Below are 72,089 nucleotides of genomic sequence, written 5' to 3' on the forward strand. Positions count from 1 at the left end.
AAAACATACAAACATGTAACAAAGAAGCACGATATGGCATACAATATTTCATACAGACCAAGCATATTAGTAAAAAATTAAAGACAAGAATACACAAATTTACCATAGTTCAATAACACAATGACGGGATGTATAAGTACAGAGCTACGTCATATATGAGATGAAGAAACAAAAAAATAAAGGCATATAGACAAAGCACATAGCACAAATGAGATACCATTAGAATTATATTTTTGTTCTAATATGTTTAAGTTTTACTTCATTTCACTCTCTACACTTTTCGATGCCGCCATACTTTAATAACAAAAGAAAAAGTAAGCTAACAAAATATCTATTTTAAAACCTGAATCAAAGGAAAAACGCAGATAATTAAGATAGTACCGGCCTACCTTTCCCTTTCCAATGTTAATATTTTTCCCCGAAAAAGAAATTGGTTAATCTAGAAAGACTTTTATATTTTTTGTAATCCACTACACTTTATTTACAAGGCTATTCTGAATGATTTAAACTACAAAGCGAAAATCAAACATTTTCACTTTAGACTACGATGTTACGGCTAGCTTTTTAGAAAAGCTATTACTGGCTAAGATGTTATTAAAGGAAGCGCCCATTGAAAAGTGTAATCCGAGAATATCGTCTTCCAGGTAGTTAAACACTCCTGTAGTAAACAATGTCAACTTAAAGTTTGTTTAAAATGCACATGACTAAGATTAAGAAAAGAAAGTAGAATTCTTTATATAGTTCAAACGGGATTTCATCTTTTGATAACATGAAGACGTAACATATATACATATTTCAAAAAAAGAAAGCAAAAACTATAACTTAGGTCAAAGACGTGTATATGCGTCCTTGCTTAGGTAAGCAGAAAAAAAATGGATCAACTGTGGTCTTTGTATGGAAAAGTGTGTGTAATAATGTGGACATTTGTTCTAAATGAAGCCAAATTCATCAGATTTAAGCCTGGATATGAATATGAATATAAATTTGAATCAAATTCAGAATTAACAGATTACGGAAATTTTAACATAAAAGCAAAGGTAAGTTTTCTAATAAGCATCTGTAAAATGAATTTCATATTATAAAGTAAATAAAGTGTGTGAAAATGATCTCATTTGGCCAAAGTTTTCACTGAAATTTTGACTTAAAAAAGAAGTTTTCCTATATGTCTATCAAAAAATAGATAACTAAATACATTTATGATAATTGACGACACAATTTATGTAGTTTCATAGAAAAGTTAATCTAAACACTATTTCCTTTATATTTTGTCACTTTTAGAAAAGAAAATCGATCCGTACAATACATGGAATAACTAAATATCAGGTTCGATAATTTGTGTGTTCGATTTTCTCACTCATAAATATGCATCAAAACTATGCATTGTTGTCACCTTTGGTAGAATTTCCAATTAATATCATCATTTAACAGACTATTCAAATGTTAAAAACAATTATGATATAACTGAAGAAAAAAAAGTTTCAATATCTAATCCAACAAAAAAAAAGACTAACAAGACCTTCAAATTCGAACAGCTTCCAAATTCCATCCTGCAAAGCACAGTACAGAAAAGAATACTTTTCCCCAAGAACTATAACCGACTGAAACAAACTACCTGATACAATATGCATTGCACATCAGTAAACTCTTTCACATCCTAAATTTCAAACCATCAATATTAACTCAATTATTACACCAATCTAATTATATATTGCTTTCAGTTTCATTTTTCCTCTATTTTTGATTTGTATATATGTCAATCTCTGTCTTGTTTTAAGTTTCCTCCTGTGACATAATCTTCTAATTGTTGAAGGCGGTCACTATAAAGAGTTGGGACAGACAAATACACGTGTAGCGTGGTTTAAGTTGTCTTTTTGTATCTGTTTATATAAATCGAAAAACAAATGGTACATAAAAAAGGACCAATACAAATAACAGGATTTGTTTTTTGTTGTTTCGTATATGCCGTAGATGTAAACCTCCATATCATGCTATGGGCATAATTATACATCTATGCTTATCTAAGCAGATTTACGAAATATGTATGTAGGGAAAATAATGTTTCCTCTAATTCTGGTAAGTGTGGTTTCTCAGAAAAATGTAAAGTGCACACTTGTAAGAATATAATTAAAATCACTGGACGGAAATTAAAGGTCAAATGAATTAATATATGAGTATTATTTTCCGTTTAAAGCAAAAACAGGTTATCAGTGTGACACTTCAAATGTTGTATGACATTATTTTATTAAACATTTAAGCTAGGTTCACACTGCCGATCAGATCAACTTGATGGTCCCGATTGTCCAAATTTCCACGACCAAGCTCAACCAAATTCTTGAACGGACCTATTTACGACTTCTTCCCGACCACCATCCGACTGTAAACGACCTAAACTCGACCATTCACGACTCCTAATGGCTCCATCACGACTTCATCCCGACAACAAAATGAATACTTATTCGATAATTCCGATCAATTCACGATCTTTACACGATCTTTACTCGACTATCTAGACCAAATCAACTATTCACGATCTCAACTGGATCTCGACCAGACCAGATCGACCAGATCGTATATGGGTTGTAGAGATAATCTGGAATTGGCTGGGTATGCACATTTTTTCCGAAATTTTTATTCCCCGCCGCTTCGGAGTGGGTATTAAGTGTTACCCTTGTCCGTACGTACGTCCCAACAATATTAGTTTCCGTTCTCTAATTTTATTTTGCCATAACCGAATTTGATGAAACGCCGTATACACAATGCTTATTAACATAAAACATAGTTCAAATGCGAATTTGGTGGCCGTTCTTGCGTAATGACCCTTTATAACGTTGTATATGCTAGCTGGACACACTCTCCGTTTATTCGGTAATATTCAGCAGAAGGTCCGAGTAAAATCATACATTGAAGGGGGGTAAGGGGGGTCATTTAAAATATCTACATAGAAATAAAGCAGTTGGATTTGTGGGCAAGGTGTAAAGAGCTCAGAGAGACAGGATAATAGCTGTGACGGAGCTTGAAGAGTGCATAGAAGATGATGAAGACAGGCGCCGAGAAATCTAGGTGAGGCAGTGGTATTGTGCATAAGTATGTAATAAGTATTGTTCATAGATTTGATATCCAGTAGTTGAAGGGTTAAATATATTCATTTTCTTTTTGCTGTATGGCAACAACCTGCATGTATTTTCTGAAAAATATTGCAAACGAGGGCAAAGATGTCACATATTTCAGCAAAATTTTACCTATTAAGGTAGAATTTCAATCTCCTGGAGTGATACCTTTTCTGAATGAAATATGTCTATCAAGAGATCAAGAGTGCATGTTTTTCTCAGCAAAGTTTGGTAAACGTTGTGTGCCGTTTGTTATAGTTTGTTAAACGTTACAGAAGCAGAAACAAATGCATCTTTTAATCAGAGTTTGCTGACCTTGTGTGAACTGTCAAAAACGCATGCACATATAGCAACACGTAAACCAACAAAACCTGGGAAGATCTCAGGTGTTCCGAAAGGAAAGAAAATCCTGCAATTTTTGCACCGGTGGATTTTTCAATAATAATGAATGTTATTGCACAATTACTTTCATATTTGAAAAATCCGTTCGGTGCCAAAATTGCAGGATTTTCTTCCATTCCACAACACCTGAGATCTTCCCAGGTTTTGTTGGGTTACTTGTTGCTAAATTTTTAGTTTTCTATGTTATATGGACTGCTGTCTTCAAGCCGGTTTTCGTTTATCGCTTTGACTGTGTCGGTGTCGACCTTTGAGTTTGATTTGTCCTTTGGTGTCTTTTGCCTCTTTTTTAAAATGTTACCTCTTCTTGCAGAAATTAAGACACGTACTGAACATGGAGGAATGTTTGTACAATAAATAAAAATGTTGCCAATATATTTTTGCGGAAGCAGAATTATGAGAGTTAATCAGATCTGCACACACTTTTAGAGAATCGTGTAGCAGTCATGTGTTCTCGTGTATGGCCGAGTAAAGATCGAAGAGTGGTCGAATGTGGTCGCGAAGGGATCTGGTATTGGTCGAATTGGTCTGGGATAAAATAAATATAAAAGTCGCAGTGATCTGGAAGCGATCGACCATTGGTCGAGTCAATCTGGAAATGATCGGACATTAGTCGAGTGATACGGTGCTTTTTGTCCGCAATTTGCTTTTTGTCCGCTTTTGCTTTTTGTCCGATAATTTTGCTTTTTGTCCGACACTTTTGCTTTTTGTCCGTTGCTTTTTGTCCGTTTTGCATTTTGTCCGACACTTTTGCTTTTTGTCCGTTGCTTTTTGTCCGTTTCGCTTTTTGTCCGATAATTTTGCTTTTTGTCCGACACTTTTGCTTTTTGTCCGTTGCTTTTTGTCCGTTTTGCCTTTTTAGCTCACCTGGACCAGAGGGTTAAGTGAGTTTTTTTCATCACTTGGCATCCGTCGTCGTCGATAACTTTCAGAAAATCTGAAACTAATGGCAAAATTAAAGCAAATATGGCCACAATCATCCTTATGGTATGTAGTTTCAAAAAGGTATCCGATTTTTTCTTTGGGGGGGGGGGGGGGGGGGGGCCAAAAAAAAAAATCAAGATGGCCGCCATGTTTAAAAATAGAACATTGTGGTAAAATGTATATCTCTGAAACTAAAGCATTTAGTTCTGGGATAAAAATATTCATCAAGTAATAATCTATAGCCCGAGATTTTTCAGTTACATTAGACAACGCGTTTTGGGGTTGCTGACCCTGATATTTTAATTTTAAGGTAAATTAGCATTTTTTAGTTTTAGTTTGATTGAAATTTTATTTTAAAGTCGTTATAACGAGTAAGCTTATTTGTTATAACGACTTAACTAACAACACAGCTTACTTGTTTTAACGACTTAACTAACTCGTTTAAACCACTTGACTAACTTGTTTACTTAAAAACTACTTATTGTAAATACACAATTTTTATGTGATGTTTGATAATAATATAATGATTAAATTTGTTGCTATTAGATAATAAATAAAATTGAGAATGGAAATGGGGAATGAGTCAAAGCGACAACAACTCGACCATAGAGCAGACAACAGCCGAAGGCCACCAATGGGTCTTCAATGTAGCGAGAAACTCTCGCACCCGGAGGCGTCCTTCAGCTCCCTAAACAAACATGCATACTAGTTCAGTGATAATGGACGTCATACTAAACTCTGAATAATATTATACAAAGAAACTAAAATTAAAAAGGATACTAGACTAACAAAGGCCAGGGGCTCCTGACTTGGGACAGGCGCAAAATTGCAAAGACCCTATAAGTGAATCAATATTAAAGCCAAAATATGCAATCTTTAATTTCTTTAGTATACATACTGAAGTCGTCATTATTGAGAGCCAATATATCATCCAAAAATTTAAAAGTATTGTTAAATTTTTGTTTCAAATGTTGTTTCGATGGATCTTTGCTGGTTTAAGTCATAGTTTGTAACTCATAACAATACAAAAACAGGTCCGCAATAAATGGTGCACAGTTAGTCCCCATTGGAATTCCAATAACTTGACGATATACGGAATCTCCAAAGCGAACAAAATTGTTATCAAGTAAAAATTCAAGCGCAAATATAGTATCAAAGCATGTCCAATTGACATAGTTCATTTGTTTGTTGCTACTAAAAAAAGACCGAAAAGAGTTTGAACATATGTATTGGCATTCTGACTTTTTAAATGCCCAATTAATTAGGGATGTGATTTTTTTTTCTTAATAAGAATATGAGGCAAAGTGGTATATAGGGTAGAAAAATCATAACTTTGAACAGATTCAAAATCACCAATATATGCATGCAATTTATCAAGTACTTCCAACGAGTTTTTGACACTCCAAAAGTAATTAATTCCACTATTTTCAAAGGCCTTATTTGAACAATTTATTACCAGGTTTTTGATTGTACCACTGGACCTTTGCTATTCTTCGTCCCTTGATTATAGATATGACATGCTAATTGTACAGCAACGACCATTAGAGGGGTTACGGAGAGGACCAAAATGCCAAAATACGCGTGAAAATTAAGAAATAGCCAATTTTGAATAATGAAATGGATAATTTGAATAATAGAATGGCTGCTGCGGCCCTTCAACCGACGTGAACCCCTATTTACACTTATACCTTATACCTCATTCGAAAGCTTATTAACAGAGGAGCAAAAGGTATATAGCCAGTGTGTTCCTCGTCGCCTATTAGAGGAGAAACGAAGGACCTAAATATCGAAATACATGTGACTATTAAAAGACATAGCTTATTTTGAATAATGGAATGGACTGCTGCAACCAGTCAGCCTCTAATTCAAGAAACCTTAATACACTATTTGAAACCTTGATAGAGTAACAAAACTGTTTTTAACAACGTGTATTTTGGCACAATGGTCATTGCGGGACATACTGTTCATAATCATTTTATTCCTCTTTGTATAGCTATACGCTATATACCTCTTGTTTCTCTGTTGGAACGCTTTTGAATAACGTATAAGGTAGCAGTACACAGTAAGGAGTTTGGTTTCGTATTTTGGCCCCTGTGGATATGAAAGTTATAGTGCAATAACATTCATTTTTAGACAACTGAGTACTAATTTAGCCTTCAAATACGGTTAATAAGAACATAAAGACTGTTTTTGACATGTTGTATGGCCTATTTACTGTTTGACTCTCCGTATTTTCATAGCTAGACTGGCCATAGGTTCGGAAATTAATGTAAATAATTGTAAAACAAACGCTTTTTTCTACACGAAGTATTTTACAACAAAAAAAAAAATACGCGTATTTTGGCATTTACGTCCTCCGTAACCCCTCTAATGGTCAACATTTATATACCATGTTATTCCTCTTTGTATAGCTATAGTCTATATACCTCTTGTTTCTCTGTTGGTACGCTTTTGAATAACGTATAAGGTACCAATACGTTAAGCTTTCGAATGAGTCATAAGGTATATATGTTATTAGGGGCTAAAGGGTCGCAACAGTCCATTCCATTATTCAAAATATCTATTTCATTATTCAAAATTGGCTATTTCTTAATTTCACGCGTATTTTGGCATTTAAATCTCCGTAACCCCTCTAATGGTCATTGCGGCACAATCGACATGATATATCTATAATCAGAGGATTAAGATTAAGCAAAGATCTTGTGAAAATAAAAAAGACAATGTTTAGTATTTTAATTTTGTATTTTGGTATTCAGGTCGTCCATACATTAAACCAAGGAATTTCTGTTAAAAATAGTTAGGAAAACCCACTAGTTTATCCTTCGAAACAAAATAAATAAATTAAAAAGATCCGGCATTATTTCACATAGTTTTTTTATTCATTTCTTACAAAATTGTTTAAATTAGTTAGATCATACGAAAATGACGAATTATGAAATACGGGATATGTATAGTGTCACAGTCAAAAAATATAATTCTATTTCATTATTCACTTTTCAATTTGAATACTGAAATTTAAACTGTTTCATTTTTCATTATTCAACACTTAACGTTGAATAGTGAATAATGAACTATTTCATTATTCATTATTGAATTTTGAATAATGGAAAATTAATAGTGGACGTTCTTCAGCGCGGTATTTGTATGGATTATACGGAGAAAAACAGCATTATATAACTGTGATCAGAAGCTAATCTAAATTATAGAATTGAAAACAAAATGCGAGAAGATAGCTTTAAGAAAATGCTTTGAGAATATCAATAGATACAATAGGGTCACCGTGCGTTTTTTTTCTGCTAAAATTTTTCTGTATCTATTATAATTTTCAAGATAGTAGGCAAAACAATTTGTCATTTTAGGGCAATTAATCCTATATTAAAATGGGAAATGAGTCCATGGGACACAGATAATGCCCCCGCTCGCATATTACTTTAGAAAGGGACATAACTTGATAACGACAAAAGTGACACTACCCACATTTGTTCTTGATCTAACTTCTGTTGTAATAAGTATTGTGTATAAGTTTCATAAAATTTGCTTGAGGCCGTTAGTTTTCTCGTTTGAACTGTTTTACATTGTCATTTCGAGGCCTTTTATAGCTGATTATGCGGTATGGGCTTTGCTCATTGTTGAAGGCCGTACGGTGACCTATTGTTGTTAATTCCTGTGTCATTCAGTCTCATGTGGAGAGTTGTCTCATTGGCAATCATACCATACTTCTTTTTTATATTAAGTTAAGAAACACAAACGATAAAGTCAGTATTTTCCACATTTATATAGGGCATAAGAGGAAAAGTGAGGTCATCAAAATTCATACTTGACCTGTGTTTTGTGGTATACTCATTGCATATAAGTTATATGCCATTTTTTATGGCAAACTGCAGTTAAAGAACGGGTATAAAAAGTTCAGCAGTTTTTCCATTTCCAAACTCTAGAGCAGTAAAAGTGACGCCATCAAAATTCAAACTTGATCTGGTATGTGTGGTAATAAGCATTGCGTTTAAGTTCCATAACATTGGTTTGGGGCGAACTATAGTTAAAGAATAAAACCAATTTTGGACGTCATTTGACAGTTTTGACAATTGGTTTTCAGAATAATAGACAAAACTTTAATTTTACCCCGTATGTTCTATTTCAGTCATGTTGGCCATCTTGGTTGGTAGGCGAGGTATAAATCAGGCATATTTCTTTTTAAATAAGATACCCTAATGATGATTTTTCGAAGTTCAAAATAAAACCTGCAAAAATAGACACGTTTTTATATCGGACATAAAGCAAAATCAGCGGGCAAAAAGCAAAACGGACCAAAAGCAACGGACAAAAAGCAAAAGTGTCGGACAAAAAGCAAAATTATCGGACAAAAAGCAAAACGGACAAAAAGCAACGGACAAAAAGCAAAAGTGTCGGACAAAAAGCAAAATTATCGGACAAAAAGCAAAAGCGGACAAAAAGCAAATTGCGGACAAAAAGCATCGTATCAGTCGAGCAAAGGTCGAAATGATCGAGTACTGATCGGTAATAGTTTTGTATTCCGACCAAACTCGATCTCTACACGATCCTTTCCCGATCAATTGACCGTTACTCGACGAATTCTCGATCTCTTCACTTTGATTAGCTTGTTTGCTTTGTCTGTATATCGTACAACTGTAATTGGGATAACATCAAATAAAATTTAGATATAATATACTATTAGTATATTGTATACAGGTTTAACTATTGTATACAGGTTTAACTATGCCTGTCTATATTGTTTTCCGATTAATGTGCTAACGTTGATACAAACAAAGCAAGCAGGTCAACCAAATCTTACCTGTATTTAAAGGTACGCAAAAGTGGCACAACGTCATTGTGATGAAATCTTTTGGTAATAACAGAGATAATAATCGAATATAATTGGATAAGCACATTTTTTGTTTACACATTTTTGTGTACTTTAATATAGGTTAGTTAAACAAAAAACCTATTCAAACCACCGGCTAAATGTCAAAATTAGGGACATATTCAGTAGCTGTCTGTAAAGAAGTTCAATTAAAGTGGATGTTCATTTTTTTCCTACACTTGCTGTGATTTATAATCATAGCATGACATATATGCATGCAATTATTGTTTTTGTCGACCTGATGCTGTGATAGTGACGTATTATTCTGCATATTTCCCATTAGGAATATTTCATAAGTTACTTAGACTTGGACATTTAATAGCCTATTATGAACTATAAGATAAAGACCAATTTAACAAATAAATTGATGAAGGAAGTTTTGTCGGACGTTATTGTGGCTTTGTTTCCTTGTTATTTCTTTTAAAATAACGTGCTATATTCATAATTTTTTAATTTGTATACTTCAAAATTTGCAACTTCTTTTCAATTATTTTCACACAAAAACTGCAGTGATCTTATTTGCAATGGGACATATTCATGAAAATGCAATATTTTTTTTCAGAGGAATAGTCTCACATATTTCGATATGACTGAAAACTGAACATAAAAAATGGAATTCGTTAAAAAGATGTATTTCATTTTCTATAAATGTTTTTTCATTTTAAAATCCCCTCCTATAATGCTCCAATGTGACTTACCGAATTGATATACTCGGTAGAAATAATGGATGTAGTGACAAATAATTTAGATGTAAAAACTCATACGAGTAAATATACCCATCAGTTAGATGGTTACAAACAGTTTTTAATGACCTTTTTAATAAGCTTTAAGTATGCAGAGATTTCATCGTTAAACAGGATGTGAACAAACCCAACTATCATCGAGAGATAACCCCTTAAGATAAAAGACTATGTATATGTCAAGAGTTGAAGATGTTTTTTGCTTTATGACATTTGAATTAAAAACAGTTATGTTTGCTTTTACTTTTTCAAAAAACATCATGTATATTTTAACAAAGACACACAAAAAAATCCACAACATGAATATTTGAAGTTTGAAATGTAACAATCTCTCATTTAAGAAAGTGTTCCTTTATCTAAGTATTTCCCAATATGATGAACAACATGTGAAGTTTCGTTGTTTTAAAAAAAATATTAATTGTCTCGTGTGCATCGTTATTTTATTTGTACAATGCTTCATTAGCTCAACTATGCTGTTTTTATTGTTTGAAAAAGAACATTTAAGTATTTTATATCATTTTCTAACAAAATTGTACTAAAGAATAATATTCAATAAATTTTTTATGTATAGGATCATGAATCAAGACGTGTTTGCTACCAACTTTGTTTTTACATTTTTTGGAGAGATTTACATAATTATAATGACCGTTGATTATAATGATTAATAGTATATCTTTATTTTTCAACAAACCAAATTATATTGGTATAGAGATACACACAACCCCCCAAGGGCGACTGGGGAATCGAAATATGATCACTTGGTCTTCTTCCGATCGGCAGTAAAACGATTCCAAGAGTGGAGCGTCTGTTTGGCTGTGCGGGATGTATCAAGTTTGTATCCACGTCCGGTCAGAATACCTCATGTAAAGAGTGTGCCACAAATATACATATTTAACTAAAAGATATAAAATACACGAGTTACCCAAGAGAGCCTATACATGCATATTGACTAGTCTTATAAATTTACACAAGTTGTTAAGATCCAAAATATTCATTAACATGAATCGTAGCTTTTAACTATTACCTTGCGTAAAATATGCATTATGTAAGCTTCTTCCTGATGTCTCACGTTAAATGATCATGCTTATAATATGCTACTTCGGTGTGAGGAAAATAGTATCCATACATTTACTAGTTTTTAGTTCTATAACGATTGCTTTTTCTGCCTTTTTGTAATTAGTCGCTTTTTGTTCTGATTATATTCTCTAAATTTAAAAGTATCAGTTCGATAAATTTTAGAAATTGGCCCATTCTATTTATTCTTGTAGTTGAGATGTGGAATACTTGTAATTATCGTTCTTGGATATATTTTGGCAAAGAATTCGGGGTTCCTTGAATTAATTTTTGAAGGAAATATTTGGACTATTGTTCCGAGATTTCATTTAAAAAATGTGAGACTATTAAGTGTTGGAACGATATCAACCCTCACAATTTTATTGCATCAAATTCGGATTTCGACAATAAATGTCTCTTCAGTGATTCTCGATACCGAAATAATCGAAAATATTTTCGATATAAATGAATTCTTGTTTGCAAGAAACAATAACATTTTTTTAATTTTAGTGATTCCATAATCAATGAACAACGAAAAAGAGATAACGTGTGACAAACTTAACACAAGCACAATAATACATAATTGTTTATTTCAAAATATAGGTATACTGTTCCCATGCAGGGTAATGCAATATATATAAATAAGAAGATGTTGTATGGTGAAGCAAGGATTTGTATAGTACTTATTATACAAATCCCAAGTTTAACCTATTAGACATCAAGTGATGCATGATTTATTACTTACATTTTTGTCTCGTTTTCTTACAGATCAGTTTTACTAATATAGATGAAAAGTATGGCCACCAGGAGATTCTGTTACGAATTTATTCGTTTACCTTTTATGCAAATGATCCAGGTAAGGCATATATATAGTTAGATTGACCTCGGCTTAAAAACAAATATGTAAAATAAAATAAGATATAATATAATGCTAATATACGTATGATGAAGTTATGTTTTGCGTTTGTGTTTGTCCATTTAACAAAATTCTGATGGTATCATTAGCATACCATTGCGAACGCAATAGTTTGTACAACAGTTCATATTCAACGGGGTCGGGACAGTCGTGACTTACATTTCATGCCGGAATAACTTTATGTTGTCATACATGTCAAAGACTGATCCACCTGTCGATATCGTAGATACAAATTTGGAACATAATTTTTCAATATTGACTCGATGTCGTCGATATCGAGATCTTAGTCAGACGAACCAGCAGAAACGAAATTGTCTATGTAGATAGCTGAAGCAGAACTTGAAGGCACTCGATGTCGTCGATATTATCGATATCTACATCTTAAATAGACGAACCAGGAGACCCTAAATTGTCTTTTTATATAGATAACTGTAGCGGTTAGAATGTGAAACATGATTTGTCGATATCGTTGATATCGAAACTACATCGTGTCTTGGACATGCACCTCAGTTGCTGAATCGTTCATTAACATGTGCATGGTCATTTATTATGTTACATTGCGCTTATTCATTAGATCAAACATGTATTTTATGCCTGACTCTATAAGCAGTGGTCATTAATTATTTTATTACTATTACAGATACACCTGGACATGATATGGAATTGAGTAAATGGTGAGTTACAGCGCTCTCAAATTATAACCATAGATACACAAATACCCTACGAGAGAAATAAACCCATTATCTTCATCTCTTTGCCATTTATAGAAGCCGTAGCTGGTTTTTTTTTTAAACCTCTGTCATGTCTGGAAAGTAAACATCAGTACGGTGATGGTTTTCTGTAACTTAAGAAGAAGATACATCAAATTTGTATTCGTTATCAACGAATATATATAGTCCCTAGTGTGAACATTATATATATAACTTGTAATTTTTGTTCATTCACTTTCCCAATTTATTTCCTGATATTTTGTGCATGAAATATTAAGTAAGGGAATGAAATTACATGTTTAAAAATTTGGGTGCTGAACTTTTAGGTTAAGTAATGATTAGGTCCAGTTAAAAAAGGTCAAAAATTAGTATGTCTGAAGCTGTCAAACTGAATTTTAGACCCGTTTTACATAGAATTGTCCATATTTTGAGTTAAAGCTAGTACACTTTTCTATAATTTTGATATTATTTGTCCAAATAGTAGTACACTACACTGTAAAAATCTTTTTGAGATAGAGCAGGTTTGATTTTTTTTCTAATTTGAATGTAAGTTGTCTTTAAAAAGAAATGTACTACGAAATAACTGTGTTCTTGGGCAATTAACACATAAAGGGGTTGTTATATTTCATTTATCCAGGATCTAAAAATTAATACTTTTTAGGAAGTTGAAGATTTTGTGTTTTCGGGATTTGATGGTCGATCGCTTTTTGCAGTTTTACTGGCTACGCCGATTCTAAAATCCACGGACTTTTAACTATTCAAGCGAATCTATTTTCAAAATTGGGCGATTAAGATTTTTTTTGGGGGTTGGGGAGGGCTTTGTTTTTCCGTTTTTGTTTTTAATCGATATTTTTGTTTTGGTTGTTGTTTTCTTTATAAAATTGTTCATCGGTCACTTAAATAAATTTAGGTACCTCATGTTATTATTGGCTCAGTAAAAAATAAAGGAAGTTCATCTGTGAGTGCGTGATAAAATTTCCTTCCATCGGTAAAAAAAATTCATTATTTCATATTCATATTTATTTGGGGAAAGCAATATTCACGAAGAGTTATGTCATTGTTGTTTTTCGAAAACGGTTCAGGTTTCGAACTATATGTCCGATTTTTTTTCATAATTTTTATCGGTTGGAAGAGGTTGGACACTTTATTTTTTAGCTAAATTTTATATGCAAAACTATCAATTTATGTTTATTGTCCGAAATATTTGATTACACGTGAAACATGTTAGATTATGAATTTTTATTTTTCAATACTTTAATATTTTTCAATACTTTAATATTGGCTATTTGACCGGCACCGGCAAAATAGCAAATTTGGCATTTAGCCGGCACTAGTAGAGAATTAAAAGCCAATCTAATTAGATTGATTAAAAGCTTGAAAACACATTTGTAAATAGTATGACTACATTATCTGAGACTTTTATATTGATATAATAGTCCCAGACATTATTAAGTATACTAGTCAACAAAAGAAACGATACACGACTTTAAAATAAAATTTATCAAAAAGTGTTACATATAAAACAAAATGATATACACTTTTTTAAAAAGGCTTTCATTTTCAATGTATGCACATGTGATAATGAAAATTTAAACTTTTCGGAAAGTATCTAAATTCCGTGTAAACGATCATAGGGTGTAAATTAGTTTTGCGGAAAGTTGAATAAAAAATCGACACATAATTTTCTAAGTACTAAATAAAATTTCAAATTTGTCTAAAAATATTCAATATGCTAATCAAGTTATGTTCATGTTGTAACTAATGGGTTAAAATATTGTTTTTTTTTAATTTTTTGGAAAAAAAGTGTTTTTTGAAATCTCAAAAATTGCAAATTTTTTTTGTTCATTTTCGTCTCAAATCAATGCTTTTGATATGAAAACAATACACAGTAAATTTTGAACCTTTCAGATTAGTTTTAAGATTGTTACCGCTTTTTAGCTCACCTGGTCCAAAGAGCTTAGTGAGCTTTTTCAATCACTTTGCGTCCGGCGTCCGTCGTCCGTCGTCGTCCTGCGTCGTCCTGCGTCGTTAACTTTTACAAAAATCTTCTCCTCTAAAACTACAGGGCCAAATTAAACCAAACTTGGCCACAATCATCATTGGGGTATCTAGTTTAAAAAATGTGTCCGGTGACCCGGCCAACAAACCAAGATGGCCGCCACGTGTAAAAATAGAACATGGGGTAAAATGCAGTTTTTGGCTTATAACTCAAAAACCAAAGTATTTAGATCAAATCTGACGGAGTAAAATTGTTTATCAGGTCAAGATCTATCTGCCCTGAAATTTTCAGATGAATCAGACAACCCGTTGTTGGGTTGCTGCCCCTAAATTGGTAGTTTTAACGAAATTTTACTGTTTTTGGTTATTATCTTGAATAGTATTATAGATAGAGATAAACTTTAAACAGCAATAATGTTAAGCAAAGTAAGATTTACAAATGAGTCAACATAACCGAAATGGTCAGTTGACCCCTTTAGGAGTTATTGCCCTTTATAGTCAATTTTTAACCATTTTTCGTAAATCTTAGTAATATTTTACAAAAATCTTCTCCTCTGAAACTACTGGTCCAAGTTAATCCAAACTTGGCCACAATCATCATTGGGGTATCTAGTTTAAAAAATGTGTGGCGTGATCCTGCCAACCAACCAAGATGGCCGCCATGGCTAACGATAGAACATAGGGGTAAAATGTAGATTTTGGCTTATAACTCTAAAACCAAAGCATTTAGAGCAAATTTGATATGGGGTAAAATAATCTATTAGGTCAGGATCTATCTGCCCTGAAATTTTCAGACAAATCGGACAACCTGTTGTTGGGTTGCTGCCCCTGAATTAGTAATTTTAAGGAAATTTTGCAGTTTTTGCTTATTATCTTGAATGTTATTATAGATAGAGATAAATTGTAAACAGTAATAATGTTCAGCAAAGTAAGATCTACACATAAGTCAACATGACCAAAATTGTCAGTTGACCCATTAAGGAGTTATTGCCCTTTACAGTCAATTTTAAACCATTTTTCTAAAATTTTAGTATTCTTTTAGAAAATCTTCTCCTCTGAAACTACTGGGCCAAATTTAACCAAACTTGGCCACAATCATCATTTGGGTATCTAGTTTTAAAAATGTGTGGCGTGACCCTGCCAACCAACCAAAATGGCCGCCATGGCTAAAAATAGTACATAGGGGCGAAATGTAGATTTTGGCTTATATCTCTGAAACCAAAGCATTTAGAGCAAATCTGACATGGGGGTAAAATTGTTTATCAGGTCAAGATCTATCTGCCCTGAAATTTTCAGATGAATCGGACAACCTGTTGTTAGGTTACTGCCCTAGAACTAGTAATTTTAAGGAAATTTTGCAGTTTTTGGTTATTATCTTGAATATTATAATAGATAGAGATAAACTGTAAACAGCAATAATGTTCAGCAAGGTAAGATCTACAAATAAGTCAACATGACCAAAATTGTCAGTTGACCCATTAAGGAGTTATTGCCCTTTATAGTCATTTTTTAACAATTTTCATAAATTTTTGTAAATTTTTGTAAATTTTTAGAATATATTTTCCACTGTAATTACTTGGCCAAGTTCATTATAGATAGAGATAATTATAGCAAGTAGAATGTCCAGTAAAGTAAGATCTACAAACACATCATGATCATCAAAACACAATTTGGTCATGAATTTATCTGTGTCCATTGTTTAATATGCACATAGACCAAGGTGAGCGACACAGGCTCTTGAGAGCCTCTAGTTGACTATCACTTTACACATACTGTCTATGGTAAATCAGTTGATAATGTATACATTTTAACGATTTCTCGTGGGGCCGAACTTTGCTTAACTAATAAACGAAGAAACTGTATGATTTTTAAAAACAATTTGATGGCAAACACTGTCTTTATAGTCCGTTTGACTTCTATAAATCTTCAAAAAATAATTCTTAAAATTTCATTTTTAAAGATAAATATTTTTTTTCTTCATGTATGTTAATGTATGATATATACGAACTCTGACTATGAATATCATAATTTTAAACCTATAATCAAGAAAGTTACTCATTAGGTCTCTATGTTACTTCAATTTATTTTAATATAAAATACTCAATGGAGTACGTATGAGTAGTGTAACAGCCTTCCATTCAAAACAAAAACATGAGACATGTGCTCTAAACCTGTTTTATTGTACCATGTGACTTTACTCATTTAAATAACTCTGGTCATGTGTACATGCTTTTGTATTTCTCATTGAATACAGAAAGCTCAGTAATCACATGACCAGAGTTATTTAAATGAGTAAAGTCACATGGTACAATAAAACAGGTTTAGAGCACATGTCTAATGTTTTTGTTTTGAATGGAAGGCTGTTACACTACTCATACGTACTCCATTGAGTATTTTATATTAAAATAAATTGAAGTAACATAGAGACCTAATGAGTAACTTTCTTGATTATAGGTTTAAAATTATGATATTCATAGTCAGAGTTCGTATATATCATACATTAACATACATGAAGAAAAAAAATATTTATCTTTAAAAATGAAATTTTAAGAATTATTTTTTGAAGATTTATAGAAGTCAAACGGACTTATACCTTTAAATGAGAGGTTGGCATCATTAGTTGGAACTTCTGTTTTTAAAATTGTCGTTTTATGTAAATTTTGTAAAAAAAAGTAAAAAAAATCGCAAAAAAACGTCACAAAAGCAAAAAAAATATTTGTTTTTAAACGGATTTATATTTCCATAATGATTAAGTATTACTTCCTTCAATAGTGGTCCAATGAACGGAAAAATTTATCTTTAATTTGAAAAAAGTCTTGTATCGTTTATTTCGTTGACTAGTATATATTTTTTTCTAAAATATTTATAAAAAAGTTGATTTTCAAATCTACGGTGTAAAATCTATGGTTTAAATATCCTGCCAGTGATTAAAATAGTGTTATGCAAAACTACATCATAAACTGACAGACATGACAGACAATATTAACAGTAATTTGCTATGAATTTCAAATGGACACATGATTTAACATTTACAATTGTTACAATACCAATTCTTTGCCTTTGGAAGTTGTTCTAGTCTAGCACAAGATAAATGTTAATTACCACTCCAAACAGGAACTTCACATTACACTGGCTTCTTTGAATCTATATCATGTGTGCATATATATATGTTACATATGTAGATATGGTTCTTTTTCTTCTCTTTATATACGCTCTAAATAGCCAGCAATTGCAACTTACATGATATTTTTTAAATGAGAAAATACATAAATAATAGATAATCGCTTGATTATAATTGTATTTCTCAAGTCTTCTCATGGTACTGAAAGACCATTCTGTCATTGCATCGGCATCACAATCACAATGCTGGTTCCGTAAATGAAAAGAATATACTAGTTTCCGGGAATGTTGTAATTAGCTATACACAGTGACTATTATCATATTTGTATTTTACTTTTTAATTTATCCAAGGATTTGTATAGTTACTATACAAATCCTTGATTTATCTCATTACTTCACTTCTATTCTTAATAGATTCACCATATTTTTAGTTTTCTCAAATTTCCAATGTGTATATACGCAACCGTGGTAGTTAGACAAGAGGTTTAAGTGTTCATATGAGCAACAGTAACACAAGTTTCATGCCAAGAAATCCTCGCTAAAAATTCCGGTCGACCCCCTACGGCAGTCATTAGTAGCTAAAGATTTGATTTCATTGAAGGAATTAATTTATGACCTTCATGTACGTGTCGCTTAGAACACAGCCATATACAAAATGGTCAATATTAATCATCCATGTAATTTGCTCTATGGGGTGTTTGCAGAATTTCAACGGAGGCAATTTCTTGGCATGGGAGAAAGGAAGAAAGACCAATCACAATTTGTCCTATATTTGTTTTTCTCTTTTTTAATTACATAAAAAAATAACCCTTTCAAATATAGAGTTCATAAGATACAAATATTCCCTGTGGAACCCCCCCTTTTATTTGTGCAGTCTGGGATTCATTTTCTAACAAACAAAAACATAATAATGGTTAACGTCAAAACTGTCCACTGACTTTTTCAAATTATGTGGTATACTGAGAAAGAAGTTATCCTTATGTTATATATATATGCTCTCTATTTTCAACCCTCGAATTAAGCTTTCGAATCTAATTAAAATTAAAACCTTGCTTTCTAACCAATCTATTCATGTACCGGACCGGCCACTTTCTTTATAACAATACGAACATCTACAGTGCCGTTATACACATGCATGTTGTTTGCTTGCAGTCTCCGCCCGAAAAGAAAGAAATAGTCTAACTCCAAGATATTATATTCCTGCATCACGTGATTTTTACCATGTGGAGCTTACATTTGAATAAATACCGAATATGGAAAGAGAAACTACAATTCAAAACATAAAGTCGGAAGGCACAAATAAGAAAAAGAAAGGTTTTTCTTGGCAAAAGGTGCAGGTCAATTCTCTCCGTGTTCAAAAATATATATGAAATATTTGCCACTGTCCCTTTTCTGTTCTATGAATTCTAACCCTGAGTTTTCTATCTGTTACTCCGTAAATAACAAATTTTGATATTTAATTATCATTCTTAAATTTTAAGAATTGTCAATAGAATATTGAATCAATGGAGTTTGAACAACCATTTTATATCAGAACCCTGCTAATTTTAACTCAGTGGTTAGTAATAAAAACGACAGTCTATACTAATATGCTATTTTGGTTACATGAAGTACAGGTATGTCGTTTTCATTCCAGTGAGATGTAATTAAATTAGAGACGGCTAAATAGCAATTTTGCCGGTGCCGGTCAAATAGCCACTGCCTAATATAAATGTTCAATAGTGACGGTTATTTATTTTCTACTCGGTACTGCCAGAGACATATAGGCTAATACATAAGGGAGCTACCATTTGATTTTTAGGGGGGGCTAGGATGAAAAATTTTGTCCTGCTTTTTTTTTTAGTTGTAAACCCTGTCCTGCCTTTTTATTTTTTACTCTATTCGGTCTTGCCTTTTTTTTTTACAAGGAGCAAAATTATCATCTCTGCTATACAAGCGATACAATAATACCATTCTCAATGCAATATCCAGTAGTAATCTAGGCGCAAAAATAGGCAACATACAAGTAGGCTCTCCTACATGTGCGGACGATATTGCCTTACTGGGTGAGCGGTCAGATTTACAGGCAATGCTCAATATTATAGACTTCCACACTAAAAGAGACATGGTTAAAATTAATCCAGACAAATCAGAGATAATGTGCGTATCTAAAGGATTAAAGCAACAAACGCATTCATACAGCTTCAATGGAAAAGAAATAAAAAGAGTAGAAAAGCTGAAGCATCTAGGTATCACCAGGGCAACAAATGGCAAAGTCAACTTGGACGAAAGGCTAAAAACTGGCCGGCAAACTATATATGCCTTGCTAGGTTCTGGCCTACATGCCAGAACAGGAATGTCACCGCTGGTACTTAAAAAGATCTGGAAAACATATGTTGTCCCCCGCTATCTTTATGGACTCGAAGTACAAATATGCATGAAAAAGGATGTATCTGAACTAGAAAAGTTACAGAGGAAAATGTTCAAACAATTTCAATGTCTATCAGATAGGACAGCATCTGCAGCAGTATATATACTAATAGGAGCTGAACCCATTGAATCGGTACTGGACAAAAACATGCTAGCCTTATTTCTCTCAATTTCTCGCCTAGATGGCTCAATAGAACATCAAATCCTAGAATGGGAACTAGAAATCAGCACAGAATTTGACAATTCCTTCATCTGTCGTATAAGCAAAATTTTACAAAAATATCAACTCCCAACAGCAGAAGAAATTATGAAAAATCCTCCATCAAAATATATTTGGAAAAAAACAACTTCAAAAAGCCATAAATGATTACTGGTCTTCAATTTGGACAGAAGAATGTAATACAAAATCAACACTCAAACATTTATCGTTGCAAAATAATCCGGTAAATAATCCGCATAACATTTGGAAATGTGTTCGAAATAATCAATATGACATCAAAAAAGCGGAATTGAAATATAAGCTAGTAACTGGTACCTACATGCTTCAAAGTATAAAAGCAAAATTCAGTAAAAATATAGTACTGCCTGACTGTAAGCTATGTAAGGACAATGATGAAACCCTTGAACATTTTCTCCTGGAATGTACTAGGCTAGGTGATGTACGACAAAAATGCATGGCGAAGCTAGTCAACAAGCTAAGAGAGATAGAAGGGGGTGGTACAATCGACGTCAGTAATGATGAAATACTGATGGAAATTATACTGGATTGTTCTAAGACAAATATACTGAATAATCAGCCAATGGACAAGCTACTGGATATAGAAAGGCAAACACAAGATCTTTGCTACCAGTTACATATAAAGCGAACAAAACTTTTATGTGACATCAAGTAAAAAGAAATGTATGAAGGCTCTAATTATTTTAGATTTTAACTTTTATAAATCTAAAGTATATATTTAAATACAATAGCAAATAAGTCTTACTAAAATGTTCTAGATTTTAACTGTTAAAGTTTTCAAGTAATATAACACCGAAATCGTAAATATATGGTGTGTACTGTCTGCATGGGATGCCAAGCTAACTAGTACACTCTATAATATCTTCAAATCAAGAGCAATATCCAATATAGTCTGTACAGTCTGCATGGGATGCCAAGCTAACTTGTATCAGTCTATCAAGAAGTGCGTGATTTATACTTTTAATGATAGCCTTGGCAGGGCACTTATAGTTTTATTAAATAAGCTGTAAATAACATTTTTATCATAATATAGTGGTGAACGCTATTGCCGCAATAGTTCTGTGTACATTTCTTATCGTGATATTGTATTTGCAACTTGTGCTGTGTACATTTTTATTGTGATACAAGTGGTGAACATTAGCTGCATACATTTTTACCGTGATATCGTGTTGATTCTTATTACCGCAATTGTGATGTGTACATAATATTTTTAACTTATTATCGTCGTAATATTTTAAGACTTTTAAAATATTTCTTTTAGTCGTACATATTTTTAATGTAAATATAAAGATATCCGCAATCTCGGTGTGTAAATTAAATTGCTCATCCGATAAGTGGAGTGCTCCGATTAAACGGAGGTGAATACTGTGATATTCTGGTAGTTTATAGGTTTAGGCGTTCAGACAAAGACAATGGACTTGCACATGGATTTAATAAGGAAGTAGCATAATCATAGTATTATACAAAACAGATACGGAACAGATATGTAGTACAACTACATAGGTCTGTGTCCCAAGAAAGATAACTCAATTCTTACAATGATAAAGTAGGATATTACATTCCTCCCTTTGTTGAATTTATGAATCTATAATAAGATAAATTTCAAAAGAGAATTATAAAATTTAAAAATAAAGACTAGATTCTAAAATGACTAGAAAATCTTTTCTATGACTAGATTATCATTTAACAAAATAAAAATAGAAAAATGATTGACATATATCTTTTTTCACAAAAAAAAATGATTAAATAAATGTATGGATGAGAACTTCTATATTATGCAAATGAAACAATGAGTATTATGATCATATAAACAAATATAAATATCGGACGGATTTATATTATTGATTGTCTATTAATGTTGTATTTGTAATTACTGAAATAATTAAATGTCAATATAAAAGTTAAGCAATCAAATGTTCAAGTTTGTATTGTTTGTCTGAAAGTTTTTTCTGTAGATCTCATCTGAAATGTTCATCAGGTTTTGGTCATCACACATTGCAAATCTATTTCTGAATAACTAATACTAAATTTCTATAATGAACAATAACTATTATGCACTTTTAAAAAAAAAAGGGATTATTATGCCCCATCACAATATCCTGTTTGAATGCATATTTAGGGGATTATTATGCCCCTCACTTTACATAATCTTCAAGATATGACGGTGGTTTTCGGATACGTGTTGGACGACTTTGAATTGGAGATTTTATTTTGTTTTCCTCCTTTGGATGAATTTCAATATCAAGTTCTTCTTCTTCATCCAATTGATCGGAGAATTTGGCACTGTGTTTTGTACTTTTGAAGAATGAAGCATTGCGTGTTGTTTGCTTTTCGCTGTCCGAAACAGTTATCATGGTTCCTTTCTTCTTGATGACGGTTTGAGGTCTTGGGTCAAATATCGGTGTTAATTTGTTCTTCTTAACTTCATTTCTAATTAACACAGTGTCTCCTTCTTCAATGTCATTTGACTTAGCTTTATTTTTCAGATCAGCTAAATGTTTCATTCGTGTCTTTGCGTTTTCATCGTTTTGGCGTGCATATTCATCTAGTTCTGGTCGTTTTTCTTTTGGTATGCTCGGTAATTTTGTGTTTGTTTCCCTTCCGAACAGCAATTTGAAAGGATTTACTCCTGTTGAACTATGTGGAGTATTGCGGTATTGCCGTAAAAATCTATACATTGATTGTTTCCAACTTTTCCTCTCTACCTCTGCTGCTTTTATGTTTTTCATCATGGGTTTGTTAAACGATTCTGCTTGAGCATTAGCCCGTGGCCATCTTGGCGTGATTCTCCTGTGTGAAAATCCTATGCTGGCAGCATATTCTCTAAATTCATATGAATTAAACGGACTTCCATTGTCGGTCTTTAGTATTTTTGGAATCCCATATGCCGCCAGCACTTTGTCCAACACTGGTATGACAGTGTGACCTGATGTGGATCTTATTATCTCAACTACAGGATATCTAGAATATTCGTCTGTTATCACAAATAGGTAGTCTCCAGACGGTAGTGGACCACAGAAATCTGCGCTTAGTGCAGTCCATGGTTCTCCTGGCATTTCTGACATTCTGAGTGGTTCCATTAGCTTAGAACGTGTTAGAGCTTGACATGCTATGCAATCTTTGATGAGTGAATCTACTCTGTCGTTGATGCCGGGAAACCAAATTTTTGATCTGATAAACGCTTTTGTCTTTGTTAGTCCTTGATGGCCTTCGTGTGCAAGACTAACTGCACGGTCACGAAGTGACATTGGCATAACAATTCTATTGTCTCTAAGTAAAATGTTTTCATCATGAACAACAAGTTCATCTTGAATGCTGCGATATACTTGAAGTTCTTGAATATCTAAATTGGGATCATCTAATTTCTTTAACTCGTACCACTTTCCATTTCTTGTTAATTCAATAGCTTTTTGAAGTGTTCTATCGGTCAAACTTGCGCCTTTGACTTCGCTTAGCGACATTGCTTTTGGAATTGCCTGATTTGCAATAAAGTTCACATATTGTTCAGCAACCTTCTCCTCGTGTGATCGCGTCTTGCTACACATAGCAATAGGATGACGGGACATGTAATCTGCAGGATTATCCCGCCCTGGCTGATACTTGATTGTAAGCTTATAGGGTTGCAGACGTAAACCCCATCGTTCTATTCTCAGTGGTATTTTGGCCTTTTGCCATATCCTCTCTAGCGGCTTATGATCAGTTATGATATTTACATTTTTAGCTCCACGGATAAAAATGTCAAAATGTTCACAGGCCCATACTATGGCCAGTGCCTCTCTTTCTGTTTGACTGTACCTGGACTCTACATCTGTTAATGCTCTGCTTGCATATGCTATTGTCTTTTGATTTTGAGAGATAATTGCTCCAAGTCCAACTGGACTAGCGTCAACATATATGTCTGTTTGTAGAGAAGGATTGAAATAAGTTATTACTGTCTCACTAGATAGCTCAGTTTTAAGATTGTCAAATGCGTTTTGTTGCTCAGGAGTCCATTCCCAGTCCATGTTGTGTCGTGTTAACCTTCTTAATGGTTCACAAATAGAAGCATAGTTTCTTATAAATCTAGATGAATAATTTGTCATTCCAAGGAAGCTACGAAGTTCTGGAACTGTCGTTGGTGGTGCGGCATCTTTGACTGCCTTGACTTTACTCGGGTCTGGTGAAATACCCTCTTTTGAAAATACGACTCCAAAAAATGTAACTTTACTCTTGTTAAACTCGCATTTGGCTTTGTTAACTGTTAACCCGTTTCTTTGTAGAGCTTGTAGTGTATCGTTAAGAGCTTCGTCGTGCTCTTCTTGAGATTTTCCATATATAATGATATCGTCTGAAATGTTCTTTGCATTTTGCACGTTTTGTATTACGCACCTAATTGTCTCTTGAAAAATTTCTGATGCTGAAGAGATGCCAAAATTAAGTCTCTTATATCTAAATAATCCCATGTGTGTACTGAATGTTGTGATATATCTAGAGGGCTCTTGTAGTTCTAGTTGGTGATACCCTGCTCTCAAATCTAGTTTACTAAAGACTGAAGCGTGATTTAAATCATGAATGAGCTCCTCAACTGTCGGTAATAAGTGTCTTTCTCTTATAATGGCCTTGTTGGCCTCACGCATATCTACACACAGACGTATCTCTTCAGGGTTTTTCTTTGGTGGTGTTACAATCGGTGACACCCAGGGTGTTGGGGTATTCCCTATTTTCTCTATAATGTCTTGATCTAGTAATTTTTGTATTTCCTTCTCTACCTTTGGTCTAATGTGAAATGCTGTTTTTCTGTTTCTTTGCGCAACCGGTCTGATGTCAGTGTCAATATGTAGTTTTACTGAACCACCTGTGTATTTTCCAATTTCATCCCTGAACACATCAGGATACCTCTTCTCGGGAGCTTGTATACTTATCGGTTGAATTATTTTAACAAGTCCTAGTTGTGATGCAGTAGGATAGCCAATCAATGCGCCGTGTCCGCCTCTCACTACGTAAAACTTGTGTACACCATATTTGTGTTTTGCTTCTACTCCTAGCTCACATGCTCCTGTGACTTCAAGAGGTTTGCCCCCTCCATAAGGCAAAAGTTTTATGTCATTTTTTGTTAAGTTTTGGAGAGCCAATGTTTTTATGTGTTTTATCATCCAAGATATTGACTGTCGCACCAGTGTCTATCATCATTGAACATGTTGTGTTATTTACTTTGATCATAGTGAAGGGTGATTTCTTTATTGAGCATACTGCCTCTTTAATACTATATGAATATTCTTCATCTGAACTATCCAGACTTGCTTGATATGATTCTCTTTGGGACGTTTCTGTCTGTATTTCATGTACCCGTCTGTCTCTTGTGTATTTATTTTGTTTGCTTTTGCCTCGACATACTTTAGCAAAGTGATTTTGTTTGTGACATGCATTGCATGTTTTGCCATTTGCTGGGCACGGTCCATTTTTATGAGGAAATTGGCCACCACAATTCCTGCATTGTGTCTGTCTAGTTGGGCGATTAGAGTAATTTGGATTATGATATGATGATGATGCCTGTTGACCTCTTTGTTGTTTATAATTTGTCTTTGGATATGTCTTGTTTGTGTTTGTAATTTTATTTACAGTTGTTTCTCTCTCCATTTCAGTAGCTTGAGTGTCAGCCATTTCAAGCGTTCTTCCAAGTGTTAATATATCATTCAGAGTTTTGTCTGGCTCTCGCAGAGCTCTCCTGCGTAATCTGTTAGACTTGCAATTTTGTATAACTTGTGAAAGGATTTCCTTATCAACGTTTGTGAACTCACATGTTTTTGCTAGTTTTCTTAGTTCTGTTACGAATTCGTCAAGTGATTGTCCTTCTTTTTGTTTATGTGTACGGAATTTATATACCTCCATTTGAGTATTTTTCTTCGGTTCAAAGTACGTAGTTAGCACTTGCTTTGTGGCAGTATACGAAGCTTCAGTTTCCCCCTTTTCTGCATCATAAATGTCATACACACTCTCCCCAGCGTAGTGAAGGAGTAGGGCACGTTTGCGTTCTTCATTTTCGATTTTAAGGCCAACAAACAAATTTTCCAGTCGTGATACCCATCTTTCCCATCTGGGACCTGCGTTTGATTTGTCACTGGCATAATCAAAGGTTGGATATGGTGGGAGTGATCCTGCCATGGTTTTTTTTTTGCTTAGGTTCTTTGTTTTACCTCGTCGCCATTGTGATATTCTGGTAGTTTATAGGTTTAGGCGTTCAGACAAAGACAATGGACTTGCACATGGATTTAATAAGGAAGTAGCATAATCATAGTATTATACAAAACAGATACGGAACAGATATGTAGTACAACTACATAGGTCTGTGTCCCAAGAAAGATAACTCAATTCTTACAATGATAAAGTAGGATATTACAAATACCTGTACAGAACAGAACAGTGGCTCATCCTGCCTTTTTTCTTACTCAAAACTCCTGTCCTGCCTATTTTTTTCAAATTTCATCCTAGCCCCCCCATAAAAATCAAATGGTAGCTCCCTAATGTATTATATATATATATATGTCTCTGGTACTGCACGATAAAAAATCTAATGATTTTAACATTTTGAGACCTCTAATTACTCACGATAAGGATATTTTGACGTAAAATTTTAACCAATTTGATGCATGGACTTGCTATACTATTAGTATAGAAAGTCCGTGTTTGCAACAGTAGCTGAAAATTACCGTTTGACCCTCGTTTGACGCCTCTTATTTGTGCAAACTTTTAAGTTTATCATATTTTGGGAATCCCATATTCTCACTGCCTAGTATCATTTTATTTCGTTATATTAAAAACTGTTAAAACGGCTGTCTCCGCTAGGGACAGTCTAAACTATTATTCTGGTAAATCAGACTGTTTCAGTCTCGGTTTCCGATATTATGGTCTCAACAGCAGCTTGTTTCGTATCGCAAAAACAATTCGTAAATTATACCAACGTATTGAAGCTGAGGCGGGAGTTGAAACAAACTGCAGCCGAAATTTTAGTAAAAACCTGTGTAAAAATCAGCTATTTAGTTAAAGACAATAGGTTCGCAAATTTGTCACCTCCTCACGGAATTTTAGGAACTTTGTATGCAACTACTGAACTGGAACCGTTAAGAAAAAAAAGGGGGGAGAGGCCCCCCTCCCCCTCGCTCCCCCTTGAAGTTAAATGTTTGTACCTAAAAACATTCGACAGAACATGCTTTTAAAATTTGAGTAAACACGTAAATAAAAACTCAACAGTGAAAACCGTAAGCAGTGAAAATTGTTATAAGAACGAAAACACATCACACGAGGATAAAATAAAAAAAAAGTCTTTATTTTTTTTTCTATATTTACAATTTTCTACAATGTATAGACATATATAAAGTCTGAACATTCCATTACTAGCCGATTACAATACCTTTTTTACTATCCACACAAAGGATTTATATAGTTAGACCTGAGACTACTATAACTCTCAGAGTTAGACTATACAAATCCTTGTCCACACAAACCCTAAGACCAATACAAATCCTTGTCCACACAAACCCTAAGGCCAATTAAGTGTAAAAGTGAAGCAGGCAAGAGACATTTTTAGCGTTTGCACTCTTGTTATTATATGTCATTCATTTTGTATTCTTGCATGGCTTAATTGTTCAGGGTTCTTTCTAAGGATTTTTGAAGGAGAGTCCAGGGACTCATCATTTTTAGGTATGATGAGTGCAACAGCAAGAAGAAAATATTTAATTGCAATATAAAGTAATATTTTAGTCTCCATTTCCCAAGGAATTGTATATTTAAAAGGAATGGAAACGCAGTCGACTTCAAAGAAAATATTATGATGCATCTCTTGCTTTGACCGGGTGTATATTACACCCCATCGCTCTAACTGGCTCATTACATACATTGTATCTGGTAGAAGTTATCGAACATGGTCATTTAATCTGACACTAGTTATCTCACTTGACAATGATATTTTTTTTCTTCTTAGGTATAGTAGCTAGGTGATAAATCTTCAAATCAAAAATAAATTAATCCAAGAAAAAAAATATAACAATACAACCACATGCAAAGTTACTTATAAAAAACTTTTTATTCTAATTTTTTTTTATCTTGATATTTCATGAAGGTACATTTGTGTATGTCACAATCAGATAATATCGGACATTTTACGAGTTTTATTAAATAGTTTTCATGCAAAATAAAGGAAATTTTAAAAATGTAACTAAATGACTTTTCAATTGTGAAATATGACTGCATGATAAAGAAAGAAGTTAATAAATCATTATGAAGGGGAGAAAAAAGTAAACAAATGCAGTATATTATGTAGATAAAAGAACTTAGATTACAGGTGTTATAATAAACAATGCAGAATTGTCCAATTTGCAGGTATAATATATCATGTATCAATGATAAGCTAATTTGTGTCTTACATACAATGTACTTTAAGATGTTAAAAATCAATAACGCCGAGCTCACCTGTTAATTAATGCTAAATTATGCAGAGATGCAATAAATTTTCTAATTAGAAACAGTTAAAACTTTATTTTAACACCAAAGGAATACTTTTGCGACCTATAGACTACTGCTCGGGTACTGCTCTGCGAGAAAAAAGGAAGAAACGTTTTGCTGTTGCGTAAGGTAATTTGCTGCAACGCTTAATAATGACAAACTGCATTACCAAACAACGATTTAGTATCTAAAAAAAGTATTTGACAAAAAAAAATTAATAAAATCATAGATGTCGTATATAAAAAGGCACAATCAATCCCAATCATAAGTCATGTATATATATTTCTTGTCTGTTATTTCCAACTTCGTCGGTGACGAACTTGACTGAACAAAATGGCGTCAATGTGAAATATAAACATGGGATTTTGAAAAATCATAGCAAATTCGTTTTTATCACCATTTTTATATAACTACTTGAAATATATGTAACATTGACATACAATTTAAAAGCTTAATCTTTTCTCTATCAAATAGTGTTGGTTTTATAACTCATACCAAAATACAAAGTGTCGATGTATTTGTTGATGCACAACTTCAAATTTTCAACATGTTTCGAAATAAAATAATTTACATAGTACCAATTATATTTAGCATTCGTAATTTATACCAAATTGTAGGGAAATATTTCTTCTTTAAAGTGATATCTCATTTTCTCCCTTTGTTTTTTCTGCTTTTCAATATTATAAAGAAATCGTAGTGCACTCCCAGATTGATAGACATATTTTGACAGATTAATGAAACTCAAAACTGAAATTTCGAAAAATCGTAGAAAATTCAGAAAAGTAACAAGAAACTTTAAAAAGAACTTAACGATAGATTAAGATTTCAGCTTCATAATGATATCAACTGTTTTGTTTTGCACTTTGTAGTTGTCGAGTTTTTAGAAAAAAAATCAAAACACAGTATATTTTGTTCTGTAATCCGGATGAAACACACAGAGGTCTATTTCAATAAGAATTTTCACAATAAAATATTACAAACATATGTTCCATGAGGCATTAAAATGATACCTAAGGCTGTAACTTTTTCACAGAACAGAAGTTTATTCTTTATTTTGAGTTTCTCTCTCCTTAATATCTTCCCAAGCAAGATGACCCCGTGAATTTTAAAGACCTATCTATATGACAGGAAATGGACCTCCGTCATGTTTCTTTATATTATTCATCATACTTCCGTCGAGACAGACATGGTTTATAGCTCTGCGGGTGCTCTGTGGGTATCCCGATTGATCTCGAGCCGCGTTTCCATTCCTTTTAAATATACAATTCCTTGCCATTTCCTAACAGAGCAATGAAATGAAATCAAATTCAGATCACTTTTAAACTTTTGCTATAAAATGATGATATTTGTGTTTAACTGTGTTCAGTTTATACAAAATATTTCAATCTTGATGCATCTGTGGACTCACCAGTTTTGAAAATGGTGAGTCCAGACAGATTTTGATGAGTCCAGGACTCATGGACTTGCCTTAGAGAGAACCCTGATTGCTTCAGTTCATTTAAATAGCATTATGTTCAATTATTGTATAAATGATATTTATTAAAGTTAACACGTAACAGGCTATTATCATTTCAACTTTGAATTATTTTTAATTATGGAATTTGCATAATTTCTTGTGCTGGAATTTTAAAAAATAAATTCCATGTTTATTCTGTATTTTCATGTTCTGTGCGGCACACAACACTTTCTATTACAATGAAGATAGCACATTTTCAATAGAATGTACTGTGATGCGCACAACACTATCTATACAAAATACATTGTATCAAAAGTGTTATGCACTGCTCAAAACATTATAATACAGAATAAATATGGAATTTATTAAAAATTTGAAGCACAAAAATTATGCATATTCCATAATTAAAAATAATTCCAAGTTGAAATAATAGCCTGTTGTGTATACTTCATGAAAATGTAGAACTTTAGTTTGCCCAAAACCTGTCTTTGTTGGAATTAGACTAACATTGCCTTATGTTCTATTTGGTCGGTATATCCAAAGGGTGTATCCTAACATGACATAAGAAGCAAGTCAAACACATTAAACCTTGGCAGGGAGGCTTGCAGAGGCAGTGTGAAAACACCATGGACAAGAGGAGGGGAGGGGGGTCCCTATTATCATAGCATAAGATGATATTACTACCTGTATTTTAATGCCATTATACATGTAATTCCTTTGAATGTCTGTTTTGAGATATTCATAATTCAGTTTAAATAATTATATATTTTTTGAAGTCAGGTTAACACTTTTCATGAAATTTCTGTAAAATCTGGAAATATAGGTCTGACCAACATAGCCAGTAACTGTCTAATTATTGCTTTTACTTTTAGGTTCTCTTTTGAGATTACACCTGTCGGACAAATTTTACGTGTGTACCATCCAGAAGAGACTGATGATTTTGTCTTGGCAACGAAGAAAGGATTTGCTGCTCTTCTGGCATCAAGACTTCATGAAGAAGGAGAAGTACATGTCACTGATAGTTTTTACTTTAATACATAGAACTCTTTTGTCATTTAGAAATTAAATGTATTCAAGGTAATATGTTAGTTATGGAATTACCCATTCTATTAATTCTGTAATTGCTAATTGTTAGGCAGCTGCTACAGCACACTGGATTGTCATCTTTGAACATTAATGCTTAGTGTAGTTATAACAATTCTCACTTTATTATTTTTCTTCTACAGTAATATTGAAATATTTGAATATACTCATGTTTATTTTTAGATATCTGGAAGTCCATCAAATGAAGGTTTTACTTACCAAACACAAGAACTTGGTCATGAAGGTAAATAATAATGATGAACAATTCCCCAAAAAGTTAATAAAATAGATTAATTCATCATTTATCTTATTCACCAGTTTTTATCTGTCAAACAATTCTGTTAATACCTTGATTAAGATGCAGTCACCATTTTATCCCTGTTACTTGTCATGCATGATCGACTAATTCATGTATAGAATAATAAAAAAAAAATTATGATGTACAACTACTAACAACAACCATTGATAAACAGGCTCTTGACTTGTAACAGGCACATACAAAATGAAGTGGGGTAAACATGTTTGCTGGCACCAAACCCTCCCCCTTATCTGGGACAGTGGTGTAAAAATACAATGTAAGAACGAACTATAAAAATGTAAACAATAAACTGGTCTGATATAAACAAAACAAAGATATCAAGATCAACGGGTTTACTCTATTTACATCCAAAATTCTCCAGTGAAAATCAGTTATCCAGAATAAATACACAGCAGAATGAAAGTACGCTTACATTCACTCTCCTTGTCATATAACCACCTTGCCTGTATTATCTGTTTCATTGCATTTACTTCATGAATTTTATTGTTTTTCTAAAAACTTTTAAAAACAATATATGGAATGCAAGTTTAAAACTTAAATGATTTTAATGACTCTAAATGGTAAATTTCTCCAGAATTATCAATGCATCTTTTGATTTTAAAGACGAAATAAAAATCGGAATGTTTTACGTTAATACTTACAAAAATCTTCCCAGTTGTTAGGTTGCTGCCCCTGAATTGGTAATTTTAAGCAAATTTTGCTGTTTTTGGTTATTATCTTGAATATTATTATAGATAGAGATAAACTGTAAACATCAATAATGTTCAGCAAAGTAAGATTTACAAATAAGTTGAACCCTTTAGGAGTTATTGCCCTTTATAGTCCATTTTTAACCATTTTTCGTAAATCTTAGTAATCTTTTAGAAAAATCTTCTCTTCTGAAACTACTGGGTCAAATTAAACCAAACTTGGCCACAATCATTATTGGGGTATCTAGTTTAAAAAATGTGTCCGGTGACTTGGCAACCAACCAAGATGGCCACCATGGCTAAAAATAGAACATAGGGGTAAAATGCAGTTTTTGGCTTATAACTCAAAAACCAAAACATTTAGAGCGAATCTGACAGGAGGTGAAATTGTTTATCAGGTCAATTTCTATCTACCCTGGAATTTTCAGATGAATCGGATAACCGGTTGTTAGTTTGCAGCCCCTGAATTGGTAATTTTAAGCAAATTTTGCTGTTTTTTGTTATCTTGAATATTATTATAGATAGAGATAAACTGTAAACAGCAGTAATGTACAGCAAAGTAATACCTAAAGTCAACATGACCAAAATGGTCAATTGACCCCCTAAGTAGTTATTGCCCTTTATAGTCAATTTTTAACAATTTTAATAAAATTTCATAAAATTTGTAAATTTTCACTAACATTTTCCACTGAAACTACTGGGCCAAGTTCATTATAGATAGAGATAATTGTAAGCAGCAAGAATGTTTATTAAAGTAAGATCTACAAACACATTTTTTGTCATGAATCCATTTGTGTCCTTTGTTTAATATTCACATAGACCAAGGTGAGCGACACAGGCTCTTTAGAGCCTCTAGTTTTAAAATTAAGTTGTAAATATGCAATACATGTACTCTTTTAAGATTTTCCATCATTTTTTGAGCTATAATGTTGGTGTCTGTAGTACAGATCTTTGATTGAATGAATGGAAAATGAAAATGATATATATTCTCATGTGACAATATTTTTATTTTGAAACTTTGATACATAATAGTATATATATTGCGATAACTTTTTATGCCCCATTTATGGGCATTATGTTTTATGATCTGCGTCTGTTGGTCTGTCTGTCTGTCCCGCTTCAGGTTAAAGTTTTTGGTCAAGTTAATTTTTGATGGAGTTGAAGTCCAATCTACTTGAAACTTAGTACACATGTTCCCTATGATGTGATGTTTCTAAATTAAATGCCAGATTAGAGTTTTGACCCCAATTTCACAGTCCACTGAACACAGAAAATGATAGCGCGACTGGGGCATCAGTGTACTACGGACATATTTTTGTTTTTCTGATGTCTAAATAATGCTGTTGTTATGATTTCTTTTTCTTTATAGGACCTCATAATGCCACATACACTGTTAAACAGACAAATACAGGGCTGCAGTTCATTAAAGTACGACACGAACCACTGGTTAAAAATGCTGGTGGAAAATACCAAAAGGTTAGTGTCATTATTTCTTTAAGAAAATCATTCTTTAATCTTGGTCCATAACAAAAATTAATTTAAGGTTCTTATTATTTAGTCAGATTAGTTGATGAGGGAATGTCATCTTTGGAGACATTTTAAGAAAAGGGAAAGATATTTGCTTTTTTTTTTTTGCAATTTTTCTTTACGAGACTGCTGAATTGACTGTTGGATATCTGTATAACTGAAGATGTTGTTATTTGTGCAATTACATAAAAAGGGTTTTTCTTGGATAAGCAATACATATATAGAATACATCTTCTAGTAATACTTCCTGTTAAAACTTTTTGTCACATTTTTTACAAGAACTACATTTCAAGGATTTCTGATGTTTTGTTTCACAAAATGTTTCAGGGTTTATATAAATCAGCTTTACCCTGTGATTTTTAGATTCATCACTCAACAACTTCCTGTTTACCCTCAAGTATTTGGGCGGGGGTATCATCAGTGAGCAGTAGCTCACAGTTTCACATGCTTATTTTCTCATTGCAGGTTATGCATTACCACAAAGACCTTGAAGTTATACACAGTGTCTTAATAGAAGAAGATTTCATATCACCTACTAGACCGTCTGGAAAGTAAGTACTAATTTATACAAAGTGTCTTAATTGAAGAAGATTCCACATCACCTTCTAGACTGTCTGCAAAGTAAGTACTTATGATATAGCTGATTGATTGTTGGTTTCTTGTGATATAAATCAAACAAAGTATTTTTAGATGTCCTTGCATTTACGATAGACACAGATACCAAAAAATGCTTACATTCACCTCTTAAATACAATTTTGGATTATTTACTATTTTTGTGGACATTGACTAGACCTTTAAATTTAGTCTGTAAATGAAAGTTCTGGGTTGACTTCTTTTAGGTTTTGTCTATACTTGTATATACAGTACGCCCAGAGAGTATGTAATCGCGAACTCTAATCACCGATTTTCGAGTGTAGCGGTGTGACACCGCGAATCACGGATTATACTCCCAATTTCCTCCAAAGATTCTCTCCCAACACCGCGTGGCTGTTAATTGGTTTATTGCCCATCGGATGTTCTGAAAATTAATGACGCGTGACAACATCATCGGATTAGCCAGATTTATTACCTTTGTACATTTAATGGATCTTGATTGCACCTGTGTGCTTTAAAATACGTTATTTAAATGTCCTTTCATTGTCAGATAAAAGTGTGACATTTCTATTTAAAATAAGATTATTATTCTTGTATGTATATGCCCATGTCATTGCCATATGACATACAGCGTACAGACGTATAAAAATACGAATAAAACACTTATTTTGTATTTTCATTATAGTCCGATCAGGTCATAATTTTTGTTTTTTTCAACAAAGACGATTTTACCACAATTAGAACCTTTTATGACCTACTCAGTGAGCAATATTCGGTTCATTAATAGTTCAATATTATAAAATTAATATCAACTGGCTTAAAACAAAATGATGTTTTTACGGTAATTTGTCCAATCTAAATTAAACCCAAGAGTTAATTTATCGGATCAACAAGTGAACTCTGTTACTTTCAATTTATTTTGAAATGTAAAATATTATGTTTCACTACCTCGGTAGAATAAAATTTCCGACTTGAAATATTTGAATTTTAAAAAGAAACTGTAAAGTGACAAATAGTTTTGTATGCAATGTGACAGCTCTATATTCATAAATACTGAGAAGACACAAAACAATAATCACAACCTTATTTAATTATATGGAGAAAAGAAATCATGTGTTTTTAATCTGTTATTGATCTTCAATTATTTAAAATAAAATTGGATTGGCGCAATCCGTAGTTTACTGCTCGTTAAAACTCCTCGGCGAAATATAAAAAGAAGTAGTTCAACAATTTATACAATAGAATATTAAAATGAAATTATATCGTGTTCTACAAGAAAGAAATATGTAAAAAAAAAATTAGATCGGATTTTAACGATCGACAAATTTTCACAGAGGTCTCTACCAACGCCCGTCATGAACATGCATCCTGTTTTCATATACCATTAATATATAGTGTTGACTATAGACGTATAAATAATGTCCGGTTTTATGTCCTCTGTTGACTGACAAACGTAAAAATAAAAGGCTGATGTTGGTTTATTCAGAAAAGGAATATAATTTAGAATCCGGTTAATCAATTGTAAAAGGACCTTCTAGAGCCTCAATCTTAACGCACACAAATTTATGTCAAAGCAAGTTTAAACCTTTAATGAATTTTCCCACGGTTATCCAGAAAGGTCACCTGAGTTAACTGTTGCATGATACTATTTCCCGCCAAATAAAAATCTCGTGGACAAAATTGATGTCACTATTTTTAGCATTCAATATTGTGAGCGAAGTCAAGTTCAAGTTCAACCACGCACTGTTGATCACTGAGTTGCGTATCGTCTTCCCACGGCAATTTATTGGTTTAGAAATATTTAAAGATTACTGTTCTAAATACAACACAAAAGTTTACATTCATTGTGCGTAAATGAATATTATGCAACGACGATTTGATGCAGCTATAGAAGTATTCCTGTTGTAGCCGAAATGTATTATTTATCCTAAAGTAATGCTAACAAATCGTGAAGAGAAAATGCCGTAGACTTATTAAGCATAGCGAATTGTGAATAGTATTTTCTTTTTTTCTTGCATATACAAGTTTAAAGACACGTTATTTTCTTTTTTTCTCACATTTAATAACTTCAGCGTTAATTTCCGTCTATTTTCGCAAGTTATATAAATTACCGATAAAAAGAACAAGAGATCATAATCAAGTATAGAATTTTTTTTTTAAAACTTTACTGCAATTGAAAGCATTAACAACAATCTTTTGCTTTTTAAAACTTTTATTTTGTAATCGTAAAATGGAAATGGAAACTTATTAGCATAACAGATAGTGAATAATATTTTCTTTTTTACTTGTATAAAAAACTTTGAGACGTGTAATTTTTCTTTAAACTGTCCTAATTTATTCAACGTTAGTCTCCGTTTATTGTTACACAATTATATCTCTTTTAGTAAATTAAATATTTATTTACTGATAAAAAAAACGGAAGTCAAAATCAAATATAGTTTTTTTTTAAGTTGATTTAAATGTACAGTGTAATTGAAAGAATTAACAACAGCGTTTTGACTTTTATTTTAATCTTTCATTTGTTTCAAGCAATCAGATATAACCTGATAATCAATAGACAGGAAATACAATTGTTTAATTACATTAGAAATCTCGCATACCTTGACTGTCGAGTGCCGGCATAGATCAGAAGGATTAGGGCAATTAATTACCTGGTGTGACACCGCGTCACTCCAGACTGGGAGAGATGTCGCTAATACAATAAACAAAAGGTAACGGATTTACGCGGAAGTCGGAGGGAATACTCCCAAATTTCTCCGACAATTTAGGGAGTGATGTCGGAGTTTCCTGGTGTCACACCAGCAAAAAACTCGGTGTTTGGAGTTTGGGATGGCTTTCGCGAAAATTGAACTGTATAATGATGGGAATTTACAATCTTAGCTTTTGAATTATATGACCTGCAAAATATATGAATGACAGAAATACATTATATATATGATTTTCTTTCAGATTTGATGCATTGCATGGAATGAGGAAAATTAAAGCAGTCAATGAATTCAGTACCATGGGTATGTATTGAAATTAAAGCTCCCTTCTTTAGATTATTATTAAACACCTAATTGCATGAAATATATATTTTTCTACAACTAAATAGGATTACAGAAATATATTTTCATCAATTTATTTTATTTCTTCAAATTTTCAAAATATAGATTTATACAAGTACAATGTATATCCAATAAAGTTTTGGTATTAAATTTGTTATGGGTTTGATTGCTGATTGGTCTTGTAGTTCATCTAGATTGATCACTAGCCTGTCAACTCTGATGATGTGAATTTCTAAATCTTACTCATGGTAAGGTGTGTACGATTCCAGTCTTTATTGGAGGAGGACTGCAGGTTTTGCTGTCAAAGGACTTGGTTGTTACACAATATTACCAGTACTTTATATCAGGGCCTCCAAAACTGTTGTCCTTTCCGGACTTCATGATATCTTTCTTATTTATATTCTGAGAATTCACCTGGTAAATTATATTTTTGACCTGTTGTGCCAAGCCTGAACTGGACATATATAACGTGGGTTTAGTATTTTAAAATAATTAAAAAAAAAATGAAGTGTATGCAATTTTTTTACCCTGCGTTATATTAATTTTTAACGTATATAACATTTCAGGAATGACCGTAATATTTATATTTGTCAACTGCTGGTTATTTAAAAGTGTGCACAACATTTTTCGGTTATTTCGAATAGACAGAAAAAATACTACATTCATTCATGATACTTTTATTCTTACTTCTATTTTGAAAGAGAAATTCATGAAAAAAATTGATGACTTCACAGTCACATTACAAAATTATATCTATAGGCTGAAAGACCAAACACTTTTAGCCAATCAGAAGACAAGGTTTCATCCAAAATAAAATGGGTGAAAAATGGGTGAAAATAAGTCATTTTAAAATTTATTTTAATAGATATAAGAAGATGTGGTATGAGTGCCAATGAGACAACTCTCCATCCATGTAAAAGTAAACCTATTATATAATATAGGTCAAAACTCTGTCTTCAACACGAAGTATTGGCTCTCACTGAAAACAACAAGCTTTAATGCAGTGTTCCAGCTAGGCTGTTTTCAGAGGGCGCAGCGCCCACCCTTTCCCCGAGTGCCGCCCTGTGTCCTTTTTACAGTTTCCAGGGCGCCCTGCCTTTTTTGAAGATCGATTGTATATTATTTTGTTCGTATTGATATGATCCGCTAAATTTAATATATATTAAATACCTGGCGAAAAGTTTATGACTTTGTTTAGGACCCCAAGCTAATCAACGGTTACAACTGGTGTTATAATCTGTTGTTATAGGTAATCTGTATATCGGATGGGTCATTAATGATCATCAACATTAATTCATTCAAATAGAATCGGGCAGTCAGCAATTATCTTTGAAGAAATGTACATAAAACAACTTGGGCACAATTTGCAATGTTTACCGTAGTTTCATGGAGAAAACATAATGACAGAAAGTTGAAAATCATAATCAACTCGTTGCAGACATCATGTTACTTGTTTTCCATGAAATAAATAGCAAATTCACACGTATTTGTCATTGACTGCCCTCATTTTTTATACGAAAATAACAAAATCGGCCGCCATATTGTTGATCATATAATTTACACCTTCTACGTACTGTTTATAAACCTCCAAAGAAGGAGCACACCCGAATAAAGAAAGATAACTCAAACTTTCCTAGCATTGAGTAACCAACTTAACATATTCTAAAATATGTCTACATACTTTTTGCTTAAGAATATATATATGTTTAGGTATTTTGAGTTATGGGAATTTAAGTTAAAGAGGGTCTTAGTAGCAGTGTTGGTAGGGTGCCTTGGTCATCTTTTTCTGTATTCTTTATTTTTAATACAAATTTTCACTGTTGCTATATTCTTACATTGTTCATTTACTGAGCACAGCTGTTTTGTGCTGTATTGTCATTAAGCACAGCAGAGGTAGAAAGGTGAAACTGGTAAAGTGTGTCAGACCATAGAAACAGAATGAAGCAGGTCACCTTTCAAAGCATACTGCATATACAGCTCAACTGTGCCAAGCAATGATCTAAAAACTTGTGTGACAAGCTGCTTGACAAGTTTTTAAGCCTAAAAAGTAGAAAGATAGAGTTCTATATGGGCTTATGATGTTGTTCTTGTATAACCAGTGATTCAACGAATAAAGCCAATGATTAATAAATATCTTTTTTAAAACATGCCCTTTTCATATTATCATATCACACGTCAAATGCCCTTTTTCAGGATTGGCACCCTGCCCTTTTGAAATCCTAGCTGGAACACTGTAATGGTCCCCAAAAATGACAAGTGTAAAACCATTAAAACAGGAAAACCAATGGCCTAATCTATATAAATAGTGAGAAACGAGAAACACTTTTGAACCACATCACCAAACAACACTAGTACTGAACATCAGATTCCAGAGGTCTAAGCAAAAAAATGCAGCGGGTTTAAACGTTTTAATAGGTACCAACCCTCACCCTTCTCTGACCCAATAGTGTCGCATCACAACATTGGAAGACACACTATAAAATAACAATTGAAATGGCTTAACTCATTCAAGAGACATATTAACACAAGTGAACATACACTAATATGTAACATGTATTCCTTAATTTTATATTATAGAGTTTCCTGAGATGAAAACCATTAGTAAAGGATCTCTATCCTATTTAACAAGAAGGTTTGAAAGAGATGCTGTCACTAAACCAATGCTTGGATTAGAAGAATCAACAATACATGTAACCAAGGTCAGAAAACTTACATTGTACATTAGGCTTATTTACCATAATATATTCAATGAATGGTTAATGAATTTGTTGTGGGACAATAATAATATATGAACAATATATGGAGCATGAAATGATAATATATGACAATATATGGAGCATGAAATGATAATATATGAACAATATATGGAGCATGAAATGATAATATATGAACAATATATGGAGCATGAAATGATAATATATGAGCAATATATGGAGCATGAAAGGATAATATATGAACAATGTATGGAGCATTAAATGATAATATATGAACAATATATGGAGCATGAAATGATAATATATGAACAATGTATGGAGCATTAAATAATAATATATGAGCAATATAGGAAGTATGAAATAATAATATAGAACAATATGTGGAGTATGAATATAGTGTTATTAACCGGCTGTTTCTGTATTGGTCCTGTTATAGATTCACAGTTAGCTGTATTGGACCCTAGACTCAAAAGTCGAGAATTTCATATCTAAACTTGGGAGAACTTGTCTTTTTGCATTTTTCACCTCAATGGATTTTTTTGTCAACATTGTCAGATACAATTTCTGATTTCTCGTCCAAGTACTCAATATTTTGCTATTAAAATCCAAATTTAAAGTAGCTTGGAAGAATAAATCAGACAGTTTTACTGTTCTTACTCTTGGATTGTATGCATGGATTTTTCTAGCATTCCACAGGGTCTGATATTCGGAGCCATTCCCAATGGCAAAAACCTTACATTTTTCCCATTTGGGGAGCAAAATTCCCAAATGATCACAAAATTCATTTTCATCTTTATAATTCATGACAGAGATGTTTATTTTGTTCAACCGCTAGCTCAACCGAACTACTGACACAAGGGTTCCTGGTTCGATCCCCATTCTGGGGAGAAAATTTCAGGGACTGAATTTTCGGCTCTCCCTTGATACCATTTGCGAGTATGGTCTTGAGGAAACAATGAAGGGGACGATAAATGGCTGACCCGTGTTAAGAGAGAGCCATATCTCTTGCTCGTTAAAGACATCCTTGAAGATTTCGAAAAAAGGGTAGGCTAATGCCCCTTACAGGGAGCACTCGCACCCGCAAAGTGGAAAGGGATAGGTATATGTTGCAATAACTTGTTTCCCAATCCGCTATAAATAAATATGTTTAAATTAAACAACATTGCCCAACAGTGGCTGCCATAAACAGGAAGTGAAGAAAATTACAAAACTGGATAAGATTCCGGATACGGATAAGGCTAAAATTCCAGGTTTACCGATCAAAATACAATAAATTGAAAAATAAACAAATTCAAGCATGTGACAGTGATGAAATAGCAGCATTAAAATTGAAAACTATAAGATATACGAAAAAGAAAAAAACGGAAATATTTTATACAGAAACTCAAAATTATTTTAGTTTACAAATTTTCATGTCATAATCAAATAAAATGTGACAATACTTTTCTTTATCACTAAAAAATGTTTCTACATGTATAAGATGTTTTTAAAAGGTAAACAAATAACATTTCTTCTAAATTTTGAAAGGCAAGTAAAAATCTGGAAGAACAAGTGCACACTAAACACACTAAAACTAACATCTGGTATATTGGTTGTATTTCACAATTTCATTAAAAATATCATAAAAAAATTCCCAAAACTGACCAGGGTCCTTCTTCCCAAAATACCAAGATAAACCCCTGGTATGCATTCTAATGATTGATCAACAGAAATGAAACAATGTCATTTGTTTATGATGTTGTCCGCATAAAACATGAACTGGTTTAGTAGTATACATTGGTGTTCACCACCACAAATTCAACAAAGATGACCAACAATTTGTAAATGGTCATGAAAACAGAGACAAAAACCACAAACATTTTGTAAAATCACATACTAATTTGGCCAAATTTTGTTGTTGTTGTAACAGCTCATCATATATGATCAGCATAGAAACATTTTATTTGATCCCTAGTGTTGTAAGAGTAGAGTACCTGACTCTCTGCACATTAAAGAACCCTTTTATCAACTAGATATATTGAGGTTGTTGGTTGCAAGACAACATTTCTAACTGTACCCAACATGCCCGTTTTACAAGTAGCAATAACAAACTGGACTTATCTTTTGGTCCATGATCTTCTTACAACCTACCTAGTTGTTAACTTGTATTGGGTTTTGTCGTGAATATTAATGTAATATTTGCCTCTGGACATTTGCAAAAATTATATTTATTTTTAGATGACAAGACAAACTCCCATACTTGACAGGGCTAAAGCTTGGCAATACATAAAAGGAAACATAACCTGTATGTGGACCCAGCCAGAAAATGGTAAATATTATAATGACAGAAATAGTAATGAATCTCTTAAAAACAATTATTATTGATGCCCAAAGATCCGAAACTGAGTATTGTCGTATTTGGTCACAGCTTTAATACAAACTACACAATTATAAACACATATATCTAGATAAACAGTTAAGATATACGTATATAGTACGTGAATAGATAATTAAATAAACGTAGTCACTTTTCATTTTGGCAAACTACAAAAAGATAACTAAATATTTAAACAACGCATCCAATTACCGGAAATGAATCCTGGGATACAGAGACCCAAAATGTCAAATGTTTCAGCTGCTAAATAAAAAATTGTCACAAAATGATGCATATTTAAAGGAAACACAGCGAAATGTGCCAAGAACTAAATACAGTATGAAATGTTCATATTAATATGCCTATTCAAGCATTGGTCTAAGTGATGGGAATGAAATATGCAGATTACTGAACTTATAGATCTCTAAAAATACATAGTCTAAACTTGAAACAGATCTAGATACATGATTAATTTGCAATACAGATTCTATTTTACCTTACTGATGAACAATTAGAGTTAACAAATTTTAAGGTATTTTTGATCGTTCATGGAAGCCTTTGCTTTAAGGTTGAGTATAATCATAACATTGATTAACTGAAACAAGAATTAAATAATATCAAAATGCTGGCATATATTTGTAGCATTATGTTTATTAATCTGTATTATTAATTTATTGTGAATTTATAAAAATTATCACAAAAGTTTCCATCTTAACATTGTTCTATTTATTTACAGGTCGTACCTTGGAAGCACATACTTGTTTCTTTAAGATAGTGGATGTACTTAAATCAATACCTGAAGATGAACTTGTGAAGCTTGCTAACTACTACTTCAAAGAACTTAAACCAGTGTAAGTCAGATTCCTGTTCAAAGTTTTATTGTACAAATGATCTACAAAAATGCAGATAACTTAATTTTCTGAGCGATTTAGGTTCCTGATTTTCCAGTTTAAAAAATCAACGCGAATATATATATTGTCTCAAATAGTTTAGACTTGTATCTTTTCTTATTAAACTACATCAATTTGATAAGAAAATCGCAAAAATAAATAGCCAGGAAGTAATTTAAGTGTTATATAAATATTGCATGAATTTGTACATTTTATTTTTACAAATAACTCAAATTTATCAAATGTTCATAAATGTAGATAAAAAAACGTCATTTTTTGCTGTATATTATTCAAATTTAAAAAAATTCCACTATTTACGTTTTCATGAAAATTAGTACACATGATCTTTTTGCATAATCAAACCAAATATCATTTTAAAAAAGAGGGGTCCATGAACTCGTTTTCAGTTTGAATGATAAAAATCAGCCGAAAACTGCATCTTTTCCCAATAAGTCACCGTTTGATGTCGCGAAAATAACAATTTACGTTAGCAATGTCATTACCTCCCCTGTAACTGTATCGTATGCCCTTAATTGCTTTATTTAATGCAATCTATTTTCTTTTAGTCGTAGCAGGAATGTAGGAGCAATGAACGTCATGTTGGATGCCTTTGGAGTCATCTATACTAACTTCAGTGAGAACCTCCTGACAGATTATATTCTAAAGAGTCCTGATCCTAAGCCTACACTTATCTTAAGGCTGCTGACACACATTGTAGGAAAAGACAACCCACCACATGATGTATGTATTGTACTCACACAATTTTATAATAAATATGTATTTTACTTTTTAGACTTTGATTGATTTAGAGCCTGAAATATTGTATAGATTCCTGTCTATAAACATATTCATGTTTTAGGTATTTAGTTATTAATATGTCTCAGAATGATCATAGATCTCTCTCCAAATAGTCTTCATGCACCAATCACTTTTTAATACAAATACAAATACAAATATTTTATTGGCACAAACTCAATTACAATAATTGGCAACAGCCCATACAACTAGTAATGATGCAGCAATTAAACAATACTACATAGCATATCATTGGGCATCATTATTAATAATGACAGCAAATGTTTTTAATTGTGATGATATATTTTATGTTAACTTTTGTGTTTTTAAGTAATGGTGGACAAATTGTTATACAAATCTAAATAGGTCTGCTGTTTAAGATTGTTTGTTGATCTCTAGATAATTTTGTTTGAAGTCTAACCTTGTTATGTTGAAGTCAAAGGGGTTTTATTTTTATTCCAGAATATGATAGCTGCAATGGAAGACCTTGTATTTAACAAAGAGAACCATCCAGAAAAGATGTACAAAGAGGATCTCCATGAGAGGGTCTTACTTTGTCTGGGCTCAGTGTCACACAAGTTATCGAAAGCTGGACGGGAAGAGGAGGCTATCAAAATAACTGTACGAGTTCATCAATGGCTAGGAATACATGGTAATGAATTCAGAATTTGATTTTTGTTTGGACAATCTGCTTATAAATTTGTGTTTTCTTAATACTTAATAGTCCTCTTTGTCAAGATCATACCTTATTCAGTAGGAAAAAAATGAAGTGATAAGGTTTATTAGCATTAGTCTTATTTTTAATAGCTATAAAATCAAATCTAACATAAAGAGATTGTACATCCATTAGAAACCCTATTATGCAGTGGTAAGAATACAGATTGGTTGGCAGACTTGCAGTAGACAAATTTTGTGTAAATTACCCAATTCAGTCTAGCACTATCAGTTGCAATTTGTTTTCTTGTGCATATGATATTTACAATTTCAGTCCAAATGTCTGAAAGGTGAATGAATGGATCACAAATATTTATCTAAATGTCCTTCCAATGAAAAAAACATTGAAGCCGAATTCAGGAAAGTATTTATTATTGCGATCTTTGATGAAATTGTGTGGTAAATTATTGCAATTTCAGGAAAATCAGTATACAGATATATGTATCTGATAATCAGAATGAGTTCTTATTATTGTGATACTCTCCCATTTACATAAGTGAAACTCAAGTTTCTGGATTTCGGCTACATTATAATTCAGACTTTAACATATATATTTTATATTTTGTTAGATCCATTTGAATACAGAAAGAAAAGAGAAATTCAGAGCGAGCAGGAACAAATAGACTATGACCATTGGAGAGTGATTCTGTTAGAAACACTAGGAAATGCCAGAATGGACTTCTCTTTTGAATACATTGTATCACATATCAACTCAACTAACTCAGCTTGGATCAAAAGAGCTGGAGTTCATGCTCTAAGGAAATATGATCATGAAATGGTAAGGTTTTTGAAATGAGACAGCAACCTTAAAAAGCCTGTTTACCTATTTACATAACAAAGCATGTTTACCAATTTGCATTAGTGGAAGTAAGTGACTTTTTTTCCATTTGAATGCCTGTCTGAAATAAAAATAATGTATTTTAATATTTTTTGACAGGCTGTTACATAAAAACACACAGGAAAAGCAATTTGAAATATCCCCTACATGTTTGTGTTGAGTGCAGTTAAAATTTAAGTAATATTCTAATCTTCTGTATTTGGTTACACTCTTTTGAATTCAAAAACATTTCTTAAGTATTATTGACTTGGAAGGGAATAATTTGACCTCGTGTGAATCCATATTCATGTAAACTTCAATTTTGCCCCTTAGCTGGAGATGGGTTTTGCATGTACTGGGGTGTTCAGCTATTAAAAGACAAAGAATGTCAACATTGAAAGTGCAACAAGGATGAACTATTTCCTTGACTGATTTAGTTCACAAAAAAATCATATTTTTTTAACCTACAACATGAAATCAAACAGACCCAGAAAAATTCAATTGCATGAGGTTGTTTATTATTTCTTTTTCTACTTTTGTTTATAGTGGGTTTTATCACCGTCAGCAATCTGGAATCATCTCAAATGGTTTGTTAATTAGTTAATGTCCAGATTTAAATAACATGAAATGCTGATATATATCAATGAGTCCATGCAATTAATTGTTTATTTTAGACTTTTTGTAATTTGGATACTGTAAATCAACTTATTTGCAAATGATTTATTTTTGTGACTAACACTATTAGAAAAATATTGCCAATATAAATCGTCCCCAAAAAGGTAACTCTTGGATCTTTTACTATTTAACTACATCAAGTTAATTTGAAAATCACAAAATTAAATCATCCTGAAGTGGACTATATAGAGCTAAACGTGAAATAAAGTATCCGCAAAAATAAGCTTAAACTGTTTACAGGAGATGATTTAGTATGTAAAACATCAAATATGAGAATTTGAGTCAAATAGGTGAATACAAAAGTACCCCCATAATATTGATATTGCAATAATATTAATTAATCTGTGTCATTAAAAAAAATATTTTCAGGCTGCTGATGAGATGTATAAAACTGCTATGTATGATGAAGATGAGAATGTCCGTTACGAGGCTTTACTGCAGTATCAAGCACATCCTCAAGCTAGGGTTATTTCACCTCTTAATAGGTAAGTACTGTGGATTGCCTTTTTGTGCTTCTTTGTTACATTTGTTGTTTATATAGTGATATTAAGATGATAACACAATATTGACTGTTGTACCCCTATTTTTGACATATTTACTCTTTGAGTATGTTTGTTTTGTTCATGCATCGTTGACAATGTAATGGAATTTGATGCGACTGTCATACAAGTGAGAGGTTTAGCTAGCTATAAAACCAGGTTCAATCCACCATTTTCTACATTAGAAAATGCCTGTACCAAGTCAGGAATATGACAGTTGTTATCCATTCGTATGATGTGTTTGGACTCTTGATTTTGCCTTTTGATTTTTGATTTTCCTTTTTGAATTTTCCTCGGAGTTCAGTATTTTTGTGTTTTTACTTTTCATTTATTTTTCGTGGGTAACAATTTTCTTGGAAACTTGCATATTTGTGGATATTTAAATTTGTGGTTTTGGGAAAGTGCATACGTTCCTTAAGAAAATTTGTATTTTGTTGAAAATTTCAATTCGTGGTTCTCCCATTTCCACGAAATCCAAGAAAATTGATATCCAACCAATATCAATGAATTCACAGTAATTAGAACTAGAAATAAGGCCTTGGAAAGTAAGTAAGTTTGTTATTGAAATTCAACTATCAAATCACTTGCCTCCCACTTGTCAAAAAATTTCTAACATAGATATTTATATTTACTTTTTTATTCTATTTACCGGTAATGTTTCCAGGCAAGAAAGTGTTAATGGAACTGGTATAGTTGATCCCTATGAGTCTGGAATCATGGAAATAGCGCCTCATCTCAGAGAAAAACGAGACTTTGGAAGTTTTCTAAAAAAGTTCCCTAAGTTGAGCTTTAAACTTGAGGCTCCAAGTGTTGATTGGAGAAAAATGTTGGGATCTGAGTCTGTAGGAGCTGCTTTCGGTATTATCATGTATAACATGCTGGATCTGAAAATTGGTAAGTTGATTCTGCCTAGAAACAACAGTTGAGGTAGATCATAAATATAGACTTTTTGAGACAGGATTTTCTTAAAATTTGTCAAAATGAGGATTTTACTATGCTTTTTAGCTCACCTGTCCCCAAAGGGCCAAGTTAGCTTTTCTCATCACTTGGCGTACGGCGTCGTCCAGCGTTGTTCGTCATCCGTCGTCGTCCGTCGTCGTTAACTTTTACAAAAATCTTCTCCTGGGCCAAATTTTACCAAACTTGGCAACAATCATCATTGGGGTATCTAGTTAAGTCTCTCAAACAAAGTTTGGAGACTTATTGTTTTTGCTCAGTTCTTATTATTTTTATGATTCTTCTTCTTTTTCTTTTTCTTTTTCTTCTTTTTTTTCTTCTTTTTTCTTCTTTTTCTTTTTCTTTTTCCGCCACTTTAAAAATGAACTTTTCCGCAACGTTTCTCCAAAACCGCTGGTCAGATTAACTTAGGGTTTCATAGAATGTTATACTAATATGTCTAGGTGAGCCATCAATCTTTCGTTTGTGCATTGGGGTCTAATAAGGGTTATTTTGGGGGGCAGAAAGAAGGTAGGGGTTTACTATAGAACCCTATGGGATTTTATTTTCTAAAATTTTCAAATGAATATAACTTGAAAACTGTAAGTGATAGACACATGAATTCTTCAGAAATGATGATAGGACAATAAAAAAAATGACATGGAATATAGGATAAGTCCCTTGGGGGGGGGGGGGGGGGGGTCATCTCGATCCCTTCAATTTCAGAAAATGCTATTATCTTGTAAACGGTCCAGATCCCCACCCCTAAACCATATATATTCTTGAATGGGACGATAAAACAAATCAAATGAAATTAAAGGGAAGTCCTTGGGGGTCACCCCCACCCATTCAAATTCAGAATGTGCTATTATCTTGTTAACAGTCCAGATCCCCACCCCTAAACCATATATATTCTTAAATGGGACAATAAAACAAATCTATTGAAATTAAAGGGAAGTCCCTGGGGGTCTACCCCACCCCCTTCTGTTTGCAAACTTGTAAACGGTCGAGATCCCTACCCCTAAACCATATATATTCTTGCATGGGACAATAAAACAAATCTAATGAACTATTTCGGGAGTCCCTTGGGGTCTACCCCACCCCCTTCTGTTTGCAAACTCAAAACTGGTCGAGATCCCCACCCCTAAACCATATATATGCTTGTATGGGACAATAAAACAAATCTATTGAACTATTTGAGGAGTCCCTGGGGGTCACCCCCACCCCCTTCTGTTTGCAAACTCGTAAACGGTCGAGATCCCCACCCCTAAACCATATATATTCTTGTATGGGACAATAAAACAAATCTATTGAAATTAAAAGTGAAAATGTTCTTTTAAAATATTATTGGGAATTTTATTTTATTTGTTTGCAAACATGCTTTGTACAAACATGTTTAGTTTGGTTGACAAACGTGCTTAGTTTGTTTTGAGTCTAACCATGAAGAATCCTAGGCGTCACTTGTGCATATATATATATATATATATATATATCACTTTACTAGACTAAACCAATTTGTACTGGACCTTGATCAATGTCAGGCAACCATGGGAAATACGAATTCTGGGAGCTTTGTTTGGGAGACCTCATAAAAGCATCCTGTTACAATTATTTCTTGTTAAAAAAATGTGTCTGGTTACCTGACCAACCAACCAAGATGGCTGCCATGGCTAAAAATAGAACATAGGGGTAAAATGCAGTTTTTGGCTTATAACTCAAAAATCAAAGCATTGAGAGCAAATCTGACATGGGCGTAAAATTGTTTATCAGGTCAAGATCTATCTGCCCTGAAATTTTCAGATGAATCGGACAACCTGTTGTTGGGTTGCTTCCCCTGAATCGGTAATTTTACGGAAATTTTGCTGTTTTCTGTTATTATCTTGCAGTCTTCACGATGAACTATAAAAACTACAGGCCCGGAGCTCAATTTTTGAAAATTTTTAGTTAGATTCTGTTGGCCTGTAGATATGATTTTTACAGGCCCGACAGCAATTTTACAAGCCTGGGCTGCCTGGGCTGCCACTCAGCGTGAAGACTGATCTTGAATATTATTTTAGATAGAGATAAACTGTAAACAGCAATAATTTACAGCAAAATAAGACCTAAAAATAAGTCAACATGACCAATATGGTCAATTGACCCCCTAAGGAGTTATTGTCCTTTATAGTCAATTTTTAACAATTTTCATAAAATTTATAAATTTTTACTAACATTTTCCACTGAAACTACTGGGCTAAGTTCATTATAGATAGAGATAATTGTAAGCAGCAAGAATGTTCAGTAAAGTAAGATGTACAAACACATCATCATCACCAAAACACAATTTTGTCATGAATCCATCTTCTTCCTTTGTTTAATATTCACATAGACCAAGGTGAGCGACACGGCTCTTTAGAGCCTCTAGTTTCAAAAATATAATAAAAAGTATGGGTCACTGTGCTATTTTTTTAAGTTATGAGTGGTTTAGAATTGCCTTAATTTGGTTAGATTGTTCATGAAAAAACACATTTTTGTGCATAAAAAAAATTCAATGAGAATTTTGAAATAAATTGTGAGAAATAGGTTTTATTATATGTTTTAAGAAAATAAAAAGAAAAAATTGTGTCACCGAACTTGTTTTCTTGCTACAAACAAAAATGGCATTTGTTTAAATATTTTGAATAATACAATAAATCACCAAGTTTTCTTTATATAACCGTCTAACCATTAAATTGCAAATCTGTCTTGGGCAAATAACTAGACTGATTTTGTACTGTGATTGTACAATCCAAGATGGCGGTATACAATGAATCTACCTTAAACTTCAAGGTTTTAAGACCTCTGATATTGCAGGGATCACATACGCTTAAGTACTTGACATTAAGAGCACAATCTGTCAAGAAAAATATATACTGTTCAAATCAAGGAAGCAAGTGACTACTTATATGATTTTTGGAGGGCATGTTAGAATTTACGAACAACAAATTAATTTAATGTGACCTAGATTTAACATTTAACCTAAAACAACAACTATGAGTGAACTTAATATATTTTCAATGTTTCAAAGCACATGAATATGTGGTTGTCATCTATGAAAGTAAGGTGGTAGTTCAGTTGTAATATGTGTATTTATTAAACATCTGTGTAATATTTTGTAAAATTCAATGTGATATTTTATTGTAGAACCTCTAAGCGGTCATTTGAGAATAAATGTTCATGATGAGGCCTATGCTAGAGTGCTTCTTGGTATTTTGGATACTACCTTGGACTTTTTTGTAGCCAGACTTTGTTTTAAAGGAGGCACCCAGTACAATTTGAATATTCTACAAGTATATTAATTAAAATTTAGATGAGAATAATAAAAGACATTTCGAAGACTATACTTTGTAATGACTAATGTGTACGAAGGATTTGCTTTGGTCTATGTTAAACCCCACTCTCAGCACACTATCTGAAATCTTGGTGGTAAGGATTGATTAGGATTCACTTGAAAGTTTTTCTGTCGAGGTGGTGATTCTCTTTATGTATTCTGGCTATCTTCGTTATAAAAACTGGACACCATGATTTAAGATAGTGTGTTGAGAGTGGGGTTTTACACCAACATACATCAATGAATCATGAGTCGATATAATTATTGACAGTCACTTGTTTTTGTTTCTTTATAAACTTTTTTTTACTAAAAACAACTTATTATAGGTACACAATTTTTTCACAAAGTTTAGTTTGATTATGATATTGTTTTAATTCATTAATATTTTCCACTTATATGACATGCTTTGGAAATAATTCCCAAACAAGATTTTAAGGAGGCCGAAACATCAGAAGAATACATCCTTAAATAAAAACACATTATGAAACTTATGGACTTATTCAGATATGCAATTTCTACTGTTCATTATTTTGTGCATCCTTGTTATTGTTTAGTCCAAATTAAAATGTTCAGAACATGAATGGTATCAAATGATTTATTATATATTGTGTTGGATTGTCTCAGAAATTGTAGTTGTTGTTTGTTTTCAGGAAAACGAGATGAAGAAAATAGCTAATTTGACCACACAGTTTGACAATAAAGTGAAGGAGATTGTGGAGGGCATTGCAACAGGAGTACAGATGTTTAAAGACCTGATCGGGGGTCGAATAAGCATCAAAAACATTGTTAATGAATTCATAGATGCCTTACATCAGTTACCAGTCAAGGTAAACATATTTCTGACAAACATTGTTCCTATGGAATTTCATTTTTACTTGTTTGACAAATAAGAACTGGAAAATAATGATTTTTAAATTAAAGTCTTCTTTATCTTAAATGTATTCTATAATTAAACCAAAAAAATAACAAAATTTGAAGGGAACAATGCTAAAAAATTGTCAGATATCAACTTTTTATGTTGGATCAGAACTTTCAGGATAAAGTCCAATAATATTTAAAAATAATATAAATAATAATATAATCAACTTTTTTTACTCAAATGAATTAATTAATAAGTGATGGATTTTTGTTTATAGAAGAAACTTAAAGGTTCCAGTGAATAAATTACACAGAGAACAATAGCTATTGTTTCTCTTCAATGGAACAATGTAGAACTGATAAAAGTTTACAACAAATGGAAGTTTTTAACGACCTTGACTGGCTATACAACCCTTGCACGGTCGATAAAAGTTTAAATAGATTGACCAATAGGAGATGACTGAGGAAAAGTTTTATTTGGCTGGCAATAATTAGAAATGGATTGTTGATTCCTAATGTGGTCTAATGATTTTCTTCATTATCAAATCAGGTTAAGGATCTTAGAAACAAAGCAGCCAATGTGATGAAAATGTTAGGACAGCTTGATGAAGAAGAATTACCACCCTTTTTAAGACCACTCAGAAATCTGATTGTGAAAGTAACAACAGTCTTTAATGATGTTAAAACAGACATAATGAACTTTTATAATGTAAGTTGGTTTTAAAGAAAATTAATGAATACTTTACATTCACAAGCATAAATTTACTTATTTAAGCATTTATCTAAGAATAAAAATCTTTTAGTTAGCAGGACACTTGACCTGATATGATTTCCATATCTAAAGAAGATACCAATCAGAAACTGAGTAAAATTAAGAAAGAGAGTATATGCCCTGATCAAAATAAACAGCACAAAACAAAAAACAAAACTGAGCAACATGATCATACTAGAAAGCAGAAGTAATATCAAGATGAAATTTTTTTTTTTAATCCACACCTATAAAAGAAAGAGGCATAAAGTTGTCGTCACTTCAACTTATAACGTAGTACAAATTTCTTTATCAAGTGAACTTTTATTTAAACCCTTGTCATGCAGGGGCTGTAATATTATGGGCATACCCATAATACTGTTATTTGGCTCCAATGGCTCACCATACTTGTAGAGGTTCATCTTGATCCTGATTGCAAACTTTGATATAACTTGATCTCTTAGAGGGGGGGGGGGGGCTTCCATTCGATGTCTGACATACACCACAGCTTTAAGTTGGGTGTGAAACTGATCTAAAATTGAGAAAGGAAATGGGGAATGTGTCAAAGCGACAACAACCCCACCATAGAGCAGACAACAGCCAAAGGCAACCAATGGGTCTTCAATGTAGCGAGAAACTCCTGCACCTGGAGGCGTCCTTCAGCTGGCCCCTTAAAAATATGTATACTAATACAGTGATAATGGACCTCATACTAATCTAATTTTACACAAGAAACTAAAATTAAAAATCATACAAGAGTAACAAAGGCCAGAGGCTCCTGCGGTTGGGTTAAATATGTTTATGAGATATCAACCCTCCCCCTATACCTCTAGTCAATGTAGAAAAGTAAACGCATAATAATACGCACATTAAAATTCAGTTGAAGAGAAGTCCGAGTCCGATGTCAGAAGATGCAACAAAAGAAAATAAGTAAAATGACAATATTACATAAATAACAACAGACTACTAGCAGTTAACTGACAAGCCAGCTCCAGACCTCAATTAAGCTGATTGAAAGATTATGTCTTCATCATATGAATATCAGGCACAATCCGTCCCGTTAGGGGTTGAGGTGATTTTTTTTATGCCCCACCTACGATAGTAGAGGGGCATTATGTTTTCTGGTCTGTGCGTTCGTTCGTTCGTCTGTCCGTTCGTTCGTTCGTCTGTCCGTTCGTTCGTTCGTTCGTCTGTCCGTCTGTCCGTTTGTCCCGCTTCAGGTTAAAGTTTTTGGTCAAGGTAGTTTTTGATAAAGTTGAAGTCCAATCAACTTGAAGCTCAGTACACATGTGCCTCAGATATGATGTTTCTAATTTTAATGCCAAATTAGTGTTTTAAGTTACTTCTAACCCCAATTTCACGTTTCGCTGAACATAGAAAATGAAAGTGCAAATTTCAGGTTAAAGTTTTTGGTCAAGGTAGTTTTTGAAGTTGAAGTCCAATCATCTTGAAACTTAGTATACATGTTCCCTGTGATATGATCTTTCTAGTTTAAATATCAAATTAGAGGTTTTACCCCAATTTCACGGCCCACTAAACACAGGAAATGATAGTGCGAGTGGGACATCTGTGTACTATGGACATACTCTTGTTAATTTTAATTTTTAATTCACTGCTAGGTGTTTTGTTTTTAATTTTTTATAACAACTGGTCCCGCAACTGGAAGAAGTTGTTTCCTAGATTTATATCAATAATAAAGATGATCAGTAGTATGAGCCTGAGGGTTTACACTATTTTTGAAAGTTTTCAGCTTCATTGTGTTCACTGGGTTTCACACTACATGAAGACTACAGTTGCATACATCTGTCAGCATCCTTCTGTCTTTCAGGTCCAGAAATAGGATGATTAATCATCTAAATGGACGCATTTTGCACCTCATGACCAATTGTGGGGCATTTAGTTTTCACCCACCCAACCCATACCTCCTCACTCCCTTACCCCTATAAATTATATTTTCAGAAAACAATTCAGCATATTAAGGGTTTAATATGGAAAATGTGTGAGTGGGGCATTGTGTCCTATGGCCTCATATTATTGCTCGATCATTTTTAATATAAAAAGGTTCAATATCTGATTTACCAAGGTGGATATATACTTCAAGACAAATGTTTATTTATGATTTATTTTTCTCTTTCAGACATTGGTTCAGATCATCACTGTTATTATTCCACAGAATGCTAAATTAATCTATGAAAGTATTGTTGATATCATTAATGCCTTTAAGGTTATAATGAAAGATCCTAAAACTGCACTAACTAAGATTGGTAAAGGTGTTGGACAGTGAGTAGAAATGTTTGTTTTGTTGTACAATGAGTAGAATGTTTGTTAACGGGTCTAATACTGATATATAAGAGATGATTCCAATGATACTATGTCTAGTGTATTTCCCCTATTTTTAATCTCAATTTGTGCATTATTTTCTTTGTTTAGCATTGTAATTGTTCACTGTTTCTGTGTTTATATAAAAAAAAATTATAAAGAGTATATGTAGAAAGTTTGGTGTCAAATGAATTTGATCTTAGTTAAGTTTTTAGTTGACCTTCAATTAAACAATTGCAGTATAAGTATTCAAATATTTCTGAAATCAGGCTAGACTCTTTTGTTTATCTTATGTTGTTTTTGATTAACATGATTAAAGAACATAATAACGTTATGGCTCTTAATTTGCTTCTAATATAACAATATTATTGTTGCAGGATTTATACTTCTATAAAGGCTTTACTAGATGTAAAGAATAAAACACAAGAAGCTTGCTTCTTCTTGAAAGGTAATTAGTAAATATACAAGCAACACTATTGTCTTCCAAATGCAGACAAAGCATAAAGAATTAACTAAGTCTATCCTCACTTTTCCATTGTCAAAAAAGGTCAAGATTTATAACACTGTTAAAGTTACAAAATTGTGGCTTTTATGTATGAAATACCATAAAACAAAGACCTTAATTTATTTGTGTAGGCAGTATGAATTCCTGAGATAACCCTTGTAACAAATTCAGGTTAAATTAACACCTCTCAAGGGGGATATCTCCATAAATTAGAATAGTTAACAGGTCTGTAGTGTAATATTTTCCATGCACATTTACCGCTTGTCTTCTTTATTGTGACATTTTACTATGGATTCATTTATTTTTCGTATGTACCAATTTTTGTGGATTGAGGCAAACTTCCATATTCATGGATTTTTAAATTCATGGTTTGGGAGACAATGACTCTTGTCAACACAACATGTCTTTGCTCTGTTTGTAGTTCATAGGATTATTCTTTATAGTGATTTGTATATTAAAAATGTGTTAATGAGTTTTTTAAATCAGTGTATTAATTACTTTTGACAACTTACAGAGTTCAGTTTATGTAAAACATGTTTAATCATATCAGGTGAGTTAAAGATATACTAAAATGAAAAAAAACCTGTGTTTTATCAATTTTAAAGTGCGAAATAATCATGTTATTATTTTTGCAGATGAGAAACCCTACTGGTGGGATATTTCAACAGTTTTTGAAGAAATTTCGGCTCTTTCACAACAAGCTGTTAAAGCATTGGCAACAGGTGGACCCACCTGGATATCAACTTCTGTTATTGAAGGAGATGATCCTGTGGCAAAATTCACTAAAGGCAAAGTTTCCCAGGTTGGTTAGACCAAATATTCCTTTTATGTGATTTTCTTGGTTTTTTTTTCAAAGATAGTATATGTTGTGTGCTCTTTGGTTGGGTTGTTGTCGCTTTGACTTATTTCCCATTTACATTCTCAATTTTATTAGAATGAAGCTGGTATCAAAGAACCTGTACAGGTGGTGCTGTTTTGCATCTAGGCAATTAAACATTTCATTCTAAAAGGATTGTGGGTAAGTTCATTGTTTGTACCCCAATATGAAAATAACATCATATCATTGGTTGAATACCCATATTTTAGGACTTGTAAGCCAATCACAATGTTATGATGTAAGCTTTGAAAATACTACCCAGAATTCATTGGATTCTGAAACGGTGAATTACTGTATTAGGTCTTCAATGATGAAAAAAAATTTCACATCTTAAAGTATCAACTAAAGCATGGACTGTCAATTTTTTTAATATACTTTTCAAGTGGTTTTTTTAGAGCTTCAAAAAGGAGCAATTAAATTCGGTAAAAGTACAGTTTAATTTTTACAACAAGGAAATTATAAGATAAATCAAGCTTTGTGTTTTAAATATTGCTGCACATTAGTTAAACATTGTTATGCAGACAATGTGTAGTCAATAAATGTTTTATTGTATTGGGGAAATAAATAACACTTTCTTATAATTATACTATGAATTCATTTATTTTCTTAACTACCAATTTTCATGGTTTTAGGAAAATTATGTAACAAATATTAATGAATCTACAGTACCGTATAGATGATTGTTGTCTGCCAATCAAAATGAAGGAAATCTAATGATATATCATTTCCAAATAACAAGCCAACATGACAACAAACAATACAATTGATTGATTGAATCCCTTAAGGTGCTGTATAGATCTATTGCCAACTGTACCTAACACTCTTATTATTATATATGGCTTATTGAATATTTTTGATTTTACATTTTCAGCAACAAATAAAGGAACAGATAATAGATAATTTAACTAATATTATCGATGAGCTTCTGGAACCTTTTGACGGACTGAGAGGAATAGCAGATGAATTTATAAATAAATATATGAAGTTCTTTGGGCTAGTGAAATCAGTGAAAGAGGCATATGCAATACTGAAGGAAGGGTATGTTTAATTTTTGGAAAGATTAGAACTTGTTCTAAATCTTTACTAAGGCACCGGCCTCCCTAACAACACGACAGGTTAGCTACGGTTGCTAAATGCATTCACACTGAAATATAGTTCCCTATGGTTCTCGTGTCTGTGCACATAATACACATATAAACAGAAAAAAATGATATATTATTGGAGCATTTCATTCAAGAATGTATGTCATTAAGGTGTGTTGATGTGCAGGCTTTTTCAAAAACATTTGGATTAGGTAATTGGGTATTAATACAATACTAGTATGATTGACAACCTTCTAAACTGTCAATCAAATTGACCAATACTTATCAACCTCAGTCTTACATAATTATTCATATCCCTCAATAAACATCCCAATACACAAATATTAGACCTCATAATTGAATACACAAATGTATTTATTAGATGTTTGATATATATAAGGATGATAGATTTATTTATTGCCTATTACTTTTCATCTACATTACATAAAGTGATTCTGTAAATTATATCTGAAAGACAAATAGAATTAACAAGAATATTAAAAAAAAATGAAATATGACTAATATGAGGCAGGCATTACCTGTGAAATGGGGACGCAGTCTGTATGTTTAAAAAAAAAATCAAACATGTTAAAAAAAGAAATGGAAATACCGTAGCGTTTCCGATTTTGGTTCTGTTGTAAGGGATTTAGTGATGACGTCATATTCAATGTAAACAAAGAAACGCTGTCATTAGGTAACGTCTTTTTTATAACAAACAATTTTTAAAAATGAATTTTTATTGAATTCCTTTCTTAGACTGATAAATATACATTTTATTCAAAGTCTCATGAAACAAGACCGCAAACGGAAATAGATTTCTGCGCAGATCCCAAAATTCAAAAACGCGACATTCCATTTCCAACATTTTTTGAAATGATTTTGAGTTCATTAGTACAATAAAAAAAATCGATTTTTTTAAAAAAAAATTTTCTACTGTAATAGGGGACTTCGTCCCCATATAAATATGAATATATAAAAGATATTCAAGTAAAGCCTATAATTTACTTGATAAATTTCCATTAATCATCTGGGACAATATCCCTAATGGGCCTTGAAATGAGGAACTCTAAAAGTCAAGTGTAAACAAAAAATCTCTGATCGGAATAGTGATATTTGACATTTTTCTATGATAAACAAGTGACTGAGCTTAACCATCTGTGTTAATTTAGAAAGTAGGGGAACACAGAATAAATGTGTAAAATCTATGGAGCTATTAAATGTGTAGAATCTAAGGAGCTATTAAATGTGTTCAAAGTATTAAATTTTCAAAGAACGTATTGTGTTAAAAATTGGATTTTTTACCATGAGGAGACGCATCACAAAAGGATACTTGGGGTTTGCTAATTTATTAAAAAGTAATCACACTTCGTACCCCAAAAATTTAACCACATATGTGAAAATGTCTCAGCTTCGAAATGAGCCATCACACATATCCAAGTTAACGATATGGACTGAGCAACAGAAGAAAACGTTGCCATTACTGCCTATGGAGAAACTTATACTCATCTTGACCCATCTGTAATTAATCAACTGTTTAGATTAGTTCACTTTTTTTTTTAACAGGAACTGGCTTAAAAAAATTTTAAAACTTTAAATTATAACAAACCATTGTTTATTAGTTAATTCCCCATCAATCAATTTTGAATTTTTGATTTGCAATTTTTTTTTTTTTTTTTTTAAACATGTTCAAAACAGACAACATTATTTGGATGAGATATAAACTGCATGCAGTTTAAATACAGTTGTGCAAATTAAGAGACCCATATTATTTAATTTGGGCTCATTTTATCATCATACTGGAAAAACACGTTTCCTTCTAAAGACCTGCTGTTAATGCAATTTTCAGTAATAGTGCTTTATTAATGTTCATTTTCCCCCACCATACCTTTATATGAAATTATTCAAACTACTCTTCTAATCTTTCCATGAGTGACTTCCATCACTTTGATTTTTTTAATGATTTTTAAAAGACTTGTTTTTATGTAGGGTTTTGACTTATCAGCTAAGTGGGATGATGATGGACAAAACTAAACATCTTTGATATTAAGAGTCATTCTCTGTAAGCATCAAAATCATGTGGAAATGACATGTCACAGAATTAGTTAAAAATTTGTAAAAATGATCTAACAGTTGAGATATACTGAAAAATACAACCAGTTTCGTGTAAAAAATTTTGGTTGCTATGGTAACGGCTTGAACACTTTTTGGTCAATTTTGGCAAGGAAAAAAGGCTAAAAATGTGCAATTTTAGTCAGATAAATACGGCCTTCAAGAGAATAAAAAAGAAAATTGTATTTGCTATTATGAATAAGTATGGTAACGACATATTTAAAAATTGCATTTAAAAAAATATATTTAATAGCATGTATGTCAAGAACCTAGCTCCAAAAAGGGTCAAATTCCATGTGTATTGAAAATCCAATTTTACCCTGTTTTGAAAGCTTCGAAAATTTTCAACCCAGATTTTCCCAATATGGTTAAAATTATTTTTAAATAGTTTAACCATTGCTTAATCAAAATACAAAAAATTGGGAGGGGTATATTTGAAAATTTTGGTAAATTCAATTTTTTGAAAACATGGTTTTCGAAATTACCGTTTTTTATATTGTTACAAAAATAATATTGAAATTGACAAAAATGCTTTAAATGTCTGCAAATACTTAATCTTGATCTCAGAAAAAAATACATGTAATCAAAATTAAATATAACAACTGCTGAACACTAAAATCTCAATTTAAAGCCCCTTTTAATTACCCCTGTGTAGCAGGAGTAGCTTCCCCTGAATTACTCTTCAGACAAGAAGACACAAATGTTTTTGTTTGTCTACAGAAAACAATTCCAATTGTAGGACCGTGACAAATGTATTTAAAGTACTATAAACACAATAGAATGTGTTTTGTTTACCGCTCGCGGTTTAATCACAAATAAGACTGTTGAAAACATTCCCGGTGCTCTACTGAACTTGTGAAAATGAAATCATTCCATCAATTGGTTTTGTGCTAAATTATTTAAGTTGAAATTTTACAAATGATTTTTTTGTAATGTTTAACACATTCCCAACAATTGCTCATGCAAAATGCCATTTAATGGAGAAAGGAAAAGGAAAAATCTTTGCCTGGTGTTGAGTGAAATTGGAACACACCAAACATGTAGACAATTAAAAGAAGAGATTGGGTCGAGCAGTACTTGCTGTGAACCTGATGACAAGAGGAAAAGTTCTGCCAGAAAGAGACATACTTGTGACACGAAAACAATATCAAATCTTTAACTGTATGAAATTATTGATGTGATGGTTGGGACAAGGAACAGGACTTCAAGCCAAGATCACCATTTATAGCAGTATTTACCTGTCTATTAAACAGCTGCGCCATGAGTGCATGATACGTCTGTCATATTTTCAAAGAATAAAGCTCAATTACTTCTCAATGTTATATTAGCTAATGTATGAAATCAAAAGTTAGCTTGCATCAATAGATATAAACAATTCAATAAAGTTTCATGATATTGCCGAAAGCATTTTTGAGTTATTATAAAAAAAAAACAACTTATAAACCCCCCTTTCTTATGAATAAAACCTTATGACTTGGAAATGTAAATTGTAAAATTTGTAAAATTATAAAGGAAGCTTACATCAATAGATATAAATAATTCATCAAAGTTTCATAAGAATGGCTGAAAGCATTTTTGAGATATTGTCTGAAAAGTGAAAAATCCCCCTTTTTAACTCACCTGACCCGAAGGGCCAAGTGAGCATTTCTCTTCACTTTGCGTCCGGCGTCCGTCACCTGCCGTCGTTAACTTTAAAAAAATCTTCTCCTCTGAACAAAATTTTACCAAATTTGTCCACAATCATCATTGGGGTATTCGTTTAAAAAATGTGTCCGGTGACCCGGCCCACCAACCATGATGGCCTCCATGACTAAAAATACAACATAGGGGTAAAATGTAGATTTTTGCTTATATCTCTGAAACCAAAGCATTTAGAGCAAATCGACCTTCGGGAAAAATTGTTAATCAGGTCAAGTTCTATCTTCACTGAAATTTTCAGATGAATTGGACAACCTGTTGTTTGGTTGCAGCCCCTTAATTGGTAATTTTAAGAAAATTTTGCAGCTTTTTGTTATTATCTTGAATATTATTATAGAAAGAGATAAACTGTAATCATCAATAATAAACAGCAAAGTAAGACCTAAAAATAAGTCAACATACCCAAGATGGTCAATTGACCCCTTAAGGATTTATTGCCCTTTATATTCACTTTTAAACAATTTTCATGAATTGTATACATTTTTAAAAATATTTACAAAATATTTCCCACTGTAACTACTGGGCCAAGTTCATTATAGATAGAGATAATTGTAAGCAGCAATAATGTTCATTAACGTAAGATCTACAAACACGTTACCATCACCAAAACACTATTTTGTCATGAATTCATCTGTGTCCTTTGTTTAACATGCACATATACCAAGGTAATCGACACATGCTCTTTAGAGCCTCTGGTTTTATGAATAAAATCCTGTATACTGCATACCTGCCAACTGTCACTATTTGCGGGGCTTTCCCCCATGAAAGCTCCTAAATGGAAATTTTGAAAGAGCAATTTTGTTAACAATTTTAAACAAAACATTTGATTTTACAAGGGCTATAGGCTTGTAACAGAATGAAGAAGCTCAAAAACAACATTAAAATATTGTTAAAGCAATATTGCACGCTAAACTGACATGGGCATTTTGAAAAGTTGGCAGGTATGATACTGGAAATGTAATATCTAGAATTACAAAACAAAAAGGAGTCCATGTGAAAAGATATAAACAATTCACTAAAATTATTTGCAAGTTGGTAAAAGCATTTTTGATTTTTGTCTGAAAACTGGAAAATTCTCCTTTTTTAATGAATAAAACCCGATAAACTTAGAAAGGTAAAATCTAAAAATTTTAAAAACGAAAGGGAATTCAGGTCAATAAATAAAAACAATTCACCAAAGTTTTATGCAAATTGATAAAAGCGTTTTTGAGTTAAATGTCCCAAATGTTGATGACGGACGGACAATGAAATTGGGACTGAAAATGTGTCAAAGAGACAACAACCCAACCATAGAGTAGACAAAAGCTGATGGTCAGCAATGAGTCGTATATATATATATATCTTTATTCTCATAAACCAAATTACAATGCAGTATACCAAAATACATCCTGTAAACAGGCGTATAAAAAGTAGCACAATTATGTTGTTGACTAAACAGCTGTTATTGATCTTTATGCTTTGAAAACGTGACGAGCGTATCATGTGGTCAGGACATGTATTTCCATTCTCTAAAGTTAGCCTCAACCAAATGTGATAAAACTTATACACAATGATAATTACTACAAAATACAGATCAATTTTAAATTTTTGTGATGTCACTTTAACTATTCAAGAGTTTTGCCTGTATGCTAAACTTTTGAGAACACAAGCCGGAAGATTAATTATTTTAAAAGTTTAGTTGGAATAGAAGAATTTTACTTGCAGTTTAGTGCAGAGACTGCGAGTTATATGTCCTTTAACATATAGAAGAATTTCTAAATTTTTCAATTCAGTTCTCCACCTTATATGTAAGTTTACTTAAACACAAGAGTGCACACGCTGAAATGTCTCGCCTTCTTTACTAATCATAGATATTATGTTGATAGAACAAATGTAAAGCTTTATTACAACTGTCACATAAACTCAACATTAACCAAGAAAACATTGATCGATGAACCATGCCAGGCTGACATGTACAGCTAACAATTCTTCAATACAACAAATATAGTTGACTTATTGCTTATAAATTCAGAAAAACAGACCAAAACACAAAAACTTAACACTGAGCAATAAGCCGTGAAAATGAGTTCAAGGTCAAGTAAAACCTGCGTAACAGACATATATATCATAAAATATTTCCAAAAACCAAATATAGTTGACCTTATACATAAAGTATTAGAAAAAATGACTAATAGACCAAAATTCAAAAACTTAACTTTGACCACTGAACCATGAAAATGAGGTTAAGATCAGATGACACCTGTCAGCTAGACAGGTACACCTTACAATCATTCCATACACCAAATATAGAAGACCTATTGCATCTAGTATAAGAAAAACAGACCAAAACACAACAACTTAGCTATTAAACCACTGAACCATGAAAATAAGGTCAAGGTCAGATGACACCTGTCAGCTATACATGTACACCTTACAATCATTCCATACACCAAATATAGTACACCTATTGCATTAAGTATAAGAAAAACAGACTTAAACACAAAAACTTAACTACAACCACTGAACCATGAAAATGAGGTCAAGGTCAGATGACACCTGCCAGTTGGACATGTACACCTTACAGTCCTTCCACACACCAAATATACTAGACCTATAGCTTATAGTATCTGAGATATGGACTTGAACACCAAAACTTAACCTTGTTCACTGATCCGTGAATTGAGGTCGAGGTCAAGTGAAAACTGTCTGACGGGCATGAGGACCTTGCAAGGTACGCACATACCAGATATAGTTATCCAATTACTTATAATAAGAGAGAATTTAACATTACAAAAAATCTTAACTCTTTTTTCAAGTAGTCACTGAACCATGTGAACCATGAAAATGAGGTCAAGGACATTGGACATGTGACTGACGGAAAGTTCGTAACATGAGGCATCTATATACAAAGTATGAAGCATCCAGGTCTTCTACCTTCTAAATATAAAGCTTTTAAAAAGTGAGCTAACGCCGCCGCCGGATCACTATCCCTATGTCGAGCTTTCTGCAACAAAAGTTGCAGGCTCGACAAAAATGTTATGAATTGTATACTCAAAACTTATTGCCACATAATCGGACCAAGTACATATTACATCACTTTCAACATCCCTCAATTATGTCTGTTTATAACTTTATGCAAGCGAGGTCAGTATATGTGTCCAATGGAATTTATTTAAATAACGGGAAAAAAACCATTGCTTTCATGTTACACTTTGCGGTAAACATTTCCTAAAAATCGCCATATGTGGACGAAGACCGGTGATGAATTTGTATTCTATATTCATATCTGTAGATTTAATTTATAATTTCACTGAAGATTAAATGTATAATTTGCCCACTGTTATTTTTTGAAAAGGTTGAAAGATCAATTTATCATTTAAAGCATTATAAAATTAACTAGGTTAACAATGATTGATGGTTTGTATGCCGCTTTCAGCAATATTGTGATATTTCGAGACGTTTTGGATGCAATTAGATGTCATGAATATCAGTTCTCAAACAACCAGAATCAACATTGAATATTATACAAATTACAATTGGTTACCTTGCCCAAGGGAGATATGTTAATTTGTTCACCATGTTTCCCCTGAAGTCAGTGTCCGAGGGAAATGTGTCTGTTTTAGGGTAAACCAATCTACGGAAACCGGTAAGTGTCAGGGTAGATTTTTATTTTTAAGTCGTTATAACGACTAAGCTAACTTGTTTAAACTACTTAGCTAAGTTGTTATAACGACTTAGCATATTTATCTTGTTATAACAACTTAGCTAACTTGTTTAAACAACTTAGCTTACTTGTTATAACAACTTAGCTAACTTGTTTTAACGACTTGGCTTACTTGTTTAAACAACTTAGCTAAGTTGTTATAACGAGTTAGCATATTTATCTTGTTATAACAACTTAGCTAAATTGTTTTAACGACTTAGCTTATTTGTTTAAACAACTTAGCTAACTTGTTTAACGACTTAGCTAATTTCACTCGTTATAACAACTTAGCTTACTCGTTATTCATTCTTTGCTTCATTTACTTTTTATCTTACTATAATCATTGCTGTATTTTTGTACTTTGTAGAAATTAAAAATATTTCTCTGAATAAAAACTACAATATCTTAATCTTACTATGTTGGATTAAAACCTATTATAGTATATGGATCAAGAAATGTATGCATTATTTGACAGAGATCAGTTGTCAATAGCACAATAAATAATGCAAGTTAATTCCATCACGTCAAGTTATCGAAACATAAGTTTTGATAGCAATAGTTAAGTATGGTTATGAAAACAATTGCGACACATACTAATGTAAAAAGAAAAGGCAGATAATTGAAAGCTTGCAATTCAGTCGTTCATTATACAGTTACCAGTTTCCAACAACTTGCATGCAAAATGTAGATTTCAGTTGTCTAATCAGGGAATGTATGGAAAAAGTTAACAGACAAGATCATTCGAAGGATTTTTTTTGGTCATTTTTCGTATAAAAAACATGATATTTATATCTCATTTTTTTTTCATTGACTACATGTACTAGTATGTAAGGTATCACAATGTGTGTAGTTTATTTTCATGTTCTTATTTGATCATCTGATATAAGGATTGCAATAATGAAATTTATGCCTGGATTTTTTTTCCCTAAAATTAAAAAAAAAAATCCAAAAATTCAGAAGTGATCTTTTTTCAAACAAAATTAAAAAAAAAATAAAAAATATACCCTCTGAGATATTTTTGTCAAGAATGCATCAGATGCAATATTTTATAATGATGATCTTCGTTTATGCCAAAAAATCTGGAAAAAAAAATTTTGAAGCCATAAAATTGGGTTATTTTGTGATTTTTTGCAAATCTTGATTTTTTGAAAAACATCAAATTTTAAATTTCAAATTTTTTACTTTAGATGAAAAAACTTTCGAAACTTTCAAATGTATTTTGAAACACTAATAGATAATAGTTGTAGAGCAAAAGAAAACTGGGGATAGATGTGTCCAGTCTATTGGAAAAAAAGCGATAAAAAAGGGTAAAAATGGAGTTTTCATCGAGCATTTTTGACGTTTTTCAACTAAAATCAGAGCAACTTGTTTCCATGGCAACCAACACTTCAAATTTTTAAATGATTATTATTTTTGTTGTCAGTGCACCATTACTAACCCATGATATGAAAATAAAGGATATCCATGAGTATGCATTTCTCAATTTCTTTGAAATCCTTTGATGCTTACAGAGAATGACTCTTAACATACAATATAAATCAAAAGGATGAGACAGCCAGAATGATGATCTTAAAATGTCTTTGTTTTGATATGAAATTTCACCGCAGCAGCTAGTTGCAAGTATGGAAAGTATTAGTCCGGCTATTTGGCAGCTCTAGTTTACCCAGATGTTACTCCAATGACTACAACAAAACAATCTTAATTTCTTACTGACTTGAAAGCTTACATATGTTTATTCTTGACATAAATATCTCACCTATGTTTAACTCTGACCAAGAACATTACGGGTAGGTTTCTTAAGGATATCATAGATATATTTTAAAAGAAACTATTTTTAAAATAATGTTTTAGATATGAATTTGGACAGTCCATTATAAACTCACTTTTTGGACCCAAATGCCACATAGACTTTCCAAGACTGTACAGATTAGATGCAGGGCCTTGTAAAGGAGAAGGATTTTATCCTTCAAAGATGGAAAAATCTGGCCAATCAGAATATGCTGTAGCAGGTGTTGACCTTGAAATTGATGTTGGAAAAACGGTAAGTAGCTATAGGGCTTGTCTTTAAGAATAGGAAAAACATTTTATTTTGGGGAGATTTTGATATAATAGAAAAAATATCCATCCTCGACACAAATTATGTACATGCACAGCAAAATGCAAAGAAAACGTGTTCTATTCATCTCAAATTTACAATGAGATCTACAACATGGAGCAATAAAAAAAACAACCCAACTGTCATGACTGTCACCTCATTGCAAGTTTAAGATGGCCCCTAGCACTGGTTTGAGATAAATTCTTTTTAAATTGATTCAGATCTTTTTTAAGATGTACAACACCAAAATGTCAAGAAAGAACATACTGGAAAGTACTACATATCTAAAACAAAAATAGTTCCATCTAACCCTCCTACATTCATTTAGGGAACAGCTGTCATTTGAGATGTATCATATGAGCTGTGTAGGATAGAAATTGACCTTGTGCAGTGAAGTTCTCTAATATATGTACATGTAATATGCAGGTGTGGATTTGTTTTCACCAGATAAAACTTATTTGTAAAATGCAAAAAAGATTTCATGCTGAATTAAATGAGTGAAACTATTGTCAGTTATATTCAAACATTTTTACAGGTAATGAAAATTAAAATATGATGATTTCCTGTCTTTGAAAAACAGAACAAATCCTGAAAATTAATCAGGAATCACTCAAAATTTAGTATTCATTTGCTACTTGTGGTTTTTAATTCATCCTTTAAATCGAAAAAGCATTAGTGATTCCTGAGAAATTTACCATTTTTATTAATTAAAATCATTTGATTTTTTAACTGTTGCATTCCATAAATTGTATAAACCGTTTTTAGAAAAATGGTAAGAAACTTCTTGATGAAACCAGTCAATACAAGTTTGTTGATGCCTTGAATTCAGAGTGAATAATTTCAAATTTGAAATAAAAAGACCTAAATTTTCAAGTCATTTCAAAATGTCCAAATAGTGTGAAAAAATTTCTAGATGCTTTGTTGTTGGATGTTGAATTAACCTGTTAATATCACTCTTTGTCACTTTAAACTTTTATGATCAGTTAATTTCATTTAATCATCTTCAAGTGAAAAATTGATATAAACAAACAAAACTACTATAATATTGCCTTTACAGGTGGTTGCTCCTTTTCCTGGAATTGTATATAAGGGAGACAACCCTGATGAGGTCATCATTGAGGCAAACACTGCTGCCTTAAATGACATCAAGATCTATGTAAATGGTGTTAAAGTCAATACAAGTATTCTGCATCCATCAGATGAACTTTACATTGAAAACAGGGTAAGATCTATTAGTAAAGCTTATATGATTGGACCATTTTAATTTCTGGGTCATTTGAATTTTTAAAGATTAAGAGAAAGAAACAGAATTTGTTTTAAAGCAAAAAGATTTTTTTTTTATTAAACAGTTCCAAATTGTTGAAACTTGCAATTGGTAAGCATTACCCACAAAATCCATAATTATTTGGTATCCCACAAATAATAATTCACTGTGAAAAATGTAACCACTACGTCTATGTTGGAGAAACAGAAAGATCACTCAACGAAAGAATAAAACAGCATCTTGCAGATATCAGACATGATAGAGATACAGCTGTGACAGAACATTTTAACCAAGAGGATCATTGTAAGGAGGACATCACAGTTCAGGTTCTGCAACAAATTTACGATAAATCAGCAAATTACAGGAGATATATTGAGGCACAATGGATGAAAAAACTAAATACAATTAGACCTTTAGGAATTAGTGTTAAAAATGAATGACTTTAATTGATCAAAGCTTATATAATTTAACTTTCATTCATACAAAAGTATTATGAAGTCATGTTATTGTGACGTTAAAGTATTGTGAAGTCATTACGTTTCCAAGGAAATTTATCTTTAACATCTTTTCAATGATTGAAAAAGGAAATACAAATGTAATGTCAGCCATGTAGTTGTGAGGAAAAATAACGAACTGAAGAAGGCCAATGGCCGAAACGTCTCAAAAAATTGGTTTATTGATACAATTATATAAAGTATGTTCCCTATTGGAAATTTGAAAACAAGAATTCAAATCAATTCAAATCTTTATTGTCATTACAATTTTCTCACTGTGTTGAAGACCCATTGGTGGCCTGCAGCTGTTTTCTGCTCTGCCGTAAGGTTGCTGTCTCTTTGACACATTCCCCATTTCCTTTTAATGCCCCACCTACGATAGTAGAGGGGCATTATGTTTTCTGGTCTGTGGGTCCGTTCGTCTGTCCGTTCGTTCCTCTGTTCGTTCGTTTGTATGTTCATTCGCCTGTTAGCCCGTCCGTCCAATAAACTTTAAACTTAGTACACATGTTCTGTATGATATGATCTTTCTAATTTTAATGCCAAATTAGAGTTTTCACCACAATTTCACGGTCCACTGAACGTAGAAAATTATAGTGGGGCATACGTGTACTTGGGACACATTCTTGTTAAATTTTATTACACCTTACATCTATAGTATGTGACACAACATAACAAAACAAAGACAAACAATATAAACAAGATCATTAATATACATAATGAAAGTAAATAGGTCAAGAGTCCACTGTCCTAAGAAGCACAGAAGCTTGTTTATGATCATAAGAATCCAGAAATAAATTTCTTGAAAAAAAAGTAATCCTGTTTATCCATATTTTACTGTGGTTAAATTTTAAAATTTTTAATAACTTTCTTCAAATAACCTGGATTTCTACCAAACTTGGAAAGAATATTGTTTATGATCATAAGATAGTATCCAGAAGTAAAAAAAACCCTTCTGTATATCTATATTTTACTTATAAATGGACTTTAATAGGTTTTTTGCCAGTTGATAATAAACTCACTCTGTGGTTTAAGTTTTAGTCACCTAGAGGCAGACACAATACTTGTGAGCAGTATTAATTTTGAATTTTGAATCAAACAAATAAATCTAGCATAGATTGTAAACAAATATAGGTTGAGTAATTTCAGCGGATCAACCTTTACTGCCACATTGCACTTTAGTGTAACTAATTTTTACTTTTTTTTTATAAAGATTTCAAAAGATAGAATTAGGACAATTGAGTAATTTCTCTCTAAATGCAAGGAGACAAGTATGAATATAAATATATAGGAGACCAATATGTATAAACTCACACATAATATATAAAAAAGAAGATGTGGTATGATTGCCAATGAGACAACTCTCCATGAGAGACCAAATGACACAGAAATTAACAGCTAAATGTCATTGTATGACTTTCAATAATGAGCAAAGCCCATACCACATAATCAAGGCGCTGAAATCACAAATGTAAAACAATTCATACAAGAAAACCAACAGCCTATTTAATGTAAATCTATTTTTATCCTTTAATAATTTTTAAATTAAAAAGTACACAAACTTCATTGTTAACTTACTTTGTACTTTCCTGAAATATCCTCTTAATTTCTATTTCAAATATTCAAAATACCTTACCTTTTTAGTTAAAGATTGCATGAGCTTTCGCTCCAGGACTTCTGACAGCATACTGACAATACAACGAAACAGTAAATTCAATAAATGACAGGTATCAGAAACCTAAATATGACCAGTGATGACGATTTGCCAAACAAAGTATTTGCTCATATAACAAATGACCAAAATTCATAAAACAGTTTCATATTTAATAGACAAAGACAACACATAAATACATAAATATCGTGGTATCTCCATGTGAAATTATCAATTCAGAATTTAATTACATTTTAGAACTTCCCCTTTTTGGACAAACGATGCGGTGAAAAAAATACCCAGTACAAGTTAACCAATTGAAAACAGTGTTTGGCCTAAGTGCTATCTTATTGAAAAAAATAATATGATATTAGAATTTTGAGGTGTCCATTTACTTAAAATATTGAGAGCTGTACACTAGTCATCTTTAATTAAAATATTATCCAATCAATCAAGTTATGACGTCAACCTTCCAAGACAAAATAAATATACCCACTGGTTCCCACCGACTTTGTTAGACTAGATCATGAACCTCATCATTCTATGACTAGGGAACAAAAATCGATCCAGTAAAAAAAACATCGCATTTATCTATACCCGTTTAATTTTCAGTCCAACCAGATCAATGTCTGAAAACGTTTTTCAATATCATTGACCAGTTCAAGACCCAAAACTTAAACATGCGATAATACAAAATTCTATTCCAGAGTAAGGCACAAACAATTCCGTAGATTGACGACCGTTACTCCAAAATATCCCTCGGATTAACCATCTGTCTAAATATCGCTATCAAAATGAACTCCATCTCTTCATAAACCCGAAATCATAAAATATCTAGCTAGTGTACAATTTCCTCTATTTATTCTGGAAGGGAAACGTAAATTAATATTTTTGAACTGTTTGACTACAAGACCGAAAAGAAATATATCAAATGTGAGGAAATAAATATTTAAGTCAAACATCAAAAAACAAAACAAAATGAAATTTAAAGTACAACTTACCAGTACGAAAGTTTTCCCCAATCTAATGAAATACTGCCCTGACGAGGTTTAAATATCCAAGTCTGGACATTGAGTTCCAAGCACGAGAAAAATGATCCCCGCGAAAAAGTGACCGGACAACTATAGTTATATATAATATCTAAAAATAGAAAAAGGGGAATTTACGTTGACCCATAAACGTTACAATATACTTTGTATAGTATTTTTTTTAAATAGTATGTCCGAAACCACAGTTTG

At 32.3% G+C, this 72,089-nt stretch overlaps 1 protein-coding gene across 1 annotated transcript; it reads left to right on the forward strand.

Annotated features, from left to right (window-relative positions):
- The first annotated feature begins 20,929 nt into the window (after nucleotides 1–20,929).
- LOC143056120 (uncharacterized) lies at nucleotides 20,930–37,659 on the forward strand. Its single transcript, XM_076229205.1, has 6 exons — nucleotides 20,930–21,081; nucleotides 31,300–31,432; nucleotides 31,694–31,754; nucleotides 33,888–33,994; nucleotides 34,511–34,596; nucleotides 37,590–37,659. The coding sequence occupies exons 1-6, from the start codon at nucleotides 20,930–20,932 to the stop codon at nucleotides 37,657–37,659; spliced, it is 609 nt and encodes a 202-aa protein (XP_076085320.1).
- Nucleotides 37,660–72,089: the final 34,430 nt, after the last annotated feature.

The sequence above is a fragment of the Mytilus galloprovincialis genome, chromosome 13 (genome assembly GCF_965363235.1).
Source record: "Mytilus galloprovincialis chromosome 13, xbMytGall1.hap1.1, whole genome shotgun sequence".
Lineage (NCBI taxonomy): Eukaryota > Metazoa > Mollusca > Bivalvia > Mytilida > Mytilidae > Mytilus > Mytilus galloprovincialis.

Bases quoted from the DNA above. Each gene is read 5' to 3' on its own strand.
- LOC143056120 (XM_076229205.1), top strand. From the start codon at position 20,930: ATGGCGAAGCTAGTCAACAAGCTAAGAGAGATAGAAGGGGGTGGTACA. The intron at 21,082-31,299 runs GCAAACACAAGA...TTTTACTTTTAG, and splicing joins AAGCTACTGGATATAGAAAG to GTTCTCTTTTGAGATTACAC. The intron at 31,433-31,693 runs GTACATGTCACT...GTTTATTTTTAG, and splicing joins GACTTCATGAAGAAGGAGAA to ATATCTGGAAGTCCATCAAA.